This window comes from Sapajus apella, unplaced genomic scaffold, assembly GCF_009761245.1.
Source record: "Sapajus apella isolate SASKATOON/1434 unplaced genomic scaffold, GSC_monkey_1.0 scaffold85, whole genome shotgun sequence".
Taxonomy (NCBI): domain Eukaryota; kingdom Metazoa; phylum Chordata; class Mammalia; order Primates; family Cebidae; genus Sapajus; species Sapajus apella.
In genome coordinates, this window is record NW_022437025.1 from 8,835,834 (window position 1) to 8,906,841 (window position 71,008).

Sequence of the window (71,008 nt, forward strand, 5' to 3'; positions counted from 1 at the left end):
ATGGCACCACTGTACTCCAGCCTGGGTGACAGAGTGAGACCCTGTCTTTAAAAAAACCAATAAAATAAATTAAATGCAGTGACATGAGACAACCTGTGTCTGTTTTATTCTCAAAGCTGTGTGTGTCCTCAATGCCAGGTGAGGTGTCTGGTACCTAGTAAATGACCATTGAACACTGGCTGTGAAAAAGTTAAATTATGCCACACGGGTACATTGTCTCTTCAAGTTAAAGCCACTTAAAAAACAGCAGGTGCAAGAAGATCACTCTGACTTTCATGCCATCTCTTAAAAGCAAAAGATGAGATCCCTACGTGAAAGATGCAACATCCTTACTCTCAAGTCAGGATGGAAAGAATTCTGTACCAACCTTGTGAAAATCACTCTTACCCTTTAAGCCTCCACACATCATTTAGTTGCTTCTTCTCAACTTACTACTATTTGTCCAGTTCAGCATATCAGTAACTGACTACTTCTTGCGGTCTTTATTTCCTTACGAGGGTGCCTGTGCTACATCAAACTTGTATTTAAAAATGTGCATGCTTTCCTCCTGTTCACCTGTCTTGTGTCAGTTAAATTCTCCAGCCCACCCTAAGAGTATGGAAGTATAATTTTGCTGCCCCTGCAGCTGATTATACCAGTGAATAAATGACTGAGTAAATTTTGAATTATAAAGTGAAGAAGCTAAATATCTTGATCATGATTTTTCTTTCTAAGAACATTACTCTATTAAGATCACAGACTTGTGAAGCTCTTCTACCTAACAGCAGCAACAAAAACCTAGCTCTTTAAAAATAAAAGGGAACTCTTTTCTGAATTAGCAATGTCCAGAGAGATTTTTGGTAGTCACGCCTGGGGCAGGGGGTGCTATTGGTATGTCATGGAATTCAGGGATGTCACTGACACCCTGCAGTGTACAGGACAGTCCCACATAAGGAACTGTCCCATCCTAAATGTGAGTAGTTGGTTGTGCTGAGGTGGAGGAAGCCAGCTCAGGGAAAGAGGGCTGCTGTCGGCACTGCTTGCCGCAAGCAACAGCAACAGCTGCTGCTGAGAATTGTGCTCCAGTTGAAAGTGAAGATTGAAAAACTGAAAAGAGCCGGGTGCAGTGGCTCATGCCTATAATCTCAGCACTGCGGGAGGCCAAGGTGGGCGGATGACTTGAGGCTAGGAGTTCAAAATCAGCCTGGCCAACATGGTGAAACCTGTCTCTATTAAAAATACAAAAATTAGCTAGGCATGGTGGTGTGCACCTGTACTCGCAGCTACTCGGGAGGCTGAAGCTTGAGAATTGCTTGAACCAGGAAGGCAAAGGTTGCAGTGAGCCAAGATTGTGCCACTACACTCCAGCCTGGGCAACATGGCAAGACTCCATCTTGAAAAAGAAGAACAAAAGAAAGAAAAGAAAAGAAAAAAGAAAAACTGGAAAGAGCAAGGGCCACTTAGAAGCCAGGTAGGGTGGTGCGCACCTATAGTCCCATCTACTCAAGAGGTTGAGAGGTGACGATCCCTTGAGCCCAGGAGTTTGAACCTCAGAGAGCCATGATCACACCACTGCACTCCAGCCTGGGCAACCAAGTGAGACCCATCAACTTTTTTAAGCCACTTAGAGAAGGTTTTACAGATTACATGAGCAAAAGCTAAATAACTAGTACATCCATGTGCCAGAAAGTGAAGAGACAGATGAGACCTCTATGGGACATGTCAGCTATATCCAAGAATGTGTTTGCCTCTTGTGGCTGAGACAGTGATCAAGGCAGCTTTCCTCCCAGGGCAAAGACTGTGGTTTGTTTTTGGCCATTTAATTTGGCCAAAACTGAATTTTGATAAATAATACTTTGCAATCTTCAAATAATATTAGTTTTGTTTCCAAAGCCAATGAACTAGAAGCTGTAATTGAAAGAAGGAAGAAAGGGAGGGAGGTAGGAGGCAGAGAGGAATAGCAAGAGGGAGGGCAGGAAGGCAGGCATGAAGGAAGGCGTAATTGTCAAAGCTCCAAGTTATTTGAGGCATAGTGATGACCTGACTTTATGCCTACAAACAAAATCAGAGTAAGCTCTAATTCAGAAGACAAGGGTACCACTGTGTTTCTCTCTGGAGCGCCCTCAGAAGTGTGACTTCTTCTAATCCCAAACTGCTTAAAAAATGATATCTCCTTGGGGTGCCATTTAGATTAATCTGTGACGGGATCAGAAGCAAGCTAAGCTGATGATTCTAATTCAATTGCCAGCAAGATGATGTCTGTCTCTATCTGTAAATGTCCTCATGCTGCTTTCCATGGGGCCACATTGATGGCTGCAGTCAGCTTATCCCTTACAACCCTTTTAATTTTTCGGCTGCATGACATGCTTTTCTGTGAGGGCCGTGGTAGCTCAAATGAAAGTCTTTATTATACAAGAGCACAAGCCCTTGATTATATTCTTAAGAACTAATTCCTTGCTTGTGTGCCTAAACCACCCTAGGTAATAAACTCCCCACAAACGTGGCTTTCCTGCATCTCACCAATCTGCGTATGTTGGGGTGGGAGCGTGTTATGCCATTTTATGCATGGGGCTCAGGGTCTATGATTACCTTGTCCAAGATTAATCAGTAGGTGAGAAGCAGCTGCAGGACCACAAGGGTAGAGCTTCTCTCATCAGACAGCACACACCTCTATGGCAGCGTGTTTGGGTCCAAACGGTGGCTAATGTTGAAGGTGGGCCCCAAAAGTGCCCTCAATTTATACTGGTCATTCAGCCTGCATCTGCTTGCATCAAGCTTAACATGTCCGACTCTGGTCGTCTTTGTTCCCTGAAGGCCATCAAGCAAGTCCTGCAGTTGCGTTCCTTTCACTGTTGTGAAGACCCTTCAGAGTCTCTTTTGTCCGATGGCAGTAGCAGTGAGGACCGTCCACTGGGCATGCTCGGCTATGAACCGGGCTTCTTGTATTGCAGCCACTTCCATCATCCCAGGGATACAAGTCACTCCAAACCTAGCTTCCCTGCAATTCCATTTCCCACACCAAAACATGGAAAGGATAATGCTGACACTCCCACCAGGGCCTGTGGGGATGACTGGTTTTGTTGTGTGACTGAACAGCTTTGCCCTGTTCAAGTCCCTATCAAGGCACAAACCTTGAAAACCATTTATACGGAAGACATTAATGGGCAAGGAGGTTTTCATCCTCCTTAAAAAAAAAATAATTAGGGAGTGGAAGAGTGGAATGGTCATTGTACCAGATCAGGCATATAATTGCAAAGTGCTGCCACAGAATCTAAATGAAAAGACCCAGTTTAGGGTCCCTGGGGCTAGCCTGGCTCATGGGACAAGAAAACATGCCTTCTTGGCATGGGGTAGCTGATGTCTTAGGATGTCTCTGGAATATTTCTTCTAAGGTTCTTTTTTCCCTTCTAATAAACTGATTAAGAATTAATCACATGAATGATTAATCTGTATTGCTATTCATTTAAAATATTTGAATAAATTATTGATATAATAATTGCTTGATTGATAGGTAATTAATAAATTCAGACTCGCCCAGCAAGAACATTTTTGTGGCGACAAGGCAAAGAGTAGGATGATAATTGGATGACCCAAAATTTAGATGTCGCTAGTGAAAAACTCGTGTGTTGTTACCAATGCTCCTTTCACCATTACCTAACAAGATTTTCTAGGCAGTAGCACCCTCAGAATCCTGTCTTCTCTCAGCTTCCTTTTCCTAGTAGCTGCCAATTAGGATACCAGCCGTCCCTGATTTTATATAGAATGATGATAGCCAGGGGCAAATGAGGAAACAGAAGACTCACAGAAATCTAGGACTAAATATAAGAATTTTTTAAAAATGGAGATTTTTATGTTAAAGAATGTGAGGTCTGTAGTTTTTTAATCTCCACAGGAGAAATGAACAAATGATTCCACGTAAGAAGAACACTGAAAGATACTAAATTCCGCCTTGATACTTTCCAGGAATGTCACATCCTGAGTCTTGGTTGATTTTCTCACAGTGTCCTCCCCAGCCTTGATGGACCTCCTGCTCCAGGAAGCCTGCCCTGATTTCCCAGCCAGAGATGATCCTGTGAATTTCCCCTGGCCTCCCCCTGGCTTCTCTAGGAGCACAGTCACAATTTGTTGTGCATTATCACTAGTCAGATACTTATTTCATGTTCTGCTTTCACAGCGGTAACCAGCATGTGCACATTACTCACATTTGGTGACAGCCTTTCTTTCACATCTACAAAACAACAGTAATAATGCCTCATATCAATTATATTTACTGTGGGTCAAGCATTTAGGGCTTTACTTGGAGTATCTCATGTGATCCCCATGCAGCCCTATGAGATATGCAAAATTTCCCATTTTGCGATGTGGAAATGGGCGCACACTATTGTAGACACTGCTGATAGTCTCTGACATGCATTTCATCGTCCTTTTGCCTATATAAGTTAGCATAGGATAGGTTCTGCTATGATAACAAACAAACAATAAAATCTGAGTAGGCTGGTAAAACAGGGATTTATTTCTTGCTCACACCACAGTCTGCTGCAAATCTGGTGACTCTTCCATCCTAAGGCCACATCTTTTTTTTTTTTTTGAAGACAGAGTCTTACTCTGTCGCTGAGGCTGGAGAGCAGTGGCATGACCACAGCTTGCTACAGCCTCGACTTCCTGGGCTCAAGCCATCCTCCCACCTCAATCTCCCAAATATTTAGGACTACAGGTATGTACCACCATGTCTAGCTAATTTTTTGATTTTTGTAGAAATGGGGGTCTCACTGTGTTGCTCAGGCTGGTCTCAAACTCCTGGCCTTAAGTGATCCTCCTGCCTCAGCCTCTGAAAACACTGGGATTATAGGGGTGGACCACCATGTCTGGCAAGCCCAGATCTTTCTGGAACATGTGTCCTCCAAGAACACATATTCTGAGAGAGATGGTGGATGCATACTGCTCTTAACTGCCTGCCTGGGGGTGCCCCACACTCCCTGTCACAGTCACAGGGCCCTGGCTGCACTGCAAGGAGGCTGGGAAAGAAATGTAGGAGCCAGTTGATACTGGGTGAGCACAGACAAATCTCTGCCAGCTCTGTTCAAGGTGATTGTGTGTCCTGCTAAGATGTTGCATGCCCCAGTCCTCCTCACACCCAGCAGTGGCCCAATTCTCATAATGAGACCTAAGTGAAAGTCAGCAGTCATTCTAGGAAAAAGCTTTGATGCTCTGCTCAGGCGTGGTGGCTCACGCTGGTACTTTGGGAGGCTGAGGTGGGCGGATCACTTGAGGCCAGAAAGTTCGAGACCAGCCTGACCAACATGGTGAAACCCCATCTCAACTAAAAGTACAAAAAATTAACTGGGCATGGTGGCACTGCCTGTAGTTCCAACTACTCGGGAGGTTGTGGCAGGAGAATTGCTTGAACCCGGGAGTTGGAGGTTGCCGTGAGCTTAGATTGTGCCACTGCACTCCAGCCTGGGCAACAGAACGAGATTCCGTCTCAAAAAAAAAGCTTTGCTACTCTGATATAAGCACTAACTCCTTCCTCCTCCACCTTCCCTTCTTTAGCTTTTTGCTTCCTTCCCAGAATACAGATGCTACCCTGGAGGGCAAGCTGCCAAAATGGGACGTGGATGCAGCAGCATGAGGACAAAAGACGCAATCTGAAGCTGGAGGAGCCACAGGATGGGAGCTGGACGGTGATGTTCCATGGAGGCCGTGCAAAGGACTGCCCCCATCTGCAGGGACACTGGTTGTTCTGTTCTGCTGTGCACCTAAGAGCAGCTGCCAAGTGGGAGCAGCCGCAGAGCTGGGGAGGGGCTCTGTGAACCAGGGCCCCTTATGGCTCCCATTGGGTTTGGCCAATGGGAGGCTCCAAGATACACCACAGCCTCTTGCTCTGGGCTCCCACTCTTGGTGGGTAAAGGTTCCCTCCCCTTGTGTCTGCAGGCCTGGCATGGGAAACAGCTTCCTTCTGAGCTAGTTCCTGAGTGCTTCCACCTCTTCCTGCCTTCCCTAACCCTTGCGCCTCTCCAAAGGGTCCCTTCATTCAATTATCTTCAGTTTAAGCCTGGGAGCTGCCATCCATTTGCGGCACACAAACAGGGACTGGTGGCTCACTGCTTCACAGGTGGCAACCGTACAACTGCAACTTGTCTTCCTGCATCTTTTGCCCTTTGGTCTTGATTGTGCATCTGAGATAACAAAGAACTTCCATCAGCGTTCAGTGTCAGGCAGAATTAATTTCAAGTCTCAACTTCCTGCAGGAGTTCAATCATTTGCCCCAAATTACCCAGCTGAAAATTGTCCGTTTCATTGTCTGCTACATGTGGATAGCATCCACTCCTCATAGAACAATATATTGTGAGAATTGTGACGTTGACAGATTTAGTTAAAAAAAAAGGACAGGATGCCCAGTTAAATTTAAATTTCAGATCAACAATGTTTTTAGTATGTCTGTGCAATATTTGGGATATATTTGTACTTAAAAAAATCTGATATTCAAATGTAACTGGATGTCTTGTATTTTATTATTTATTTATTTTTGTGATGGAGGATCTCACTATGTTGCCCAGGCTGGCCTCAAACTCCTAGGCTCAAGCGATCCTCCCACATAGTTGGGATTGCAGGTGTGTGCCACCCAGCCTACCCTGTATTTTATCAGGTGAACCTAAATATCTGTGAAATGCATAGCACATCGTCTGCATATTACGTAGCATCTAGTTAATAGTAGCGGCTACTATTATAATTTGTAATTCCCATATCCATAGCCCCTAACCTAGCACAGTCCCTGACATAATGCTCAAGAGACAGCAAAAATGATGAATAAAGAAATGAGTGAACAAAGGGAGAAACTGAAAACCACAGAGGCATTTTGTCTGCGGCAAAAGATGCCCAGAGGGCAATGGTAGAGAAGAGTGTGGAACATAAGTGTCCTTGATTCAAGCCCAGCGTTCCTTCCTCCAAACTGTGCCGGAAACAAAGTGAAGGAAATTGCCAGAAGAGGCAGGTGAACAACTGGGCATGGCGCCGAGTGGACCCCCAAAGTTGCTGAAAACACCTTTTATCTTTTACCCATTCGATAATCACGTCCTTATTTTTAAGTAAGTTTAGATTACAGATCGGGACTTAAGCTTCATATCATGTTTATATCATGGACACTTGCAGTTTTATATCAGTCTCAGCAATTTCACGTCAATCTCAGTAACCAAACATTTCTCCACGTTGTTTTCATTGCAGAGTAACTGTATTGAGAAAATCTTGGTTCAGGCAGATGAGCACTTACAATTGATGAAGTATTTTTTAAAATTCACCTTGCAATCCAAGGATACTGTTAGTAGAGATGTCAGGAAAAATTATATTCCCAGATCTGCTCCACAGCAACTCAAGCTTAGCAAGTCAAATTAATGTGCCAAGGATGTATTATATTAGAATTTGGCTCATGAACAGTGGGCTGGCTCTCCTCTGTCCCCTGGAGCAATGGAGACATGGCTGGGCCTGGGGCCCCCTAACCAGGAGCTGCTAGCCTCCTACCCCAGCCACCTGCCCCTCCAAGGTAGGTGTGCTCACATGACTAAGAGTTCCTCATAAAATGGGAGTGGATGTGGTGAGTGTGCGGCCCTCAAGACTGCACGTGTGCCTCTGCCATGCTTTCTGCCACTTCCCAAACCAAAATGTAGATGTGACGCAGCCTCACCCTGGCAAACAAGACAGATGTGGGAAAGCATGAGGACAGACACACCCAGGACCTGGAATGTTCATTTGGAACTGTAAGTTCTGTGAGCCCTATGGGTCCCTAAGAGTTAAACAATGTTTCTGTCGACACTGGCGGTAACCTGGAGAAATATGATTTTTGAAAATACTTTCTGAAACTTGTCCACATTTGAAAGATCAGCAAAACTCAATGAATCACTTTTTTTCAAATAATCAAAGAATGGTACAAAATTGTGCATAGATAAAAGATGTGTTCAACGTGGATTTTGACAGAGGGCAAAAGATTCATTGATAGGGTTTCAGATTTCACATTGCATGAATCTTTAAGAACTTTTCACTTGTTGGATTTTGGTGTAGTGCCAAGGATGAAAATCCATTTCTCTGAAAATGCTACTCAAGTTCTTATCCCTTTTGCGACTGTGAATCTGTGGGAAACCATATTTTCTTCATATATTTCAACTAAAACAATGTAGTGCACACATTGAATGGAGAAGCCAGGCATGAGATTTTCCAAGATGTAAAACAATGCTACTCTTCTACTATTGTTTTGAAGGTTTTTCTTTAAAGTTTGCTATGATAACATGTAATGGGTTTATAAGTCATAGAGACATTAATAAATGTTTAAAATTGTTTTGACTTTCCATTTTTGGTATAGTACATCTCCACATAACCAAAAGTTCTTTGGGTATTCAATAATTTCCTTGTGTCAAGAGTACCACACTGCAATAGTTTACAGCACAAAGGGGTTTCTAGCTCTCCGAGGTCCAGATTTGATGCATTGTTCTCACAGGCTCGGGGTCAAACACTGGGCAAATTTTCCGTAAGGTTGAACCCAAGAGGGATTCTTTTGCCAACATAGTATTCATTAGAAGAAAAAGTGTTATGCTAAACAATTTGTCAGTTTGGTGATCAATACATTTTTGTTAATGCAGTGATTAGCAGTAAACGGAAATCCCCCTTTGCAGCAGGGATTCGACTCCACCATATCCTGTCAGTTTGCACAGGTCAGCACAAACATACCACTTTTCAACAGCTGATCAAATTGTTCAAATGCATGTTATCTACATGCTTATTTCACAGGGGCAGTGCCCTAATGGAAACAGACTGTTATATATCCCCAGGAGGCTCTTAGGAGTTGTCTTCTAGTCAAGCTGCTTCTTACCAAGAGGTCAGCGTGTCAGAGCTGGAAACAGAATCCCTTAGCCTGGCTTTCTTCTCACTACACTGCTTCCTCTAGGGCGAGTGTCAGGTCTCCAAGGCCCTAAGCTGGCCGATGAGCATGGAAGATGCCTGCACACTACTTTCCCTCTCCATCCACAAGTGTTGATCGTTGCCGGTCATTGATAATTGACCTCAGTTCAATGTCTAGTTCCAGTGCACCCTAGGGTCTTGGTATCCTGAAGTGCTCCAGGTAGCCAAAGCTGGTCTGCAGAATGCAGCTGGTGTGCACGAAGGTATCATCCTGCCTTGAATGGAGCTGTGGAGGATTGGGTCCATCTGAGTCATGCCTGGGGTCCAGCTTCTCTCCTCTCCCAAAACAACTCCAATTGCTGCTCAGGCTTGTGATCACAGATTGCCAATAAACGATTAGCTTGAAAATGATGCCTGTATTCTTTTCTCTCCAGGGATAAAAAAAAGTGGCTTATTTTTAGTTTTCTCTTTGAAAGCTTACTTTTGAGTATACAGGTCTTCCTCCTTGAAACTGATGAGATCCTGGGTAGAGATGTTTTTAAGCCTTTAATTTCACTACACGAAAGAACAGGTACTCTTCCCTCTGCAATGGACCTTATAAGGTCCTCAGGGCCTTCCTTGTTTGCACCTGCTGAGTCTGCGGCTTTTTTTTTTTTCACAAATGGAATCATTCTTTACCATTTTTGTCCTTAGAAACACTCCTGCTTGTGTGACTAAATTCAGTATTTTCTTGAATTCTTATGGTTTTATTGTCTAAAGCTAAAACTTTGATTTTTAAATTTAGTCTGTTATAAGGATAAGGTAAATAAGACTCTTGTCACCCAGTTTTATCATCACCATTTACTGAATGATTCACCACTCCCACTGATGTGAAAAGTAGAGGTCGCAGTGAGCAGAGATCGTGCCATTGCACTCCCGCCTGGGCAACAAGAGCAAAAAGCTCTCAAAAAAAAAATAAAGGTACCTTGCTAACCCAAAATACACATAGGAACAAAGTACATTTGTAGACATTTAAGAGGCAGCCCCAACATCAGATGTTATAGACTAATATTTTATTCCCTGACTTTTCTAAGAAGCAGTATAATTAGATTCTTCAAAGTGTTTTTTAAAACTGGGATTGCAAACTTAGACAACTTCACAATTGTTACAAAAGTACAAAAGGCACTTTCAAAGAACAGTGCCTTTCACTTTGCAATTAACGTGGATGTTTGGGAGATTCGTTTTTAACATCTAAATGCATGCTATTCCTTATGTGAAAGCTATACAGGCTGCTAAGAATTTGGGAAGCAGATGGAATGTAGACATCATCTGGTCCAGTGTTGTCACTTGACAAAGAAATTTAGGCCCAGAGAAGGAAAGGGATGTGACCTAGGTCACAGGGTGGCCAGCGGTACTGCTGGGAAGAGGAACTGAGGGTTCCAGCCCCTTCTCCAGGTCTTCCCTTCGCCCACACAATGGGTCTGACAATCGTGGACCCCAAACATTTCCTGCCTGAGGCTGTGCGCTGGTGAGACCCCTAAAGCTATGAGAATCCCACAGAGGTTCCTCCCCACCCAGCCGCCCCACCCCTGTACCCCCATCACACAAAGTCAGTGATCCGCAATGAAGAGAAAAGATATTTAATTATTTCTCAGGCTAATCTCTTAAAGCGCTCAGTGTTTTCACAAGTGCAAGGGAGGGATTGTTCTTAGCCAATATTTACCAGTGATTCCGACACACGCAAAAACACTCCCAATCACGGTGCTTTATACTTACTTTTAATTTCTGCACTGAAAAAGAAAAGATAAAAACGGTGACAGATTAGTTTACAGTGACTTCATCTTTGCCCTTAAATTAACCTTTGCTCCTGGGAGCAGAAGAGGGAGAGAAAGACAGGAGAACATCAAAGCATGATGGTAAAACAGTGACCAGGACACCTCAGTCTGGCTAACAAGGGTTCTAAAAACCTGAACACGGTGCCGTCAACGCACTAGTTTGTAAACACTGACAGGCAACAGTTAAAATATATTAACAAAAAAAAAAACCAAAAAAACAAAAAACCCCCACAATTCCATTCTTAAAATCAAGCACAAAGTCTGACAATGAAACATATCCAGGGGTTGTGTGTCCCCATCTGATCTGGGGGTGGCTCTCTGAAGGCAGCCACACGGTGTGAGTCACACGCTAGGAAGAGACAGACATCTGCTCAACACAGAATTCCGGCTTTGCTGAACTGCAATGCATATTCCCTCTTCTCACTAGTACAGAAATGTTCTGCAGGTAGGAAGGTGAGCCCCAGCTCATTCACCTGTACGATCTCCCCTGACCAACAGTGAGAGAGAGCCACGCCGGGGCCAGGGGCTCTGTGTGCTTTGGAGGCCACTGCCTCTGGAATGTTCTGCATTCTCAAGGTTTGGTTGGGCTGTGGGTTTTAGTTACGCTCCACACATTGTTTAAGTGCTCACTTTATTTTTCATGTGCAAACTGTTCCTGTCTAAAGCTTTCAGAAGAACGTGTACAGACACCCTGCAGAGACGAGGGTCATGACGGGGCCCTACTGCCTCTTGTGGTGGGGCAGGGGCAAGGGGGCGCGTCACAGAAATAGAGAAATGACATGTTCCACTGCAGTTAAACTCTAGTCCCTGATTAGGTCCGTCCAGAGGCGGGGGTGGGGCTCCTCAGTAGGTGATTGTCCACTCCTTGACAGAGGCATCGTGGGAGGTGGTGACCAGTGTGTGCTCATCCAGCCAGGCCAGGCTGCTGACATGGTGCAGCCGGTGTGCATCTGAGAAGAAAGGGTGCAATTTAACAAAAAGCCAAACTTCTCCACATCTATGTACATCTTGGACTAGGAAGATGGAATGACCTGTGCGTAAATCATCACAGGGCCTCCAAGAAAATGGCCCTGAATTGTTATAACTCAGGAGTCTGGCAGGGTGGCAGTGACGCTGAATTCTCTGCCTGGCACTCCTGATCCCCAGGGCCGGGTGCCTCTTTTTGTGCTGCAGGGTAATTAGCAGCATCCCTGGTTCCACCTACAGATGCCAGTGGCTACGCCTCTCCAAGTCTTGAGAACCAAGTTCCAAAAGAGTGAAATAACAATTTCTTCTTATGTATAAAAGCGATGACATAAAGACAACACACAAAGCGCTAGGCTGTATCCATACGGTATTAAAATGGGCTGGGCATGACAACCAAAGAAAGGCTGGAAAACATAGAACTGGGGGCCACTGACTTTCCCCTCTGTGAGTCACACGTGGACGACCAGATTCCTGATTCCCCCATCATCTTGCCTCTTCCCACCCGAGGTGCCAACAGTGAGACGGTGCCCGTGCACTTAGGGCTCCTCTGTGGCTGGCTTTGCCCACAAAGCCCAGGGAGGTTCCCAGTTGCAGGCATGGGGGTTCCCACCAGCTTTCTGCTCCCCTGGTCCAGGTGGTCCCCAGCCTCTAGGTCTGCAGCCCCGCCTAGACAGGATCAGATTCAGCACACCCTACCTGGCACAGCATGTGCCCTGATGCAGGAAGCCTTAGCCTGCGGGTGGCGGCGGGTGGCACAGGTGCCTGGGAGCTCCTGCAACCACCAAGCATGACTTGACAGTGAGGCCAGGTTTTAGCACTCTGTTCACATCACCAGGCTGGCTCTTTTCCAGGTGCAGAACTCAACTATGTGCATGAGAGCCTGACGCCGAGGTCACTTCATGTTTGGTGCCCTGTGACCACACAGTAAAGACCCTGACCTACTCTCTACCGGACTAGCTCTTGCTATATATTTTTTCTGGATCCATTTCATTCATGAACTTGTCTGATTCTCACTACTTGTTTGACTCTCAATGTCGACTGCTTTATAAACCAGGACGGACAGTGAAATCTGCTTTGCGTCTCTGATGGACTGGGCTGCCTTCCCCCTTTGCCTGCCCCCCACCTGCAGCCTACAGCTGGGGAAGGAGCTCTGTGGGTGGGTTCACACATTTTTAAATAGGAAAAGGGCCCGTTAGTGTTTTCCGTTTTCCGTTAGAAGACAAAAGGATGTCTTCAAGGAAAATGGATGAGGGGACCTGACGCACCAGGAGGACAGTAGGGAGTAACTAGGGAGGGGAGGGTTTGGACAGCACAGAGCTACCTCCCCAGATGCGGCCACTTGAGGACATCACAACCCCCACAGGGAGAAATGATGACATTCGGGCTAAATAAAATCTACCATTACAAATAATTTCACCTGTTTCCTTTTGAAATGTGGCTACTAGAAAATTTCGGCGTCTACATGAGGCTCACATTAGACACTGGATGTGGCTATCTTAGGGAGGGGGAGACCCTGGTGTCCCAAGTGGGATTTAAGGGGTGGGAGGGGGAAGGGAAGATGCCATGGGTGAGGCCTTCACTCAGCTGAGTACGTGTCGTGTGCATGAGGCCCCCGTCGTGCTCCCAATGGGAACATGACGCAGCCTGTGGTCCCTCAGTACGGCCAGTAACACAGCTGGTGTTTGCTGGAGGGAAGCAGACCCACACCTCTTCTGGGCCACCTGCCTAGAAGCACAGAGGCTCCTTAGCCTTGGGAATGGCAGCCAGGGAGACAGCCTGTGAAGTGGCCCACAGAGCCCTGGGCCATAGCCTGGGGGAGGAAGTCACCTTGGATCTTGACTCTGGTTTCTGGGTCACTCAGGGTCCAGACGTACACCATCATGTCCATGCCACCGGAGGCAAAGTGTTCATTGTCTGGGGACCAGGCCAGGCAGACGATTTTTGCATGGTGTCCATAAAAAACATTGTTCTCCTAATTGCAGGTTGAAAACAAGAGAGGTGGCAGGTCAGGTTCAGGCCAGGGTTGTCCACAACACCTCGCTTACTCCTCATGTTGACAATGAGGACCCAGGTTTCTCAGGTACTAACTCTATGCTAGCGACCCCTACAAACCCACTCCCAGAAGCACGGCACGAGGCAACTGCTACTTGTAGAAGCAAGAAAGCTACAGCTCAGACAAGGTCAGCTCAAAGTTACCAAGTCACGATTGCCTTCCACTGCCACCTGCACCGCCCAGCACGGGGACAGAGGAGCCCGCTGCCCACTCACCGAGTAGCCGTCAGCAACGCTGAACACTGTGACCACCTTGCTGGCGTCGCACACGGCAAGGAAGGCGCCATCATGGGAATAGGCCACGTCGGTCACGGGGCCCTTGGCCTCTAGGAGCTTGCCCTCATCCTTCAGCGTGGTACCCAGGATGGAGTACAGGCGGACATTGCCATCCTACGGCAGGGACAGAGAGGAAGTGAGCCACCACCAAACACACACGCACCACACCCACTCTTTGTGAAGGGAGGGGTTGAAGCCTTAAGAAAATGTGCCTTTCTGACTTCTACTCTGGTGGGTGCATGTCAGGTGCTGGGCATGGCTCTTCCCATGGATAGGCCTGAAACCAACGCAGCTCTGTGAAAACAGCTGTTGGTACTTCAGGGCACCGCTGGTCTCCTGAGGCCCTCAAGCTGGCTGGTAGAGGAAGCTACTCCATGCACAGGTCACATCTAGCACCTGATCTGAAGGACCCAGCAGCACATAGAGCCACCCGGCCCCTGGCAAAGAGGGCACTACCACACCCGCTGCAGTCCTGAGTGATCAGAGGGCTGCCCTCCTGGGCTGGGTAGGGGAAACGAGCTCTTCTCTAAAGCACTCAGGACTTGGCCAGGCAGACTGTGACCGTGCCACAAACACAAGTTCAAGGGCATGAGAATTACAACGAAGCGGAACTCAGGGGAAACTGTAAAATTCTTCGTTAGTACTGCACCCTGATGATGTCAGGAAATTCTTGTCACTCTTCATTCAATCTACGAGCCAAGCCCAGCCCCAGGGGACACCATTCCTGTTCCTTCATTCCCTGACCTGCTACCCTCTTGCTCCCCCTGCCAGTCACGGGGCTGGCTCTCAGGCCCAGCTGTCCCCTCCTCAGAACTCCCCCCACCTCACTGTCCAGTCTTGTGAGTACCTGGGCAGTGAAGCGGGGAGAGTGCTGAGGAGGGCAGGGGAAGGCTCCAGCTCTGGGTGGCAGGAGGTGGCTGGGTCCCAGAGCAGGTCCCTCACCCCCTGCCTGACCCTTCCCCTGCCTGACCCCTCACCTTCCCTGAGACAGCCCCGGTACTCACACAGCGCATGCTGTCCCCAGATCACCCAGACACCAAGGACAGAGAGCACAGGGGAGAGGAAAGTGCCTTACCGCACCCCCAACCGCCACTGTGTCCCCGCCTGGGTGCACTGCCACAACTTCAGGCTCGTAGCCAGGGCTGTCGATGCTGAAGCACTTCCTCTGATCCTTCAGTAGGACGATCTGCGGCACACATGAGCAGCGGGTCAGGGCAGTCCAGCCCTTCGGGACAAAGCCCTCAGCAGTAGGAGGGGTGTGCCCCTGTCAGGGCTCAGTGGAGCTGGGTTTGGCTCTGTCCCCAACCTCTTTGCAGGGCCATCCGGGGCTCTGAGCCACACCACCTGAGCTCATTCCCAGCCTTGTGACTCTCAGTCAAGTGGGGCAGGAAACACTATGAACTGTGACCATTGCCATCATCACTACATTACTACCATGGCTGTCACCACAGCACTGCCTCTTGAAAAGTCACTTGGCCTCTGAACTTTAGTCCCTCCAGTCAGTGAGGGAAATAAATGCACTCTGCTGAACAGCACTCCTAGGCATCAGGAAGATAGGAGCACGGTGTGGCGGGGGCGCGATAAGGCCTCAAAGCAACAGTGCAAAAGAGTATGGCACTTGGGATTCTAGGTTCTGGCTTCTCAAGACAAAAGAAAGAGCCAGAGTTCCACAGTTAGCGGTTCTCCTACAGCCTAGGAACAGTAGGAGAACCTCGTGGCACCCAGCTGTGGAGCGTCCGCCTAACTCCAGCGACTGGAAGTGGAGCTGGGACACTCAAGTCCACAGAGGCACTCTGCCCCCTACACAAGGATGATGCCCCGGAGGATGGATGGCAGGGCAGCACAGTGGCTGGGAAGCCGGTGCCTACTTCCTGGGGCCTACACCCCTCCTACTGCCTGGGTCGCTGCTCCTGATGCCCCAAGTCCACTGGGAAGTGTGCAGCCCTCGTGGTGGCCACCACACCAGTCCCGTTCTGCGTTTACTCCTGACCTGCTTGGTGAGAGGGCAGGAGACCATCCTCAGCAGGGGCTGAGCCACGCTGCTTGGCTCTCAGAAATGCCAGGGTGCCAAGTACTTGGGTGTCTGGCTGCAGTGGGGACGCCCCCATGGCACACTGCTGACCGAGCAGGGCTCCGAAGATGGAGAGACCGAGGCTTGAGCTCAGCACAGCTGCTTGCTGGATGAGGGGACGGCCCAGAATCGTCCTGGGCCTCATTAACCAGTGGTGCCTGGCTATCGTGAAGATGAGTCAATGTTCAGGGTCAGGACAGAAACAAAAACAGCAGCGACAGCCCCTGGGCATGTGCCAGCACTCTGCTGTGAGTGTTCCAGCCCCAGAAGGCAGGGATCAGGTTCTACATTTCATGGATGAGAAAATGGGGTACACAGTTGATGTCGTGCACTCAAGGCACCAGTTCCCACAGGCTGAGCTGGGACTTGCTGAGATTCCAAGCCTCGGCCCCCACACTGGACCTTGGCCTCTGGTACGTGCAGCAGAGGCTCTGCAGCGGGGGCCCTCCTTTTTCTGTTTCCCCACCTTGTCTATTCTTCCGATTCTAACTTACTTGTCTGTTACCAGACAGAGTGGCCGTCATCTGTGAGTTTCGCCTTTATCCCAATGAGCCCCTACCCAAGCCATCAGCTGTCATGAAGACAGGCAGCCCCCGCCCCTACCCTATGGGCTTGTTTCTGCATGGACTGTGGGGTGTATGAGGATGAATGGTAGCAGCGCCCATTCATGCTACTACTGCTACTGAAGGCGCACCTGTGTCATCTGCTTGGCTCTGGGGTGGCCTTACCTACCCACAGGTGAAGAATGAAGGCCTAAGCATTGGCCCGAAGCTTCGTCTGACATGAGGCTTGAACCTGGTTGTTTCCTGATCTAAAACCCCAGGCCCCTCCCAGCACCCTCCTGACCCTTTGACTGATGATAGGGAGCTCTGCAGAAGATTCTGACCCGGAGTGGGGGTTCTAGATGCCCTGGGAGAAAAGGATGAGTAACGGATCACAGAGAAAACCACCTGTCCCCCCCCCCCCCCCCCGCATGCTACAACCCAGGGACCAGGGTACTTTCTAACCCCCTGGGGGGCAGGCACCAACTGGGCCCCTGTCTGAACATCCTCGTGAGATCTTTACTCTCAGCCTCAGGGGAAGGGGTGGCCCATCATGACCACAGCTTTACAGTTGAGGAAACCTGGGCCTTGAGACACAGGGTGCTCTGCCCTAGGCCTTACCCGCTCACCCATAAAAGCCCCATGTGCAGATCCCTTGGCTGGCAAGAGCCCTGCTGTAGACAGAAGCTGCTTTGTAGCGTTTCCCCCAGGCCCTGAGGTGCTCCGTGTGTGGATTCTCCCCCACCCCCACTGGCTGTCCAGGGTGTCTGCAATAATTACTTGGCAGGGAGTTTGTGTTATCTAGGACACAGAGAAATCCATTCTCCCTAAAGCAATTAAGTTCACAGGGCAAAGGAGGGGCGGAGGGTCCTGAATGCAGCTTTCTTTAGCAGGGTTTGCCACTTGTGCCAAAGGTTGCCCCTTGCCTTCCCCAGTCTACATGCCAGCAAGCCTAGGCCCGCCAACAGAGAGTATCTTGTGCAGAGCAGAATTCTGTATAAAGTGGGTTAGGCCTGGATCTCAGTAAAGGGTGCTTTGCTCCAGAAACTCCGAAGGCAAAGGTGTGCAGGTGACCCACTGTCTGGAGTGAGAAGCCAGCCTGGGGAGTCAGGTGCCACCTTCTGCATGCGGGAAAGCCCCAGGCTGCTCTGGGCCTCACCCTCCTCATCTGTAAGAGGAACCAAGATGGTGTGAGGAGCCTTACATGTACTTCCTCATAATCACCTGGATCTTTGAGTACTGGCGATGGAAAACTAAGGCTCTGAGAGGGTGAGGTAAATGCAAGAAGTCACACAGCTCCAACGCAGCAGGGCTGGGATCTGAACAGGGGCAAAGGCAGGCCCACCCCACAGAGTCTCTCATAGGCCTCACAGGCCGAAAGGCACGCAGTGTGTTCTGAGGCTTAGACAAACCCCAGCTCTGCCCTCTGATGAGCTGTGACTTTGGGCAACCAACGTACCCATTCTGTGCCTCCATTTCTTCATCTGTACAAAAGGCAGGATGGTGGTGAGGATTAAATATGTGAACTCCCTTATTGCAGCGCCAATGAGCGCTCAAGAAAAACACTGGCTAGAGCAACTGTCAAACGGGACGTGAGTGGAATTCAGCAAGCAGGTACCACACAGCGCCCCAAGCTCCGACCCGAACAGAGGCAGGTCCCTACCTGCCCGATGCACACGACCACAGCGTATCCGCCGGGGCCCACAGCGACGCACTTTGGCTGAACGTCCAGTTTCACGACTCCTTGTCCACTGTTCGAGAGAAAGGACGCACGTTACTTCGATGATGCAGCAGCTCAGTGGAGGTATTCACATACATTCACTGTTAAACCACAGCAATGCTGCTACTTAGGAGAAGACAATTCTACTACCATCTATACTGAAGTAAAGACTTACTAAAATATGGGATGGGGGCAAAAAAAAGACCCATGACTGGTGCAAAGAGATGATAAATCATGATGGGCGCCTGGGAGTGGGGAAGGAGTGGAGGAGCCAGCTCAGGGCATTGCTTATGCTCATGTTTATCTGTGGTCAGCACTCACTCCGCCCAGTTTGGCTTTTGTCACCATGCCTGCTGACTAAGGACTCTGGAGTTCACTGGGCACAGACAGAATTGAGTTCTGCTCCCCAAAATGGATGGGTAACTTTTAAGAATCCATTACAGTTAATGGGTGAAAATCACATTATCTTTAGCCTTAGCCAATGCTATCAAAACTTGTCCTGGAAAGACTCACACACACAAATTTCTTGAAAACTGAGATCATCAAGGAAACTTCTGCATCCCTGGGCCAAGTGTGGCGTCTCCAAAGGCTCTGCAGCAAAGTCCTCAGGCCAAGGCTGGCTCTGTAAAGGCCTTGCCTTGGGTTATCTGGCCCAGGAAGACCTCTAGGTTACCACAGGGCAGTAGAAAGAGGACCAAGGCCCAGATGCCTGGGCTCTAGGGCCGCTTCTGCCACTTATCGGGAGTCCCAATTTACCTACAGATGCCCAGACAGGCAGGGCCTGTGCGTCAAGGAGGGCACACCTGCTAGTAGCTGTGTCAAGGAGGGCACACCTGCTCGGAGCTGCGTCAAGGAGGGCACACCTGCACAGGGCTGTGTGCTGGACCTGGCGCCAGCCATCCATCAACAGGCCCCAGGAGTCCCTGCCTCTCAGGCACCACCACCTAGGCAGGATTACCAGGTAACAAAGGGGTCTACACAAGAAATGTAGGGGCAGAGGAGGGGTCAGTCCTGGGCATGGGGACACTGGACATGCAGAGAGCTTGTCAGGGCCTGAAACACTTCCCTTTCAAGCCTTTCCAACTGCACTTAGGACTTCAGATCACTTACAAACAGCTACTCTCCTAGTTCTACTGACCGCCAATCAAAGGCACAAGAGCAAAAACAGATATGACGTTCTTTTGACCAGATCACCGTGTGCCTGTCTCACCCTTGAGCGGAAGGGGGATGCTGTCTTGTACTCAGCACACGCCCGGTGCTAGGCTCACCTAACCCACAACGGTCGGAGGCAGGCTCCACTGTACCCGCCTTTACTAATGAGGAAGGGGAGACAGAAAGAGACCGCAGCAGGTTCCTGAAGAACAGGGCTGTGATCTGCTGCCCCTGCTTCCAGGGCAGGGTCCACACCTGGTCATCATCTGTGGGCAAGAACATTACCCAGACCACCTGGTTCTATAACACAGTGCTGGGCTCAGGGCCCAACAACTGGAGAACAATGCTGGGACAGGGTGGGAGAGATGACAGGAGCAGGTGAGGCGCCCTCAAGAACAGGCACTGCTGGTGGCAAAAGCCCTCCATGGGAGCTGAGGCTCATCCGCGAGTCCTGCAGAGCTGAGCGCTCTCACCTGTAGTCCCGCAGCGTGAGGTTGGTGTACCGCACGGTGTCGTCCATGCTACAGCTGATGAGCTGCCCCGACTCGTCCACGGTCATCCTGGACACCTGGTTTGTGTGGCCCTTCCCAGCGAAGGAGTCGTTCTCCCCTGTCTCTGAATCCCAGTAATGTAGGGCGGGGGTTAAGGAAAAGCCCGGCTTCCAGGACTGTTGGGTGTTCTCAGGTGTGGCTTCAGTAATAAGATTCTACATTTACATCAACAAATGAGAATCTCATCGCAAATGGAGAAAACCATTTCCCCTGGGAAGCTGGCAGTGTCCACAGCTGACCCGTTCCTGTGAAGCGGTATCTGAGGTATGGGCGCACCACCCAGAGACTGGATGAAGCAGAAGGGGAGCCATGCTGTAGACCTGCGGGGGACCAGCAAGCTGGGGACGTTCCAGGGCCTGCTCTGCCACTAGCTGTGACAGGGCCTTGGGCAGACGCACCCCTCTACCCCTACATTTCCTTACATTTGGGGGGTGGAGGGTGGCATGCCTGCCCTCCTCTCCCAGCACTGTGGGGACCTCCCTGGGTCCTGGACAGTCCCTCTGGGAGGTACAGCACATGCAGACCAGAGCTGTCCACACAAATGGCAGTTTCCAACACAGCATGGTGGTCAGGGAGGGCAGCAGAGCAACGCACAGTGCATGCCTTCACCAGCAACGTGTCAGGGCCCTGCCCAGCCACTCTGCAGATGGCAGCTCCAAGGTTCAAGACAGCCCTAAGAGCAGTGTGTCACGAGTCCCAGGCCATGCAGGAAAAGTTCAACAGAAGCCCCCATCACCAGAGAGAAATCAGGACTCATTTACAGAAACCTAGATAAGAACTTATAAGGGGGACACAAACACCTCCAGGGAATATGACAGAAGGGCCACAAAGCACCTCACAGGAGCACTAGCACCGGCTCTGCAGACCACAGGCTGTGTGACTCTGGGGAGGGCACTTCAGCTCGCTGAGCTCCAGTTTACTCATTTTAAAAAAAAGGGGACTCAACTTAAGGGTGTCCAGGTGCTTGTGAATTTTAAGAATCAAGAATCTCACCGTGTGGAGTAGGCACAAGGCTGGTGCCAGCTGGCATCTACAGGGAGAGTAGCAGCCCAAGTTCAGAGACGTCAAGCCACACACTCAGGGCTGCACAGCAAGAAGGGACTGACCAGGTCAGAGCTGCCCGTGGCTTTCCTCAGCGTGAGCCCTGGAGCTGCCAGGGCCCCATGTGCAGACATGCCACCCCTGGCGGCCACACTGGTCAGAAGAGCGTGTGGCTGGGCTGTAGCTGGAGCCACCTGGCTGGCCTGGCCTCTGGCACCGTGGGAACAGGAAATTCCCCTCCACAGCCAGCGGCTCCAGAGCTAGCTCTGTGGGTCAAAGGATATTAATGTGTCCATCGTGGCTCCCGGAGTAGATGTAGGACTTGCCGCCGTTTTTATGCACCGTCAGACACTGGATCGATTTACTGTGACCCTGTGGAGCAGACGCGCTGATCAGGTAAGCTGAGGCCATGCCGACCTGCCCTCTGCCACCCGCTTTCCACCAACTAAGCCTCTGGGTATAAAAAAGGAGGTGGACGCCCCTCCACCCATGGCAGTGCAGGTGTGCCGAGGCCCCAGAGCCCCAGCTGTCTGAATGCATGGCCCACGAGCCCTAAGTAACCTTTCCGAGCTACCCAGTCACCTACAGACTCTGCCCTTCATTCCCCTCCCTCCAAGGTAACGAACCCAGACCTGGGCCCGGACGTGGTCTGACCAAAGCCCAGTACCTGAGCATCTCACATGGCAGACACGTGGCCGGCACCCAGCTGACCAGCACCTATCAGGGTGGAGGCCACAAGGGCGTCGATCCAGGAGGCCTTGGCTTCAGGCCCTGGTTTCTGAGGCTGCCTCTCTCTCCCTCCCCAGGAACACTGGCCCTGCTGAGGGCAGGGTTCTCTCTGACCACTGTAAAAGCCCAAGACTGTCTGCAAGCAGGCCCACAAGGCTGGTCTACAACCAGACAGCTGCTTCCTGAGGGAGGCATTTAGGCCCCTCCGTATCTGATCCTGGGATGGAAATAATGGCTGGGGCTGTTAGAATCTCCTCACACCTCTCCCCTGCAGCGGGATGCAAGCTCCCGGTGGGCCCCTCTCCTCTTCCCTGAGTTAAGGGCTTTTCTGCAGGAATTATTTAACTCTGTGGCATGCCACATGTTGCCACAATACGGCATGGATCTTTGGAGACAGGTACACAGTTACCAGTGTGACTGAAGAATGGGCAACGGATGCAGCTACTTCCATCTTTTCCACAGAAACAGGAAAAAATTATCACATGCTCCAGTAAGGGGCGCTGAGCTAGGCTGCCACCTTCCAACATGGCGTCCCATCAGTTCTGCTTCTTACAGTGAGGACCTCAGACCAACACTGCCCTCACTAGTGGGGCTCAGGCCCACTTTCCTGCTGAATCAATCCTGTGCTCTGCAAGAAGCCAGGAGACTTGTGTGTACGCTCACTGCCCGGAATTCACCAGAAACACTCCCAGCCCCGCCCAGATGCCCACAGGTGTTCCTTCTGGAGGCCTGCAAGCTCCTGCTACCCTGAGACCTCCCTGGAGACTCTGAGTGCCTCTGGGGCTGCCAGCCACTAGCGCTTTTTAGTTCCCGGGTGAGTGTAACATGCAGCCTGGGCTGACCTGCTCCTCAGCCCCATTGCAGTCCAGATCAGCACTGCGAACACCGGCAGTACCAGTGTGACTCACACAGGTGTGGCGTGGGAGTGGGGATGTGGGGATTTTGACAACTGTAAAAGCCCACAAGATTCCCTGTGGCAGCAGCCCCAGACAGCTGGCAGTAGTGGTATGAGCAAGAGTGCTCTTGAGGCAGCCCCACCAGCACACCTGGGGGCTGATACCTGGAGCCCAGTGTTGGGGATGGCCCATGGGAAACTGCTTTCCTGGGCAGAGAAGTTGGCTGGTGGCGAAGCCCGACTCACCCGTGTACCTTTCTCACCAGCCCACTTGGAGGCCTACTGGAACATGGTCTTGACAAGAGCCCTCAGCTTCCCCAGGCAGCCATCTCCTCGGCCCCATGCTGGCACACCTTCCCTTTATACTCAACACCCTGGGCTGTGAGGGGTGCTCCCCAGCGAGGAGGCGCTCCCGATTCCCCTCTGTTCTCAGGCCCTCATCAAGGAAACCTTTACAGTTCAGCCTTTCCCCACTCAGCAATGCTGCTGCCCCCGCTGCCCCGGCACAGAGGAACAGTGACTCTATGCATAATGAGCGCCAAGGTGACCTGGTCCTTAGAAGTCACATACAAGGTTAAGGAGGTCCCTTCCTCATGGGCAAATGCCCCTGTAAAAGGGAATGGTGATTCTAGCAGCCCCTCCTAGAAGCCATAGCGTGAAGGAGCCACCGACTGCACAGCACACTGCCGGGTGCACAAGCCCGGGGGCTGCCCCAGCCTGGCCTACGCTAGCCCTGCGGAGTTCAGAGCCTCTGAGAAGCTGGTCCCCAGAGCTCCACAACAGCAAGCTGCAGTGGGTCAGGGAAGTGCTGGCGTCTGTCTCCCCGAGTGGCTTAAAGAAGGAGACCAAGAAGGCTTGGCTGTGGGGATGAAGTGTGTTGTCTACTTCCTCTGAAACTGCAGTGTCAACTGAGCTGGTGTGGATAGCGGGAGAAGGCAGGACCCACTGGGGAAGGGTTCGGAAGCAGGTGCCGTGCCCCTCCCCAGGCTGGCATTCAGGGCCTTCACACCTGGGCCCATGGACGATTCAAACTCTGTTTCCTCCTGATCCCATCGCTCCCTCATGAACCTCCACAGCATCTCCCTCACAGCCCTGCCCAGTCAAACCCCAGCCGACGCCCAGGCCCAAGGCTACCTGCTCTTCCTCTTCCTCGAGGCTCTCTACTGGTGTCCCTGCACGTGACAGCCCCTGGACCTCGGCGATGCCCCCTCACCTGCCCTGGTGCTCAGTGAGCTCTTGCTCTTGCCTGCAGTCAAGTGGGGCACAGGCTGTGCACTCCCAATTCAGGGAGGCTGAGCCCTGCAGGAAGTAACAGCTCTCAACAGCTGGGGTGATGACCACTGCCCCCGACTCTCCGACTCTCACAGTAGCTCAAGGGGAACTTGGCACCTGGCCTCCCACTGTGGCTAAACTCATGTCCCAAAAAACCAATCAGCATCCCTCCCTTCCACCAAAACCCCAAGGGCCAAGGAGGCCTGAGGACACCTCTCTAGCTTCTACCTGGCCTCTCCTCAGCTCTCCTTCCTTACTGGCCACAGTGTCCTCTCCCCTGCCCACCCTTGGGTCAGCGGCTTCCCCAGGGCAGGACTTACCTTGATGATGCGCAGGGGCTTGCTGGGGTTGTTTCTGTCCAGATAGTTGATGTACCCGGACAGGGAGACACTGAGCAGGTGGTCCTTCTGCCACAGGCAGCCCAGCTGCTGGTCCAGAACCGTGGAGCCCATAGGAAACACGCTGACCACAGAATTCACGTTAACATCCCAGATCTTGGAAGTTTTGTCCCCAGAAGCAGAAAGCAAATGGGTGCTGTCAGGACTCCAACTAATCTACTTAAACAAAAGCAGTGTGTCACGTGCCAGAGGACTTCAGACTGGAAAGAGAACCCACAGGGCAGCTTGTCTGAGTAGGACAGAAGGAGCCCAGAGAGGGGGTGGAACGTGAGTAGGCCAAGGACAAAACCTGCCTCCAGGTCTCCTGTTCCAGCCACTAGCCTCTCCCATCACCTCGCCGCGACCTTAAAGCTTTCCTGGGCAGAGGCACAAAATCGCCCCAACTTGTAGCCCCTCATTTCAAGTTTTTGTCTAACTCCAGAGCAGTGTGAATGGACTTACACATGGACTCGGCCAAATTCCCACTACTGGACCAGGAAACATGTTCATACTCACGGCATAAATCCCGCCATCGTGGGCCTTGCTTCCGCCCAGCGCGCACAACTTCTCCCCAGTCTTCCCGTCATAGATGTATATCTTCCAAGAAACAAAAACATGTGAGGGTCATGTGTGTGTGAACACCCTCTGGAGTAAGCAGTTTCTCCATGGACTGTGGCTCTAGAAAACCAGGGCTAATAGACAGAGCTCCCAGTGTGGTTTAAAAGCAGAAATGTGTTTACTGGGCTCTGACTACGCATCAGCAGAGATGGCTTTCAGCAGCCTGTGGCTCTGAGCAGTCATGGGAGCAGGCAGACAAGCCATTCCCCACCCCCACAAACCCATCCCAGCTCTTACCTGGCCGTCAGCACTGGCTGTGGCAAATCTGTTCCCATCAGGAGAGAATCGCACACAGTTGACAAAGCGGCTGTGGTCCTGCAGGAAGACAATGACCTGCTTGGTAAGGGGCCACGGGCCTGACTCCAGGTTCAAGAATGCGCTCTACGAAATAGTCTGCGTGCAGCTTCAGTGTGTGAACTGTTTGTCCACAGGAAAAGAAAATTTCAGAGCTTAAAAAGGTCCCAGGCAGTCCCTCAGAGGGGCAGGGGTCTGCTCCAGCCTCCCTGTCATGCTGACCGCTCTACCTGCTGCAAGGCTGATCAATCCCAAGGCAGGCCGCCTCCAGCTATGCACTCCCCAACGAGGTACCCCCAGGAGCCACCCTCTGCAAAGAGCTGGAGCCCTGATCCTTAAGCTTCATGATGGCTGAGACCAGGAGGCCTCTTCCTGGAGGGTTCAGCCCAGCTCAAGTGCTTGGTAGAATAACTGACTTTCAAACAAAGGTAAACAATGATTACTTTCGTGGAGAACAAGAGTCTGAGCAAACAAGGGGAAATGACATGACTTCCAGGGGCAACTCTGTCACCAGAATAAGGAAATAAATGCATTTCTTCCTCAGCCAACAAGTGTCTGTATCAGAGAATGAGTCTCTAAGCAGTGGCAAAGCTGCGAACACCTGCCCTGCCCTTTCGCTGCCCACCTGCAGGTGGTGCTAACCCACCAAGCGCACATCCAGTGCTACCAACTCTCTCAGCACAGGAGGGGCTCACCGCTCAGGGGGTACACATACCAACCTGCAGGAAAAGCAATTCAACCCAAGGAGGATCACCTGTGCCCCCTGCCCCCAGGCACATCACAGACTTAATTTTAAAGCAGGAGCTGCCTGTGCGGGGGAACTGCATGTGTTTGATCATGTAATGTTTTGAGTTGAATTGTGCCCCTCCAAAAGACATGCTGAAGTCCCAACCCTGGGACCCCGTGAGACCTTATTCAGAAATAGGGTGTTTAGGATGGGCTGTAAGTCCAACAAGACTTGGTGTACTTGTAAGAGGGAAATCTGGACACAGATACAGAGTTGGAGTGAAGATGAAGGCAGAGATGGGAGATATGCTCACAAAAGTAACCCCTAGGGCTGTCAGTTATCTGGGAAGGACAGGGACTCAGAGGAAGTGCGTCCCTGCCCACACCATTACTACAGACTTCTGATTTCCAGAGAATAAATTTCCATTACTTAAGGCACCCAAACTGTGGCTTAATCAACTGTTACAGCAGCTGCAGCAGACTAACACATGTAATCAATGCTGCCTCTGTGCCCATTTCACCAATGAAGAAACTTACGCCCAGAAAGAGGAATCAGGTGTCTGGGAATCACCAGGGCCATGCTCAAGGAAACTGACATCCCCACAAAGTCCGTCAGAGTCAGCAGAGGATATACATGTGGCTGAATCTGGCAATGTCCCCACGGCAGGATGCTCGTGGTACATGGAATCACACTATTCAGTTCTTGGCTCTGGGAGGTCCACTCCTAGCCCCAGAAAGCAACCTGGGCTTCCTGCACTTGAAGATAAAGCATTTCCTCCAGCCAACAACCCAAACTTGCTTCCCTCTGGTGACCCTTCTCAGTGTTGCCAAGAACTGCTCACAGCTGGGGTCAGGCTGGACACGGGCACAGCAGGCCCTGGTCCTGCACCTGAACCGGGACCTCCCACCTCAATTAAGATGAAAGCCCGAGAAATCACACATTTTGACAAAGGGAGTCCCAGTAATCAACTCCCTGGGAGCTCCTGAGGGGGATGGCAGTCCTGTTTCCACCCTAGAGGATGAACATGTAACTGGGTTTTTGGGGTGCTGGTGAGGCACAACTCCCCTGAGAGAATGTTGTAGGTTTTTGGTTATTGCCCTCTTAGGAATGAGAGGGGGACCACAGCAGGTGCGCAGTAAGCTTGTAAAGTAAACACCGAACCCAAAAAGTGTTGCAGAAAGGCGATTTTATTTAGGCAGAGAAAAGAGGAGAAAAACAAGGAGGAAAGAGAGAAAAATTTCCATGAAGAGTGTGGAAGGGGACTCCACAGGGGAAATCCAGGAAGGGAAGAGAGCTTCCACTATGCGGGAAGGGATTCCAGAGAGCTGGAAATCCAGTGTGGGTGAAGGAGCAGGGGAATTTATCCTGGGAGACCTTCCCAAGTTCCTCTGGCCAATGAAAAGGAGTTTCCTTAAACTTCCGCTGGGGTGACTGACTCTTAGTTTTTTCGCTTGCCCGAGATATTTAAACATAAACTGTTAAATCTTCCGGATGGAGAGAGATGGGAGGGGTGCATGGCGCTGGAAAATTTTTGCCCTTAAAACTATGCCCCCTTGTGGACCCAGAAAGAGAACACATTCCCTCAAGCCGACTGTCCTCCCGGCCTCGTTTCAGGGAGTGCTGTTGCGGGACTTGCAATCCGCTCTATGACTGAAGAGCGCCTACTATGTGGGTTGTGGTCACCGCCCACAAGGAACAGGGATGCAAGCACCAGGCTGGCTCAGTCTGAACTTGGGCTTGGGTTTGTGATCAGCTCACGAACAATGGGGCTGGCGAGCCCTTTGCCTGCCCCCAGCACCTGGGTGCTGCAAGGCTTGGCTAGGCAAGGCAGTGCCGAGCTACAAGGATGCAGTGCTCAGGCGGGCCCAGGGCTCACCCAGGAAGTGGAGCGGGGGACGTGGGACTGCACGGTCATCTCCGGCTCTGGTGCTAGAGGTCCCTCTTGTGTGTAAGCCCAGTTCTGTGTCTTGCTTTAGTTCCTTTTGTACCTTCTCCCTAGTTCTACGGCCGGCCTTCTCTGCTTTAACGGTCTGTGTTCAATGCTTTCTAGCATTTCTAGGTATGTGAATTTGGGGAAAGCAGTTTCCCCAGGAGGCCTGGAGGGCTGCTCCACTCAGCTGCTAAGAGTGAAAACCAACTTTCCAAATGGGGCTTCGGGGACCTCCAGAGATGCTTTTCCCCTAGAGGGGCCATGGACGCCCGTGGGCAAATTCTTCACAGGAGAGAACACCAGGCCCAGAGCAGCAGCTAACTCCAGCCGCTTCACCTGCTCGAATGTGGTCTCCAGTTTCCTATCCAGAGCACTCATCTCAGCTGTCCTGGCTCCTGGGCCTTGGGCAGGTGCTCCGCAAGCCTGGGGATGCTCCGGCCAGAGCCATCCCAGAGGTCAGATCCCTAATGCCGCAAGCATATTTGCACCTCTTCTGCTGTTACCTGTCATCAGGGCGCCGTCACACACTGAGGGCCCGTTCCTGTTGGGGTTAGCCGATGGAGCCCACCTCCTGCCTGTGTCAACATGGCCCACAGTCCCCTGTCCATGTTAGCCCATAGAGTCCATGATCCGTGTGTCAAAGGGCCTCACAGGGCGGTTCCCAAGAGGGTTGCAGGAATGAGCCAGCTGGGGTGCAGGCAATGGTGCGAGGGCCTGAGAGGCAAAGCCTTTCCAGACCCCCTGGGCGGAGGGGACAGGGGTGTGCGCACCACCACTCCTTCCAGATGAGGTCAAACAACCGGGCATAACCATGACATAACCACAGCTCGAATCCTAGACCTCTGACCAGCACACCGAGTTCTCTCTCTGTCCAACTCCACTTCCTTGGCCAGCACAGCCCTGTCTTCACGCTGACTTCCCACTGGCCCTCCACCCCAGCCTGAGCTTTCCTCGAGGTGCCGTGGGCCAGGGAGATAGGTGGGCCTGGCTGACCCCTGGGTCCTTCTGACTGAACAAGTTAACAACTGAGAAAAGAGCTCACTCCAAATGCCCAAATCACCCCAGTGCAGATGAGTGGGTGGGATAGTGGACGCTGATTGCTCTTGCTACAAAGTGGAGAAAAACATTCAGCCATTGCTCAATTCCAACTTGTAACAAGTGCCAATTTCAGTGGCTCCCCGAGGTCAAAACATGGACATTCCTCCTCTGGTTCCAGGTCCCGGAAGTGAGGACAGTCCTGGTCACCCAAAACCCCAAATCCGGCGCCTCCTGCAGGCCCTGGCAGGGTGATGCCATGTGTCCCTCCCCAGCACCAGAACCCAGCAGGGGCAAGGGAGGGGCCTGGCACAGGCCAGGGACATGAATGCCCCTCAAGCAGCTCATCGCCGTCACCTTTTCCTGCCCCTCAAGCCAAGGAGTCCAAATGCAGAGACTGATGTCTGCTCCTAAAATAGCCCCTTCAAAGGGAGAAGCCGCAAAAAGCCCATTAACCAGAAAAAGCGAGGGCTAAAAATAGCCCTTTCCACAGGGAGGCCAGCCCAGCAGACAAAGAGGGAGAGGGCTTGGCGGAACCTCCCGAAGAGTTCAGGCACAGCAGCTTCCTGGGGCTGCCCTCTGGGGCCCTGCAAACCAGCGGGGCTGTAGTACAATCATCCCTGGTGTGGATGGCCCAGTGCCCGGTCCACACTGCTGCCTGTCCCCGCTTGTCAGCCAAGGCTGACCTGTATTATTGAGGCCTCCTCCCCACAGTCCTCACTCCCTCCTGCCAACATGCTCCTTCTCACCACCGAGGAAACCGAGGCTTGAAGCACTTAGGTAATCATTAAGCATGGCATCCATGTCCACATCACAGAGGGACAGAGCGCTACAGGCCCCAGCTGGCCTAACCCCAGCATACCCATGCTCACTACCTACCTGGTCAGCTCAGGAACCCTCTGGGAGCCCACCCCATTCCCACCAGCCTCAGCTGACCCTGTATACACTAGGACCACAAGCCCCCCTTTACCATGGAAATAACCTGTGTCCAGCCATGCTGTCCAACGCCTATGAGCTGGTGGAAGGGGACAGGCTCTCAGTCCCCTGTGCCCAGCCCCACTCCGCACAAGCCCAGCACAGGGCCTCCTGGGCCCTTGGTCAGTAGGTGTTCCCAAAACACCTTTATCCTGTTACCTGAGAGGCTGGTTCCGGGCCCCCATCCTTCAGCCCACCCACCCCTCCCTCATTTCCCAGCAGACTTCCCTGCAAAGTGCCCTGAGGTAGCCCTGTGGCCCCAACCCACTTAGCTTTGCTGAAGGGCACCAAGGAGCTCCCCACCTGCCTGCCTCTCCCATTACCTGGGAAGGGTCAGCTCAGTCACCATGCTCCATGGAGAACAAGGACCACATAAAGGAAAAACAGGCTCATCCTAACTAACCGTCCTTGGGCCACGTCACCCTTCCTGCTGTCAGCCCCCGGTCCTCAGGAGTCAGCCATCAGCCCAGTGAAGAGCAAGGCCAGCTGACAGGAGGGGTGGTGTGTGCTGAGGACCAGGGTGGGGTCCTATGCCCACTGCAGGGGCGTGGCCTGGCAGCCACCATACAGGCTGAAAGGGCTGAAACATCTGCTCTCTGCCCTGTCTTGAGTAAGGAAATATGAAAAAGAAAAACCACCAGAAACCTTGCACGTTTAGAGTTACCTACTTGGAAGGCAGCACTGCCGACAGCAGCCACGGCGGAGGTTTCCAGGCATGCTTGGTTCCAGCCTCAAGCGGGAGAGCCTATGTGAGGTGTGAGGTCCCCAGAGGGTGGAGGCCGCGGGGCAGAGGGAGCAGTGCTACCCCACCGAGGGAATCCAGGAGTCCCCCATGCTGAACGTTTTTCTACCTAGAATCTCAACTGGTTAGATTTGGCAGTGAGTCCCCAGTTCTGCATCATGAGGCTGGGTCTCCAGGAAGACGTGCTGCTCTAAATAACCATTCAACAGAAACTATCTGGTGCAACTCCTAGGACCTGGAACGTGCACACAGCTCTGAGCCATACTCCAGAGGGGGCATGTGGTCATCTTAGACCGCCAATTGCTCACCCGACCGGAGGAAGCGGATGGCCAGAGGCAAAGAACCTGGCGCAAGTAATGTGTATGGCGAAGGCAGTTAACGGAGAGAAACTCAGTGGAGCCTTTAAATTCATCTGACAGTACCTATCCCAGGGGACTGCCTGTCGTGAAGAAATTCCCATGGGTGAGATGGGGGGAGGCAGGGAGATGGTCTTGCCACCCTCCTTTTTTCAGGTCACAGTCAGACCCTCCAAGGGGAACCTAACCCTGGGTTCGCAGAAGGCCAGCGCTGGAGACCAAGACCAATGTGCCTAGGATCTCCTTTCAGAACCGTTCTCCTGTGATCCCGCAAGTTCCCGCTGCAGCTTACCCACCACGTCTTCAACGTCACTGGGGAGGGATAAGCCAGCACCCAGGCTTATTCCTGGCCAAATCTTCCTCCACCCTCATCTTCCTGGAGCCCCATTCAGGTTCTGGCAAATGAAGACCAAAGCTGGGCCATGATCCCTCAGGCTAAGGGGCACACAGGGGAACCTGGCTCATGATGAGCCGGGAGTCCACACTCGCCCTGCACACAATGGGCTGTTCGACAAAAAAGGGAAAGCCATGTGACCCCCAAACATGGGCCAGTGAGATGGAAGGTGGCCCGCCAGACTCCACAGGCAGGGACCCTCTTGTTTTCCTCTGAAATGCAGATTGCACTTTGGTTCAGGCATAGCATCATGGAAGTTCTGCTTCAGCCTGTACTGACGCCTTCAGAACATGCCATGTTCCTTTTTAAGGCAGCAGCTCCAACTCGACCCAGCTGGTCCCTCCCCAGTCACCTGCCAGTCCTTCTGCCACTCAGGTGACTAGGGAAGCACCTGACACCCCACCTCTGCACCTCAAGCTCCAGGCAGTCTCCTGGTCCTGGCCACATGGGGCCTCTGCAGGGAGTGGGTGGGGAAGGCCAGATGAGGACAGGCCTGAGCTGCCGCCACAGCCACTCATCCTCTGGAGCGGGGGGCCTGGCCAGCTAAGGCCACCGCAGTCTGACCGGTGGGGCGGAGGCGAAGGCAGCCCCGACCCAGCAGTCATGGGCTGTGGAAGGACAGATGTGGGGAAAAACAACCACTGCTGTGTAGATTTCACAGTAAGTGGAATTTCATTCCCTCTAAAATACAAAATTCCCACATACACTTTAATTTTAAAAATCTTTTACTATAAAAGGCCCAACTAATTCCCAAGAACTTCCACATCCCAGGCTTTCTGACTGCATCAGAAGAGCCCACATATGGGAGGAAGCCCAGCCATGCTCGGCCCACTGTGTCCTCAACGCCGGCTGCAGCTGGGCCTCAAGTGAGCACTCAGGCCTCCTCTCAGTTTCCGCAGCCTGCACGCGCTCCCCGTAGTCGCGGGGTGGGTCCTGGGGTGCATGGCCACAGCTTTGCTCTGGCGTTTGGAGGGGTTAAGTGCAGACACACTCCGAAGTGCATCGGCACCTCAGAAGGCATTTTTGGGCAGGTCCAGTGGGGTTCCTGAGCACCCTTCCTGTCCTTCCTCTGCATGGGCACTTGAGGCTGCACATGATCCCCGAGCATGTGGATAGCCACTGCTGTCTCTCACACCCTCCCTGCAGCTGTGGGTGCAGCATGGGATGGTCACTGTCACCCTGTTTCCGGGAGGGCCCGGAGGCATGACTCACCCGAGGGTGGCAGAGCCACCTAGCTTTGTGCCAGGCCACAGCCCTTTTCATCTCTCCCAGGCAGGGCCCATGGTTGTGGGTTCCACTGAGACTTCTAGACACATGGTACCCACCATGGAGCTGGGATAGCTGGGCAGACATTTCTACCCAACACTCCTGGGCCGGGCTGTGGGTGAAGTCCTTTCTGAAGTTAGAAAGGACAACGAAAGAGAAAGAACGTTCTGGCCAAGCCCCCAAGCGAGCACACAGGGACACAGCAGCCTGGTGAAGAATACAGGCTCCGGCCTACCCCTGGCACAAACCCTGGCTCCCCTTGCCCCTCTGAGTAGGCTGTGCTGGGTTTAATGCACATCTGCAGAGTGGAAATGACCCCTCCCAGGGCAGGCAAAGGAGGCCCCACCCACAGCCGGCTTCTGGCTACAGGCTGCCATAGAAGCCTCTGAGCTACCTCCTCCTGCTCTGGACTGAGAAGGGGTGTGCACCTGACTCAGCATTACTCAGCCTACTCCACTGTCACTCCACCCCACCAAAGAAACACAGCCTTCAATACAGCTCCCAAAATAGCTACGTCTCCACTACCTACCCATCAAGTGGTGGCCACAGGAGCAGGGTCTGAGACCTACCTCGTGTTCAGCTGTATACAGGGGCTTCCCTATGCTTTCACCTGCCTGGCCAGGCTCAGCTCAGCCTGTGGCTTCACAACAAAATGAAGCCTGTTTCACCACAAACGGGCATCCTTGGAAAGCCCACCTGTACCCTAAGCCAAGAACGACCTCTGGAAGTTCTGTCCACTTTGTGGGTCCCGTCCTCGCCCTTTCCGGCTGCACTGTGCGGGTATTTATGATTCACGGCATGACGTCACTAAAATGGACAGTGTTCCTCAGTGAGCCACTTTAAGGACACGATCTCATAAATCCTCCATGAGGCAGACAGTAAAACCACTGACGGCCCCGAGAGAAGCCCCGAGACCTTGGTCCAATCTGCAAAAACAACCTCCTCCAGGGACATCCTTAGTCCCCAAAATGTGCGTTTCTGGGTGCGTTGTTCTCGTCCACCCTCGGTGCAAGCACAAGCAGGACTGGGAAAGCTAGGGCAGAGTGCAGGACCGTGCTGAGATAGGCTGCTGGGCTCGCCCAGACTCCTGCACTGCCGGGGCAGGGAGATGGCCAACAAAGATGCTCCGGACCTGCCAGGTGGCTGCTCCTACTTCAAATTTATAGTCAACACCCTAAGATGCTGCTGGCCCCTGCACACCCCCATCCTGCAGATGGGAGAAGTGAGGAGGCTAGATGAGGCCTAGGTACTTGTCTAAGGCAGGGCGCATGCGTGCCATGGGTCTCTGAGATGCTGCCATCTACACCCCAATCCTGCAGCACTTCACTGCTGCGTTTGTGGTACATTTCTTCCACAGACAAAGTATCTTTCATTCTAGCTGTCTGTCATGTCTCTGCCCTGTCTCTAGGGGAGGCCTGAGAGACCAATTTGGACATCCCGCAAGCTCATTTCCTCTGCCACTTTGGTGGCTCAGCTAATAGCAGGCCCTGCAGGCTCCCCTCCAGTCCCAGATGTTTGCCTGGTTACACAGCCTCAGGGAAGTCCCTGCCCCAACTCCCGACATGTGCACATCGGGCTAGGGCAAGGTCCTTCCTTGTGACAACCCCTCATGCCCAGCCGAGGGCCTGGGGAGGACAAGGGCCAGGTGGGGAGCCCTCCTTCTCTCTGCATACCCCTGTGAGCCCACTTCTGTCTGTGTATCATGGCATACGTGGCATGACCCATGGTCTCTCTGCCATCAGCATCTAAACAGGCTCAGCCTCTGCTAGCCTCATGTATAAACCACAAATTTCACTCAAAAAGAAAAGTTCACTTACACCAATTGTGAACTTGAACTTGAATGGGGGTCCCTCAAAGAACGCAGCGCAGTTATCGTCACTTCCTGTGGCCAACCGGTATGGCCGGCTTTGCTTGATGTCCACACTGTTGATGACTTTGTTGTGGCCGGTGATCTCGCCCACAGAAGAGCCACTATCCCACAGGAAGACTGCTCCGAACCTTGACACAACAAAAAGGATGGAAGACAAAAAAATCTCAATCCCAGAAGGTCAGAGAGCAATCTGATAGCTGAGCTGCCAGTGCACAGAGGATGGACTGACTGTCAGCAGGCAGCTCAGGACGCCACAGGGACAAGTGAGGGAAGCACTGGGGTTCTGGCTCCACGAGGCATTTGTCCACAGGACCCAAGAACCAGATGGGGCAGCGCCTGTGGGAAGGGACTGCACGTGTGTGTCTGTGGGGCCCCACGCCACAGGACCTGGGGCTACTTTATGGCTTCATCACTCTCAGCTATTAGATTGCTCTCCGATGACCGTCCTGTCGGGAGGAAACAGCTACCATCCCCTACAGGAATGGAGATGCCTTGCTCTTGGCTGACATTCAACAAAAGCGTTGTTTTAGTTACAATTTGCTACTGAATAAAGAAGGAATGAAGGCCAATAGGAATGACTTGAAAAACCATGGAAAAATACCTACTGGCACATGTATGAAAAAGTGCCTTTCAGTGAGGGACACGGACATGCCACTCTCAAGTTCAAGTGCTTATGGCCAGCCACGGTGCTGTAGAGGGAACCCTGACTGTTCTTGAATTTAAAAAACCTGGATTCCAGCACTGACCTCACTCACCAGTCACTAAGCCCCTGAGGGCTGGAGCCACCGAGTGGCACCCAGCAAGCATCACTGCCCTCACTCCTCCATCAGGGACACTTAGGGGAGGTACCCCGCTGGAAGAAAGTTTCGCCCTCCCTGGCAGCTTCATGGGGCAGCTGCTGTGAGGAACCCCAATGGAAGCAGTGTCACTCTTTCACTGTCCCCTTCCTGCTACCTGCAGGTGGGCATAAGAGCTGGTGTTCTAGGAGGCAAGGGACTCAGGACGTCAGAGGAGAGATGAGTGCTGGGCCCTGGTGACAAACCCAATGTGATGTGGCGTTCTGCCTTATGTGTGGCTAGAGCCAGCCCTAGCAAGGGCTGGTGCCTACTGGGAGCTCAACCCTCATGAGTTCAAGTTAGTACAGACACCACTGCGTCCCCGTCCCACCAGGGTCATGGCACATGGATGTGAGCCACGGGAACCAGGCAAGGAGGGGTTGAGAAGAGTGACTCACTTCTCTCTTCCTTCCCCGACCACGGCGATCCTCTTACTGTCTTCAGTCCAGGCAATGTCTTTGATCTTCCCGGCGAAAGGCTGGTACTCGTACTTCAACAGGTGCTCCTTCTGCGTGGTATCCCAGATCCTCAGCTTCCCAGACACATCTGTGGGACACAGCGGGGGGAGAGCCACATGTCACTGCCAGGCCAGGGCGATGGCCACAGGCCCACTCAACACCGCGTCTGGTTGCTTAGACTCTCTGGAGGGAAAGGCCTAGTGAAGAACGTGTCTTAGGGAAACGCTATATTCAGCCACTCTTAAGGCAGCGCCCGTGACTCCAGAGGCCTGCCATTTGGGGCCTCTGCATTTTGCCAGAAATCATCTGGATAACAAACCCTGCTTAGGCATCGGAAGCAGCCCAGGGACACATGATGGCAAAACTCCAATATGTCAGGAAGAAGTTTAGTTTCCTTACTGCATTTCTTTTCTTCTAGGGGCATCAGAATGACATGTGGGCCCCAGGCCACCTTTGTGCAATGAGACAACACTGGCTACACCTGCCTCTCCTGCGCAGCTGCTGCAGTGACTTCTGGAAATGAGGCACGTGGCTGTGAGGGCACAGCGGGCGGCTGCCCGGTGCGATGCCTGAGCGTGGCCTGGCGGCCTCCACCTGGGCCTGCAGACCTGGCTCCCTGACAGCGTGCTGCTGCCTGGCACATCAGCAGCCTCACTCACACACCGAGTGGCTCTGAGACTCACAGGAATCCAAGCGTAAGATTCTTTTGTGAGAGTAGGAGGTGGGTGTTGCGGGGGAAGGAGAACTGTACGCAGAACTTGAGGCTGATTCTCTTCTCACAGGAGCGTGGGCAGCCAATTGTAACAGAATCAACACTGGGGGCCACGTGCCCCCAAGCCCCCACCATGATCCTGTCACCAAGTACCAAGTCCTAATCCTGACACACCCTCTCCAAATGAGCACTGTGTTGGCGTGAAGAAATGAGAACATTCTAGACTAACTCTCAAGGTTTCACAGCTTAAAACTTCAGCCCCATCCTCTAAGCAGGTAAGGGCACCTGCCTTTCCACAGGATCCTCAGGCCACGTTAACACCCGACACGACTCTACAGCTGCTTCCAGTGAAAAAGAGCTTTTGTTTTCTCGGTCGGGTTGAGCAGTTCAAGGGAGGGCAGCAACTAAAAGCCAGGCCTTGGGAACAGGTGCCCTGGGTTCAAATCCAGTCTCTGCCACATAGAGGCTTTGTGGGGCTCAGCAAGCAATGTGGCCCGTGTCCTTATCCAGAGTGGGGAAATAACAGAGGTACCTCATGGGGCAGCTATAGGGTTCCACGAGTTAACACGTGCCAAGTCTCCAACTAGTCCTCAGTGCACAGCAAGAGCTCGTTATGAGTCAGGTGAGACTAGTCCACGAATTAACTGAGGCTCTGCACAGGCCACTGAAGATGCCTTGTTTCTGGGAAGACACACAGCCCAGGCCTAGACTGAGCCAGGCCCTGAGATTCGGGAGATGCACATAAGGACTGTCCTGCTCTCAGGCCAGCTGTGGGGACAGGCAAGAGGAGACGCCGAATCCAGCGAACAGCACTAACTAAGGGGAGTTCCAGAAGGGCCCAGGCCTCTGGGCCAGGTCCAGGAAGACCACCTGCTGTGCTGCCCGAGGTGAGTCCCAAAGGAGATCTGCTTAGTTAAGTCCTTTCACTGATAAAACGGGCCAGGCAGAGGGGAAAAAGAGGTCAGGAGAGGAAGTCGCTGGAGGCTGCAGCATTTGAGGGGAGCAGCGTGTGCAGGAAAGACATGCACCTATACTCAGGAGCATACATAACCACGCATGTACATGTGGCCACACGTGCACACATATGCAGACACATTCACACATGTACATGTGACCACATGGTCTGCCGTGCTCAGGCCCACCCAGGGCCCATGCTGCCCCATGGAGAAGACAGTGCTCTCCAGAACAAGGCAGAGGGCGTCCCACCCTTTCACACAGGCCAGCCCAGCGGTCCCACTTCCCTGGGCTCAGCAAGCCGATGCCTGCCCTGCCCATCAGCTCAGGCTCCATTCCAGGTCTGGCTTCCCAGTTGTTTTTCTACTGCCTCCCCTACCAGACCATCAGCCCCCTCCCGCTGGACCCTGTTTATTTATGTAATTATTCTTTGAAGCAGCTGAGGTAGGAAAGACAGTGGGACCTAGGGAGCAGGCACTCAGACCCCAGTCTAATGATGACAACCCTGATGAAGTTGCCAAACACTGACCGAGGGCCTGGGTGTCAAATCCCGTGCTGGAGGCAGAGCAGTGAACCCAACAGGCTAAGCGCCTGCCCTGCTAAGAGTCCAGAGGGGAGGGAGACAGTAAACGCACACCTTCAGTTATTTGTTAATCACCAGCCGTGCAGGGGAAAGAGTGAAGATGGGAAGGGCTCCCTCTCTCCATAAACTCACCGAGACAAAGGGCTGCACCAAGAAGAGCCCCTGTGCTCGGGCCCTGTGTTCAGGGCCGTACCCCAGAGCCAAGCCATCTCTGGTGGGCTACTTCTAATGGCCCCTTCCTCCAGGAAGCCTGCCCTGGGCCTATGGGCAAACCACAGGCCTGTCACATGGCCCTTACTGACTCCCAAGGCCAGCCTGGAACAATGGCCCCTGTGCTAAGGGGATGGAGCAAGGCAGACCACAAGCATGGAAATAACCTCAGGAAAAAAGAGACAGACCTGGGTCTGCCCCAGAAATAACCCCTGTACTCTGAGGACCGCCCCCTGGGAATGTGGGTTCCCAGAGGGCAGACCCACCACTGCATTCAATGCTGGAGGCTTCCAGGTGTGGGGCCCTTCCCAAGGTTCAACCCAGCAGTCATGAACCAGTTAGACTGACAGGGTCTAAAAATCCCGCAGAGGGCTGGAGCCAGCTGCTGGGTAACCCACTTAGTGGGCCAGCACAGCTCTTTCTCAGCCCCCTCCCTCCGAACCACTCCCCTCACCACACTATTTTTAGCCCAACTTCATCTCTGCAGCAAATGTCCCAGTGTAAGCTTTAACAATCGGTTTGCTCTACTCAAAGAAATGTATTAGAAACATAAAATGTGATCTCGTCCAAGAACACCTGGATCTGGGGATGGCCCAAAACTCCCCTGGCTCCTCCACAAAATCAGGGCACTTTTCAGGGAGGACAGCGTCCCACGATGGCCACTTATTGACGTGGTTTGTCCTTTGCAACAGTCTCCGCAACAGCCTTCCATTGATTTGTCTCATTGGACACCCTTCTGGGGACCAGGGAGAGGGCAGGCCTGGGCCTGCAGGCTCTCAGCTTGCAGCTGACAGGGCAGGGACACTGTGTCAGGCAGGGGCGGAGGCCTTGCCAACTGCATTCCTCTCCTGAAAAGAAACTTCTCAAAGTGCTTCACTCATGTTAAACATGTAAAAGACATTTGGGCCAAATCTTGGGGCTTTAAATGAAAAGGCTTTTTCTGGCAAGCAGGGCTTGGGGAAAAAATAAATCACAGAGCTAAATGAATCATGGGACGTAAATGAGAGCATGTTTTGCAGACGGAGTTTGAGAAGATCTAAACACAAAAACCATTACATGCCTACTATGAGCCAGACTCTGGGCCCGACCCTTCATCGTGACCATGGCCGACTGCCAGCAGCAGTCAGCCAGCTCACCCGGCGGCCTGGCTTCATCAGAACAGGGCCCCAGTTTTGTGACAGGTAATGGGTCACCCAGGGGTAAGTACCCATTAGTGCAAAAGCCGTGCTGGGCACATTCATGCCTTACCAGCTGCTTCACCACACCCTACAAGGCAGACACCAGCAACCCCAGTTTGCAGAAGAAAATTCAGGCCCAGGAAAGTGAGTTACTCAATTAAGCTTATACCGTTAGTAAGAGGCTGCCATGGTCTGAATTATGACCCCCAAAAGCATGTGCTGGAAACTTCATCCCCAATGCAGCAGCGTTTGGAGATGGGACCTAAGGAGAGGTGATGAGGCCATGAGAGCTCTGCCTTTGGGAACGAATATTATGGCAGGAGTGTGTTCCTGATAAAAGGACAAGCCTAGCTCATCTTCTCTCACCTTCTCTCTGCTCTTCCACCACAAAATGACACAGCAAAAGGCCCTTGACAGATGCCCAGCCCTTGATGCCCAGCCCCAAGAACCATGAGCCAATACATTTCTGTTAGCTGTAAATTACCCAGTCTGTGGCATTGTTATAACAGCACAAAACAAACTAAGAGCCAAACCCAGGTCTTTCCCAACCCCAAGGCCCACCATCTCCCACAAACCCTTCAGGATAGGCTGCTGTGCACACGCAGGGCGGTACAGGTGGAGGGCCAAGGCAAGCGTGAATCCCGCCCTCCATGGCATGCATTAATCCCGCCCTCTCCTACTGCTGCTTCGCTCTCTCAGCAATGCGGTCACAGCCGTCACTCTCTAAATAGGCTGACGGGGTCCACATCAGCTTCCTCACTTGGCCTCCCTGGGCTGCAGATGGCTAGGGAAGGCGGTAGGTAAGTATCTGTAGAGCTTATGAATGAATGAGTGACTGAATGAATGAATGGGCCACCACTCCATAGGGAGTACCACTCTCACTCCTGTGCCTCTTGTTCCCATCTGTAAATAGGAAAAGCTCTATCTCAAAGAACCAAGTGAATAAACAACATCCTTCAAGAGGAAAGGTCTCTCCACCCTCGCCTTTGCCTAGCCTCCCACTGAGCCACACAAAAGCCCAGGCTGCGGAGAGCAAAGGCTCAGTCCGCAAATAAAACATGAGCACTTGACTGGAGGCCAGCACTGTGCTAGGTACTGGAAAAGGAGCAGTGGGTAAGGATGACGCCAAAAAAAAAAAAACATCAATTCTCTCTCTCTCTCACACACACACACACACACGGGCCACACAGGTTCCAGTGCATCATGCCATGGCTTCCCACGAAAGGTCCCTAGCCAACCTCCCGGTGACCTTTCTGCTGACCTGCAAGCTGGGACTAACTGAAACATTACAAGCTAGAAAGTGTACTTTCTATTCTAGAACTAAGGCAGTTTTGAAAAGGGGCATTTTGGTAGCTTATACGTGGGATGTCCAATCTTTTGACTTCCCTGGGCCACAGATAAAATACACTAATACTAATGATAGATGATGAGTTTTAAAAAAATGCAAAAAACCCCTCAGGTTTTAAAAAGCTTACGAATTTGTGTTGGGCTGCATTCAAAGCCATCCTGGGCCACATGCAGCCTGTGGCCACCAGCTGGACAAGCCTGCCTTATACGTTCCTTGTGAGCCTCAGCTGAAACTACACTTGCTCCCTCAACTAACCCGCCACCCCCACCCTGCTCCTCCACCCCCACCTCCCTCCTCCCACTCTCCCAAGGCCAGAAACCCAGCTTTGCCCTGGGTCCTGAGATCTACCCAGGCCCCCACAGGTGTCCACGAGCCTTGCCCCCATACGGTACCTCCGGAGGCGATGTAGAATCCGCTGGGCGAATACTTGGCCACCACCACCTGATGGGCGTGCTCCGTGTAGATGTCGGCAAGGGCTGGGTTCTGCAGGAGGAGACCCGGAATGAAGAGAAGGAATGGAGAAGCAGCCACGATTCCAGCTCTCCACATCAACAGATTTGGGGTGAAGGGGTGTACCAAGAAACACTGAAGCTAAAACGTTCATGAAGAAAATTGCAGAAGCATATCTACTTGCCTACATACCTACTGCCTGCCTACCTATCTCTAGGTGAGAGAAATTTATGTTACTTTAATTCAGTTTCTTTAGTCGATGATTGTAGAACAAGGTAAGTTTTTCCATGTCTGCTTTTCTGTACTTTTCATAATATGGAACAAGCATATCTGTTAAACACATACACAAAACAAAAGCGTCATCAGAGAAAGAAGCCATGGTTCTAATTCCACCATTTGCGGGAAGCTGCATTCATTCCAGTGCTCTGTTCTCTTTCCAAGCTAAGCCTGCCCTGTTCAGGACCAGCTTGCCTGGCTGCCAATTAATGTCCGACCCCGAACACGGCGCCTGGCTGTGCTGGGCAGGAGCAGAGCAGGACGAGCTGTGGGAACCCTCTCTGTCAAAACCCTGGGTTTGGAAAGAAAAGTCGATTCCCCACTCCCTTTCACAGCACAGATCGAAGGCTGGGTGGACTATGTGGCAAAAACAGGGCCAGCATTTGAGACTAGAAGCATCTTCAGCAATGAGGTTTTAACATGTGCTAAAAGTAGATCCCTGCACCTCCCTCCCCACACGCGCACGCGCATGCACACACACACACACACATGTGTGCGCACACACAAGCAGGAGGCCTCAACAGACATACACTGGGCTGCTCTCAATTTGTCTCCACAGTGAAGCTTTCTTTCAGGAGGGAATAAAGACATGGCCATCTAATCTCTGATACCTGCTGTCAGCTTTTTACAAACCTAGTGCTCTTTGAAAGAGTCAGCTTCCCGCCGGCTTGAAGCTTAGGACACATCAGATTCCAGTGAGGCTGCCTGGGTATGCCTAGCATGCCCCCACCTGCTGCCACCCCAGCCCTCATCTCCCTTAGACCACTCCACAAGACCAGAGGGGCCTCCAGGTCACAAGAACACCACACTACCCCTATCTCATGAGACTGAGACCAGAGAAGCACACACCCCAGTTCCAGCCCACCTTCAGCCATCCTGTTTAAGCTCCACGTCTCTGTGCAGGCTGTGCCCTTGCCCAGCACCTCTCCCTGCCTGTGGACGCCTACTCACCCATCAGGCCTAACACGAGCATCCCCTCCTCCATGAAACCTCCGAGTACAGCCCAAGCTATCTGTATCACTCTTCTGTGCTTCCAGATCATTTAACAGGTCCCCAGGGATGGCACAACACACATCGTAGTCCCTAGCATTCCTGTCCATCTCCTCCAACTGTGCTGTGACCTGCTTAACATGATGTTTATGTCACTAGCCATCTCAATAAGTGGTTTTGGGGAGAAAAAAATAAGTTTATGCAGGCCTTCTCTTTCATCCCTAAGACTAAATACAGCATTAAGTGATTAACAATAGACAACTGTCACAAATTAATCCATTTTCAGATAATCATTTGCCAGTGAAATTAGAATGTTATCAAGGTGTCTATCCAAAGATATTAGGAATAACAAGCACATGAAACAAAGTGCTCAGTGTCATTAGTCTTGGGAAATGTAACTCAAAACTAGAATGGAATACCACTCAATACTCATTAGAATCAATAAAAGATTGACCTCACCGAGTACTGGCAAGGATGGAGGGGTGGGGACACTGGAATGTTCACACACTGCTGGTGGAAATGCAAAATGGTACAGCTGGAAAAGAGCTGGGCAGGTTATTTACAAACCTAAACATACACTACTCACACAAAACACTAGCAATCCCACTCTTAGGTATCCACTCTGGAGAAATGCAAGCGCGTGTCCATCAAAAGACACATGAGCAAAGTTCACAGCTTTCTTTGCAGTGGCTAAAAACTGGCAACACCCAAATATCCATCTACAGTTGAACAGAGAAACATGCAACTTACATGCACTCCACACCACAGTGCTTAGTGATACAGTGGGGCAAAGTGCAAATGCACTCAGAGCAGCTGTCCATCTCTAACCCATAAGCAAAGTGAAAAAGCCAGACAGAAAAGACTACACACTACCTCTCCCCTCACATGGAAGATGATCTTAGAAAAGGCAGCCCCATGACAGAAAGCAGATAAGCAGCTGCTGGGGGTGAGGGTAGAAGGGGTCGGAGGGCACCTTCCAGAGTGGCGGGAATGTTGTCATGACTGGGGTGGTGGTTACAGGTCTGTATCGATATCTGTCAAGATCCAAGCCATACGCTGAATACTGACAAATTCAACTGTATCTAAATTACACCTCAATAAAACTAAGATGCCTGCTATCTATCAAATGTCTGCCCAATCCAACCCTCTCCCACTTCAATTAGTCCTTTATATTCTGACATTGACAAATCCCAACCCAAAGCACCTGGCAAAAAACCATCCAGCTAACAGGCAGCCCCTTCAAGACAATGTTTGGTGTCTACCCACAGCTGACTGGGGCAGGGGGTCTCACGCTCACATACAGGGGCACACCACCCATCCCAACCGACAGATGTCAAGGCCGACGCCTCATGGGCTCTCCCAGCCTGAGTGACCTCCTCCCCAGACCGTGCTACCTTACAAAGGGTGGGGTTCCCACGGGCCCTTGGTTGGGGAGGGTATCCAGAGATGGAAGATGACTAGGAAGGGGCATAAGAGGAAGTTCTCCTAAAAATTCCTTCCCCTAAATGGTCAGGGCTATGTGTAAAAACCCCAAAGGGCACCAGAATCCTGCCAGCTGATGAATCACTCACTCTCGTTTGTATTCTAAATACAACTGGGTCAGCGGTGGGGGCCGAGATACTCCAAACTGCAGATAATGACTTACATCTGAGTCAGAGCAGCCTCCTCCCCAGCTCCTCAGCTCGCAGAGGGAGGCTGCTTACTACAGCCAGAAAGACACCTCCCACCCCCACGTGTCACTCGGCCTGTGAGGCTCCCTCCCGATCAGCTGGGTCGAGATGGCACCCTGACACCCTCCGTGTGCCCCTCTCTCCCCAGCCTCCTCCCTCTCCTGCCATCTTGGGAAAGAATAAGATTGGGGGTTGACAAGTTTATGTGGGGAAAAACTCTGGAATGGGGAATACAAGACAGGGAGGGCAGGAAGCCAATTCCAAGAGCTGCAGTGCTGCTGTGGGCAGAAGTTCCATCTTGCCATCTCCCTGGGGGCCTGGGGGTGACCACTGTGATCAGTCTTGGAGTTGCCACCCAGGGACACCCCTCCTCCCAGGCTTTCTTCTCGTGCTGCTGCAGGCGGGGCCAGCTCCGGCAGTGGGAGGCTGTTGTTTGGTCCTTACCCCAGGCCTGCCCGGTTTTCCTTGCCAACTCCTAACCCACCTTCTCTACACCTCCGCCGTTTTCAATGCAGTCTTCCTGTTCCTCCTGGGGACAGCGATAATGGCTTTGGAATTCATCTCCGTCCTCCATCAAGGGCCTTCAAATCCAACCCTAACTACCTCATGGCCCAGCTTGCAACCTACCCTTCCTGAGCTCCCCTCAGTCACCTTCAGGCTTCAGCCCACTCACCACTGCCCTGCTGCCTCTGTGATGTTGCCAGCCACTCCTCGGGCCAGCTACCCCAACCCATGGCCCTCACCCACAGCTGCACCCTCGAGGACAGAACAAGTGCAGCCCCTCTGCCTTGCTGCCCCAGACCCCTTCCCTGGTGGCCTCCCCACCTGGGGGCCAGGGTCGGTGATGAGCTTGGGCTGGGATGAGGCCTCGGGACAAGCCTCAGAATTCTGCCACTACCCCTGGAGGAGGCCAGGGGGCCTCCAGGGACACGATGGACACCAGCCAGCAATCAAGGAGTCACACACGAAATGCAGACCCAGGACCCACGGACGTTGGCAAGTGACAGCACGTGGGGGCACCCGCCCGTGCCACCACAGGGCTGGTTCAAGGCCCAGTGGTGCCCATTTGAAGCAGAAGCTTTGGACTTGACCCTGGGAAGTCATTCCGCTCTGTCACACCCTCCTCAGGTCCCACCAGCCCCACCTCCCACCTGTGCTCTGAGGCATCCTGCCCAGGAATAGCCAGTCTGTTTCTGAGAATCCCGTTAAATGGAAAACCTAAACAAACTTCCCCCAGCACCTGTACAATTTCTGTCCCGCCTGAGACTCACTATAATACACAGGCCATGCAAACAAGTGCACAGAAGGGACGGTTATTTAACTGTGCTATGCCCCAGGCAGCATCGATTACCATTACCAAGCCCTGAGCTTCCCAAAGCTCTCTTACATTCCTATGCCCTCCCAGTTTCAGGTGGTGATGGAGGGATCAGAGGTCACTACTCCAATTTACAGGTAGGCTGTGCTGAACCTGGGTCCTGGGGCTTGGGTCTCAAGGCTTGGCACTGGTATCTCAGCCCCTGGTCCACAGTGAACCTGATGGAACATACTAGAAAGTTGGAGATACCTGCTCAAGCAAAAAACATTTCAGCAGTTGATGACACAGCACTGCCGAAGGGGCCTCCTGTGCTCTCCTTTAGCTGCCGACTGTCCCCGGGAACCCCAGAGAAAGCCTCAGGTGTCGTCCATGGTCCACCCAGGCCAAGTGACCACGAGCTTCCAGGGAGGACACCGGCTTTCTAAATACTCCAAGCTCTTGCAAGCAACAGAGGCTGAAAGCCATTACTGCTGTAGCTGACCTGCGTAAACACAACTGGCCAGGGTTTTTCTGTCCACTGGTGACCACAACTAAGGCCAAGGCTGAATAACAACACAAAAGCTCCAAAGCAGGAATGTAAAGTAAACCTCTGCAACACAACTCCTCCTCCTAATTAGCTTCTAAGACCCAGGCAAAGGCCCTCTTGTCCAAGAAGCCTTCACTGATGCTCCAAGCTAGAAATGGTCTCTCCCACCCTGAACCCCCACCTTCCCTGACTCCCACCCCACTGGCCTCACTAGTTTCCCCCTTGGACTACACATCATTTTTGCCCCACTTGCCTTCTGCACTACGTGGACCCCACGGTGGGCAGGGCTCACACTTGATTCACCACTGCGACTGCCAAATACCCACAAAGACCAGAACTTGGCTGGAGCCTGGTAGCTGTTTATGAAGAAACAAATCCCCACTGGCCACTATTCACTCTCAGCCAGGCCCTGGGTGGACCCATTAGTGGATTCTCTCCAAAACCTCACAACACTCGCTGTAAGGAAGGTAACTGCATAATCCCACATGACAAAGAAACCAAGGCAGACACTGGGCGATGAGCCCCAGGCCAACCAGCTGGTAAGCTACAGGGCCAGGACCTGAACTCAGGGCCAGCTGCTCTGGACTCACCATGGGTTATGAGCAGGTAATTAATAACACGGTGAGTCAAGGGATGTACTGAATGCTCACTACCTTCATGCCATCCTAGGTCAAGCCACTGAAAATCAGGAACCTTCTGTGGCGGCCTTTACTCCTCCCTGTGGTTTTGTTCTGTTCCTTATGGTTGGTCCCAATGTTAGATGCTTTAACTCAGAGTAAAGTCTGCACTGGCCAACCAACTGCGTGCTTCCGGACTGTGTGCAGGCAGCTCCTTGAGCTGGCGGAGGGCAGGGGTGCTCACCCACAGGCCGCCACACCCTGAACGACTATCCCTTCCTGCCTCCCAGCTCGGCCTCAGCTGCCTTGAAACAGGCCTGAGGGACTCACTGTGTGGCCCCACACAGCGGTATCCCTCACTGGACTACGTGTGGGCAGGACACTGCCACCTCCTTTTTAAGTCTTTCCTTTTCTACACCCCACCCAGGGCCCACCAGGGCCTCACCGATGAGCCACAAAAGTAGACCTGGGGGTGGCTGCCAGAGTTCAAATCCCAGCACCTTCCAGAGCTTCAGCATCCTCACCTCTCAAGAGAGAGGAGGGCATCCACCCAACAGGGCAGTCAGGAAGACAAATGCAGAGGTACCTGTCAGAGCCCGCGCAACCTTTTGAAGATGCTTTGCCAATTAGCCTGGTTAAATCATACACGGACCACATAACATTTCTCCCTCTCACAGACATGGAAACAGAAGAGGCACGCACACCAAGTGTCAGCCACAGACCAGCACAAAATGCACTCAGCAAAGACCAGCGAGGTGTCAGGGGTATGCGCTGGACTGGACAGTGGGGCGAGGGTAGGGGTGGGATGCTGGCCTTTCTCTGGGTGAGACCCTGGAGCGCAGGCAGGACCCACGTGTAGAAGTGACAAGCAAATGACCAAAGCTGAGGACCTGCAGGTCTAAGGAACAGAACATCGCCAGGGCAGGGAGTGTCTGCCTGCCACTGTGATGGTGAAGAGGTATAGAGGGGGCCTTTCCTGTGTCCACAGCTGTCCCTAACAAGGGCCTTGCAGAAGGTGGTCACACTCCAAAGCAGCATCTCCAATCACTCTTGGGCAGGGCCATCTCTCCACTAGTCCCAAGCATGAGGCTAAACCTTTTCTCTGACCTCAAAGATGACTTCAGTATCCCTCCCCTTACCTCCAATACGGCAAGAAACGTACCAAAAGCAACCCATAGGAGGCCAGAGTGGAGCTAAGAGGACCCAGGTACACATGCTGCTTCCTGTCGGGTCTCCCCCACCTCTGCTGTGTGTCTCCACGCTCCTCCTGGAGAACTCTTACTCATCTTTCAAGACCCAACTCAAATGTGCTGCTTCTCCAGCAGCTGTTCCCACTACTCTGTGGCACAGCTGGCTCCTCCCTCACATGCCCCAAGCACCCAGGGCATTGTTCTTTTGAAGCACTTAAGCTGGTGCCTTTGAAGGTTCTTTACCAGAGTTTTCAACATTGGCACCCCTGGCATTTGGGGCCGGATAGTTCTTGGTGGAAGGACAGCCACGTACCTCGGAGGATGTTTGGCAACGTCCCTGACTTCAGGTACTAGGGAACAAAGATGCCTGCAAACACTGCCAGATATCCCTCAGGGAAATGAGGTGGGGAAAAACCACCCCTCCCTGAGAATCACTGATTTTAATCCCGGTGCTCTGTGGCTTCGGTATGGCTTGGCAAGACAGGGGTTTAGTGAACCTGTGTTGGAAACGTGAGAGCCAGAGGTGGCTGCACCACCCAAAGAGGACCTGCAAGTGATGCCTTCTTCATCTCTGAGCAGCTTCCTAATTGGCCTCCCTGCCTCAGATCTTACAGAACTTCTCCCTACTGCAGACTTGATCTGATTACTTGTCTGCAAGACTTTTTAATGGTTCCAGTGGCCTTCAGAGCAGGGCTGGGCTATGGTAAGGCTGTGCGAGCTGCCTGCCACCACTGCACACTAGGACCTCCCCAGCCTGGGTCCCGTGCACTCCCCTCACACTCAGTGCCACAGTCACAGTCCCTAAGCACCTGGCCCTTCGGGCCTCCCAGATGTGGTCTGCTCTGCAAGGAAGGAGCCCCGTGTCCTGCTGATGGGCACCCGCAGCCACTCAGATTCTTCTGAGATGAAGGCTGCCCAGCGCCCTCTGCTTCCCCTGCCGTCGAGTAGTCAGACTGAAGGCCTGGAGGTTCCTGGCTCTGCACCTGGCAGGTGCTGCTGTCTGCTGGTTTCTGCCCAGGTGATAATCCAAACGCACCACTTCCTTCTGCCACCTAGAGTTCATTTCACTCCCACTCAGGACAGTGAGCTCCATGTGGGCAGGGCCTCCATCCTGCACCCCCATAGGCTGATTGGCCATCTGGACACACTGCAGGGACTCGGCAGGCATGCAATTCCAGAGAGGAAGCCAGGTCAGTCCGCAAGCCCTCCATCCCACCACGATTACTTCCAGGCCGCAGGCAACACAGCAGAGTCCTCTGCACGTGAATGGTGGCAGATGGCACCAAGGGAAATAAGAGTGAGCCCAATATCCCCCGACTTGGTCTGCACCCTGTTCAAGGAGAAAAGTGCACTGACACTGCGCCTGGGCTCACAGCAGCATCAAATTGCTAGAAACCCTGCACTCCCAGAAACTCAATTCTACAAACATCACTTTTCCAAATGCGTATTTTAGTTTTGGAATCTAGGAACTGGATACTTTAAAAAGCAGGCCCCAAACCTGCCTGCATGGCAAATCTGCTGGCTGCCTGGCAGCACACAAGAGGACCTCTGTTGTAAGGCAAAAGCTGTTTTTTTTTCTAAGCAGGGTCTACTGGCACTATAGGCTGGATAATTATCATTGTAGGATGGCCCTGTGCCTTGTTTAGAATCACAAGCAGGTTCCTTCAGTCACTGGGGGTGACCCTTCCCAGTCTTTGCACAGAGGTCCTAAGAGGCAAAGGTAATACAGGCAGGGTAAGGTAATCTGGAAGGAACCACCCCAGACTCAGGTACCAGCACCTGCAGGAAGCATAGACCACCCATCCCTTCACCGTGGGGAAGTAACGTCTCAACAGTGTACACGTGGTTCACTGGAATCCTATTCTTGGAGCTCTCTCCTGGAATATTAGTTTCTAGATGGTCACTGTCATAGTCTTTCACTCTGCAGAGCAGAGTGGCCTCTCCAGGTGAGGCAACGGGATGTGTTCAAAGAAATAGATAGGAAACACCCTTTTACTACAAGCTTAAGAAGTCCCATTATGCTGGGTTTATAAAATAGCTATTAAGTCAACAAAATAAATGACAGAGGGAGCTCCAAGTGGAAAGCTGGCAAGGGTGCTCGCTTGTTAGGTTTGAAAGGTGGATTCCACAGAACTTAGGTCCGGCAATCCAGAGCTGAGCTTTCCCTATTCTCCTGCAGTAAGCCCTCAGTAGCTGCCTATTATTTTCACGACACGGCCTGGTCTTTCAGGCTCCTTAATCAACGAGTAACTCACTAAGCACCTACTGTGTGCCAGACACACTTCTAGGTGAGGACATGGCAGTGACTGAAACAGAGAGGGGAAAGCCCTGCTTGCCTGGAGCTGATGTCAGTTAGGGGAACAGGCAGATACTTATGTACACTTGTAGGTAGCATTGGCTTGTTAGCTTGCTTTCTACTTATTGTCAGAGAAGAGAAGGCTGGAGATGAAAAATTCTATCCAGGGGAAGCCCCTCTACTAAGGTGATGACATCTAAGTAGACACCAAAGGGAAAGGTCCAGGGTGGTGGCTCATGCCTGTAACCCAGTACTTTGGGAGGCCAAGGCAAGTGGGTCACTTGAGGTTGGGAGTTCGAGACCAGCCTGGGCAATGTGGTGAAACCCCACTTCTACTAAAATACAAAAAAATTAGCCAGGCGTGGCAGTGTGTGCCTGTAGTCCCAGCTACTTGGAAAGCTGAGGTAGGAGAATTGCTTGAATCTGGGAGGTGGAGGTTGCAGTGACCCAAGATCATGCCACTGCACTCCAGCTTGGGCGACAGTGAAACTCTGCCTCAAATTAAAAAATAAAAAGAAACCAAACGGAACACAGGGAACAAGCCTTGCAGCTATCTGAGCAAAGAAAGTCCAGGCGAAGGCAATAACCAGCAGGTCTCAAGACAGATGTGTGGCATGTTCCAGAAGCAGCAAGGAGGCAAGTGTGCCGGAGCCTAGAGAGAAGAGGAGTTGTGAGGCGAGGCCGTGTTAAGGACTCTGGCTTTTGCTGAGGTGGGAAGCCACTCAAGGCCGGTCTTGTGTTTCAACCACTCCAGCTGCAGTGTTGCAAACAGACCCCAGGGCAGCAAGGGTGAAAGCAGGGAGAGCTGTTTGGTTTTGGGGAGTTTGGGGGGCAACAATTCTGATGGGGGAAGATAGCTTAGTTGGGGGTGAGGGCAGAGGAAGCAGGGTAAGTCTGTTAGATTCTGAAGATACTCTGAATGTGAAGTCAGAAGGATTTGCTAAAATTAAATGTGGCACAGAAGTGAAGTGGGGAGTGAAACAGTAGTCCAGGATTTGGGGCCTGAACAGCTGGAGGAATGGAGTTCCCTTTTGGGGAAGAGCACATGGGAAACTCCAGTTTGGCTTGGGGTATGTATGTTGAGTCTGAGATGTCAGTCACACCTGTTAGATCCTCCATGATCTGGTCCTAATCTCCTTTTCTCCCCTCTTCCCTCTCCGAGCCTACATTCCGACCAGACCATCTTCCTTCCTATACCCTGAATGGTCATGCCAACTCATGTTGCTTTTTTTTCCCCCAAAAGTACTTTGCCCTAAAAAAAAAAAAATCTGACCCACTTTTACTTGAGTACCCAGTCCACTCATCTAACCAACAAGAGCCTCAGTGTCTGATCTACATCCAGCCCAGGGAGGGCTGTATTAGTAGCATCTCGTGCTGACCTGGCATTGCGGAAACTTAAAAATAGATGAGAAGGGAAAGAGGGTACCCCCTCAGGAGAAAATGGCAAACCACAGGGAAGGAATAAGAATACAGATCTCAGAAACAGGCAGGATGGGTTTCACAAGCCAGAAAATACACCCTGCAAAGGGGTGCCTGTCCCTGAATGGCCTCTCCATTGGTAGCAGTTCCAGCTACTGGCCTACCTCATCTTGCTAACTCTGACTCCTCTTTAGAGTAACGGGCCCATGTGGGGTGGAAAGAGATGCTGCGGTTTAAGAAGCTAGCACAGGGCCAGATGCATAGCAGGTACTTTATGTGAGGTCCCCTACCTGGAAATTAAAGTGGACTGCAATGACAGGGAAGGCCTTGCTAGGGGCAAAACTAAATATCCTACTGCTCTGTATCCCCGAGGATGCTTTAGTGCATTTTATTTGCCAAACTACCACATATCCCTTTAGGGCTGTCACAATTTTTATTTTGACAAAAATCTCAGGACTTTCCTCCGGAGACTTCCAGGTCATTACGATTAGATCCTGGTGATGTTTCTCCAGTTCTAAGCAAGGAAGTTTGTCTTTCTAGGAATCTGTGTGATTAGCAATTTGTTAGCACCTTTAAAGCACATTCACACCCACCCAACCCCTCATTTGAGGTGCCCAGCAATTCTAGGCAGATAGAGCTCTGTCTTCCAGCAGAGAACAGCAGCAATTGGCTGGCTTAACCAGACAGATGGGGGGCGGGCAGAGCCTGCAGCTCTTCAGACCAAGAGGCTTCTCCTTTCACAGAGCAGGAAACTGAGGCCCAGATATGCTTCATTCTCTCATTCCCTCAGCCAGTTGCGGGCCTCCTGAAAAGTCGTGTCTGACCAACAAGGGAAATCAGGCTGACTTTAACTTAACAACCCTGTATGCCTATGGAATCAACCAAATCATACACCTTTTTGCCAGCCGCCCCACTAAGCACAGCATAGGAGAAATCCCCCAGTGGCCGTGCTGGCACCTCTAACTCACACCCAATTCCATCACTCAGGCTGAGGAAGGGAGAAGCAACATCTAAGTGTGTAACCCAGGAAGGGAGGGAGGCTGACAGGCAGACTGGGTCATCCCAGTAATTACAGGGGAATAACATGAACTTGCAAGGATTTCCCAAGGAGCTGGCTCTAGAAGCCTTTTCAGCCTGGGTACCGGAGGCCTGCAGAGATGATTCATGGGAACACACTGCTTCCTGTTTTTGCTTTGGGGCTCAGATCTACGGTGGCAGATCAGGCTGGCTCAGAGGCTGGGTGTTTGTCCGGGCTCTGCCACACTGGAAGACCGGGGTATTAACAGTGAGTTAGCTGAGTGCCATTCAGTCACTGCTCAACGTGCAGCAGGCACCGCTGGACTTGAGGGACGCCAGCAGCTCATTCCAACCGCCCAGGCAGCAGGGAAGTGGGGGTGGTCATCATCTCATCATCTGTTTTACAGACGAGGAAACTGGGGCTCAGAGAGGCCCAACTCGCCAATCTTCTCAAGGTCATGCAGCAGCCGAATGGGTCAGTCTGATCCCTCAAATCCGGGGCCCTTGCTTTTAAGTAACGAATTAATCTGATCTCCCATCCACGTACTAACCAGGCCTGACCCTGCTTAGCTCCCGAAATCAGAGACGATCCGGCGCATTCAGGGTGCTATGGCCACAGACAGAAGCAAACTAAGCCTCAGTTTCCTCATCAAGAAGGGGCAGAAAGGAGCCTGGGTGAATCTGAAGCTGGCTTCCGGGGCTCCGAGGTGTGGCTCCCGGTAGAGGGGGCGTGGCGCCCTCACCCTCCTCGGGCCACTGCACAGGAGGTGGGGGTGGAGGAGGAGGAGAATTCCCCCATCCCAAGGTGGCTCTGGAGCGGAACCGCGCCCAGGAGAGGGGGTACTCACGTCGATGTTCCTTAGGATGACGCACTTTCCATTGGTGTACAGAAAATTGTTGCCCTTAGGGTCGCCGCCGATGATTTTGGAGACGCCCCTCTCCACCTGGGGGAGGCTGGCGAACACCTTCTCTGCAGAGACACAAACGCGGCGGGGCACGTCAGGGCAGCCCTGGGCAAGCGGGGACGACAGGGACTGGAGGGAGAAGAGGCCCCGGACCGGTCTCAGCCGGTCACCTGTTGCCTGCGCCTGGAGGGCAGCCTCCACTTTCCACCAGCGCCAGGGACCGCGCGACTTCCTGGTCCGCGCCCGGGGCCAGGCCCTTTGGGGGCAAAGGGGCTCCTCCGGCGTGGCCCGCGGCGCCAAACTGGGGGCGCCCCCAGACGGGGGGTCCCGTCTCGCACCCCCGGAGGACGATTCCGGCACGCCTCCGGCCCGCGCCCGCACCTCTCCCCCGCGCCAGGGACCACCGGCACCGCGCGGAGGGCCGGGGGACCCAGCCAGGGCATCGTGGCGGCCGCTTGGGAGCCCGAGCCGCGGCACTTACTGATCTCGTACGGCATCCTCGCCCACTTGTTACCGCGTCGCGCTCGCCGAGAGCCTCCCGGGCCTGCCCGCGCTGGGAATCACACCTCACCGAGGCACAGCCGGAGGACTGGGGCCGGAAGGCGGCGCCGGGCGTGCCGGGCGTGGAGGGGGCGGTCCGAGGCCGGGGCTCGGAGGCCAGCTCGCGCCTGCCCTGCGCGCTGCCGCTGCGGACGCCCCGAACCCGGAAGCGCGGCCCCGCGCGCGGCTCGCCCCCAGCTTTGACCATATATAGTCAAGCACTCGGTTCGGCGGCTGAGGCCCCGGCGAGCCTGCGCGGACCCGGCACGCCCCTCCCCCGCCGGCCTCGCCCCGCCCGCCGGGCCCGCCCCGGAAGTGACGTTTCCACGCCCCGCGGGCCCTTGAAAAGGCGGCGCAAGCGGTTGGCTTCGTCAGAATCGGCTGGGGAAGCAAAAAGCGAATGTTATGCTGCTCTTGGGTTTTAGTAGCGGCTGGGCTCTTGGGAACTTCTCTTTCTGGGGTTTAGAGGCGCTGAAAGCACGGGCGGGCTTTGGTGGGGTCCTGGAAAGCCCCTTCTGTACTTGTGACCGCGTGGCGGGCGTTCCCCGGCCTTTGCTTACGGACTGGCTCCGGGCCTCCACGAGCCGCCAGTCTTCCTGCTACTCGGGTTATGTAAACAGAGGGAAGCTTTTTCTTTTTTTAAAACACAGTTAGATGCTTGCTCTTGAAGTAGTTGCTGGTACCAGGAACTTAGGGTTTGCTCTTTGCAGGGCCCGAATTCGTGCTGTTTCTCAACTTGAAGAGCTTTGAAGTCAAAAAAGGGGGGCGCTTGTAGCTTTTAAGGAAGCCAGAGTGTATTTTCTAAGAAAGCAAAGCAGAAACTCCACTCTTAAAATTGGGGTGGTGCCTCTGTTGTCAGAGCAGGGGCTGTGAAGTGTCTAAGCTTTTCAGTCTCACCTTTCAGTAGGGTGGGTGCAAGCTTTTTCTCGGGGCTGTAGGGAGCTAGGAGAATTGTAAAAACGGAAGCAAAGCACCTGGGGATAGCTAAACGTGAAACCCGGCTCTGATGATTCCTGCTTGCTTTAATCTGGAAGGTCTGTTCTGCTTAGGAACGTATCTGGTATCCGGGTTAATCTCGCTGCCTGCTCCAGAACAGCCCTCTCTCATAACTTGTCTTTGTTAGTGCCCATGTTTCTTATCTCCTATCTTCCCCCGCATTGTGGGTTCTCCAGGTAGCAGAGCAATCCTTTCGAAGCGGGAAATCTAACCACTTCAGCTTACGTCTCTAGGGGCTCCAAGTTTCATGAAGTAGAAGCTAAAGTCTTGAAAACGGCCTACTAGGCCTTTAGGTGATGGCCTGTTGGTCACTTAAGAGTTCCCTACTGTTCTCTCCCCTTATCTGAGTTTTATTTTCCTTGGGTACTGGCCTCGGAGGCTGTTTTCCTGCAGGCTGTCTTCCCGGAGATCTGGCTGACGGCTGTGTCCTTCAAAAGTATTTCATTGCTCAAATGTCACTCGAGCGTCACCTGTCTCGACTGCCTTATTCTAAGTTACAACTTCAACCTCCTGGAAACAGTTTCTCCCTCCCTCTTTTCCTATGACTTGTTGTCTCAAGAATATCCCTGACACCTGGAAGCTGCTCCCAGGGATGACTACCCTCCCTACCCACAATCATTAATCGGGAAATAAGATGTGAGGGTGGCTTTTACTGAGGGGCAGTGGAGAATGTTAAGTCTTTGTGTAAAATGGATTTCCGAAGCAGAGACACGGGCCTACAAGCTGGGACTGTGTATCTGCTCTCATAAACTAGACCTTAACCAACCAGATTAGTGAGACCCTTAGAGCAAGTGACAGAATTGCGTTTACCACTAGTGCATTTGTGTAATAAGGCTGTTAGGAAAACTAAGGACCAACTTCAAGCTCTTGCAAGCTGGTGACCTTTACACCTGTGCACAAAGCCTTGTTGGAGTTGACACAAAATGAGACCGTCCCACTTGGGTAAAACATTCCCAAACCCCCCAGCTCCTGGGCTCTACAACTTATTTTTAGCTTGAAAGGAAGCTACATGTTGAAGCAGCAGCGGTTTTAGAGTGGGGGTTGGGGAGCTGTTTACCGTAAGTTACTCTTGTCTAAAGATAACGTGAACGTGGCAGGAAATTTTGAAGGGTTTCAAAGGAAGCGGGACACCAAGGTGTGTTCCAGACTCTTCCTCATGGGGCGAGCTCAGTATGGTGTTCAGCTGTAGGAGCTCTGACACCTGAACCGTGTTTCCTCTGGCTCCAAGCTTATTAGGCACCCCTAGTCCCCACTCATGCCTTTGTACCCTCTTGTGCTGTACCCCCACTGAACTCAGCAGGATAGCTGAATGTTTGAGGCCAAAGAGACCCAGAACCAACAAACACGTAGGGTTTATGGGAGGGGACTTGGGTGCAGGGTGGTCCAGTATAGCCTGCTTGACAAAACTTTTCAAAAAGCATGCAGTTGATATAGATCAGGTGCACCTGCATTCCCAAGGTGTGGCTAAGCTATCAGGTGTCTAGCATAAGTGTCATTACCAGGGTATGCTTAGTTGCTATCAGATGTCTGACCTAACCTAATGTGATGGGGACCCTGAGAGGTCTGCATGCAACAGTGGTTCACATCTCTGGGAGCCCAGCTGCTTTTCTCTCCCCTTCTGGAACACTCTCCCTGGCATCTCCATAGGATATCTGAAAGGTACCTGGTTGTGCCCAAACCGCAGGCAGAATAAGACTAAACACTTTGCCTTCCCCTCCCCTGCTGACTTTCGGGGTGCCCCTTTCAACAGTGACAGCATCCTTGCATCTCCAGCTGCACTGACCAGAAATTTCAACCCCCTTGCATTAAAATCTTCCCTAAATCTAGCCACTTGGAACCTCTGCATCTCTCGAATCTTAGCACAGCCCTGCTCAGAGCTTTCCTTCACCTGGGTTACCTTAACCACTACCTGCTCAATTTATCTGCATCTCCTTGAAGCTCCTCGCGGCAGCCAGAATAACCTTAAAAGCCTGCTCTGCCTTGGTAGCCTAGGTCTCAAGATAGAGACTGACCTTCCTCCCTTGGCCTGAGGCTCTGGCATGCCGAGACCCTGCCTGGCTGAAGGAGCAAGTTCCCTGGGTCATTCTGCTCTGCCCGGCACCTATCCCTGGGTCTTCCCCAATATCTCAATTTAAAGCCAGTTCACCCTCAAGCTATGCTCAGTTACATACTGGTGACTCTGACTACTGGGTTCATCAGTGCTCCACTCTCCCCACTCCTGCCAAGAGCAAGGACCCTGTCTGTTTCTCAAGCACTTAATGCAGGGGCCCATCTGATTTGAAACCGAGAATGCAGTTGTGCCTGATGTATGAACTGCATGCTTTGTAGACAGTAACAGTTCTTGCGTAGGCAAGCAACATGTGCATCACCTGAACTTGTTCTCAATTCCAAAGTAGCAATGATATGATACTGAAACGTAGCTCCTGCTCCAGGCAGTAAAATACTTGAGAACTTGACTAGCTGTGGGTAAACTAGCTCCAAGTGAATTGGGTAACTTGGGCAAACCATTAATTGGCCTCAGGTGCTAAGGAACTGTTTGACAGCTTCCCCTCAAGAAGGAAAGCAAGTTCCGAGTTAGTTCTGAATGCTTTAGCGTGTAACGAAAGCACTGGGGCGGGGGGTGTGTGTGCTTCATGGAATGCGCCTTGTCCTCTGAGCACGCTCTGCCGGAGTCTTGGCTTCTAGTTCCGTAAACTACAAATATGCCAGAGATGCGTGAGGCCTATACTGTTGGAAGTTTTGGGGATGAAAAAAAGTCACAGGATGGCTCTCAACTTCCTCCAAATCCTGTCAAGCTACTTCCTCACTTAAAACCCCGTGTTATGTCCAGGCTCAGAGGAAAGGGGCTTCCTCTTTCCTGTCCCTTGGACTATTATCAACCCCCTAGGAAGGGCCCTATGCAAGGTGCTGCTGCTCCCTCTAACTCGCCCTGTGGACTGAACCCCACCCTGTAAAGGACTGTTAGGTATAGTGGGGAAAGCCTGTTATCGAGCTTGCCTTCTTGCAGCACTGTCCCCTCTAGGAATTTTAGTCCCTTTCCCGAGTCTCCCTCTTTTCTGTAAATAAGCTTTGGGTAAGTCATATTCAAAGCTTCATCTCTGGAGTAAATCACCTTTCTCTAGCGCCTTAAGCCAGTCTCGCCGCCTCCACCTATCTGTACCAGGAGGCGAGTGGTTGCCATTGAGGTCTCGAGGGCTTTGATACAAGGTGGCAAGTGGCCCACTGCCTAAGTTAATGTGTAACATCTTTGGCTATAGACTCGGGCTTTCAGATCTTTAATTCTCAAATCTATCCCTGGTTGGATCAAGAGTCCATAGTCTGTTATTCGCTGAAATCATGCAGGGTGAAAGTAGCTACTGGTACCCACCTTTACCTGGAAACCCAGGGTGGGGCCTGGGCTGTCCCTCTAGAGTGAACCAGAAACGGGGCTATCTTGCCAGAAGTGCCTGGATGCCTTTGTCAGGGCTGACAAAGCCCTTAACCTGCCAGCATAAACCTATACAAGTGTTAACCTGTTAATTCTGCCAAGGCAAGAGATGAATTCTTCCAACTGAGTGTGAACTTGTTACTGGATCCCTTGGGGCCCATCTATATAAAATACCTTTGTTTCCAGTTGAACAGCCCATTGGAAAGTGGGTTTTGCAGATGCACGAATATTGAACACCTTTATGCTACAGCAGTTTTCAAATCCCTGCAAGTCGTGGAAGCTTGGGCATAACTTCAGTTTGAGGTTGTTGAAGATGTACTTCTGAACACATGATCGATGGCGTAACTTCTGTAGCCTAGGACAGGGAACATATCCTTGTTGGGTTACCTACCCTCATGTCTTAACCATAGCTTCAGGCAATGAAACCTGTCTGATCCTTTCAGGATACAGGTGGAGCAGTAACTAGCTGGAGTTCAGGCTTGTTGGAGAGACTAGAGGACTTAAGGCTGTGTCCTGCACTGCTTCAGAGCTCTCCTGTATCTGCAAGGGACTCTGGGCCAGTTATGAAATCCCCTTGTCCCCTTCTTTCCTTCTGAACCTCCCGTGAGTGATAGAACAGTCATTGCTGTCTCCCAACTGCCTGAGACTCCATGTGGTGCTGTGAGGCCTGGTGATGGGGAGCCCCAGCCCCTTTTGTGGCCTGTATTCTCCCAGAACACTTCTTGGATGTTTCCTTACCCTCATACTTGGGAGCGCTCCCTGTGAGCTAGATGCTGGGTTTGTGGGCCCTTGGCCTTCATCTTCTATTAGGGAAGGGAACTTGGGTTGTAACTTGAGTTGAAAAGTTGTGCAACTAGGAGTTAAACTTTGGGTCTTCCCTCTTCAGATCCTGAGCTGTCCCTCACACCCAAAAGGGCTGAAACGGGTAGATCAGATATGCAAGTTTTAATTGCTCCTGTGTAACCAACTTTATTCAGTGAAAGTGTAGAATCCAGTTGCACACTCAAGTTAAATGATAGTGTTATCCTCCAGTTGAAAGCTTTGTCTCTTGCAACTACGACTCCTAGTGTTTCTGCCTTTTCCTTTTGACTCAGGCCAGAGTGACTGGGTCTTCACTGGCCTCCAGTTGGTCAGAGCTGATGTGCTCGTCTGTGAGCACTGGTGTCTGGCCTTGTGTCCATGGTACAGAGGCTTGGCTACATGGTCACTGGGCATTCCGCGGTGTCCTAGGGGTCTGGTCCCAGGGTTGTGTCAGTGCCTGTTGATATGGAGCTTCCCGTCACGGGGCTCTGGTTTCTGGAGCGAGTCTCCTTGTGCAGACCCCCCCCGCCACCGGCCTCCTTGCCCATTGGTCTGAGCCATTGGGTGTTTCCTCAGCTCCATGGGCGTAGAAACTCTAGACCCCTCCACACCGTGTGTTCAATCCTGTTCTGCAGAACTGGATCTCGGCACCCTTCCCAGGGAGTGCTGAGGATCTTTGAGCATAGACATAGCCACACATCATCCCAGCTCCTGTCAGCACCTCCCAGTGCTGCCCCTGGTCCTTTGGCTGTAACCTCTGGCTGTTTTCCAAACACTTTTCTGCTCTTAGCTGCATTTCCAAGTCTGCTTCCCTCAACGTGGGGACAAAGGCTCAGCTCCTTTGCAAAACACAGGACTGACATAGTGGAGGGGGCTTTTGTGTTTGTTGCCATGGAGAGGGACACTGACCAGCTGGACACCCTGCCTCTCAATTCTCGTGCCTCCCTGTGGGGGAGGAGGGATCTGACGGCAGATGGACCTAGGGAACTTGACGTCCACCGTTCAGCCCTTTCCTCCTCTGGATTCGAGCTCTGCCTATGGAGAACAAGTGCTCTGATCTGTCTCCAAGTGGTGGTTTGGGGTAGACATTGCCCATCCCAGCAGTGGGAGCTGTGTGGTCATACAGGTCTGCATGTGGCTAGAAAGCTGTACTGCTTTGCTAGGGCTGGCAAAACAAAGTGCCATGAACTCGATGGGCTTAAATGGAATTTCTTTGTTCTAGAAGCCAGGAAATCTGAAGTCAAGATGTGGGTGGGGTTGGCTCCTTCCCAGGCTGAGGGAGAATCTTTTTCAGGCCCTCCAGCTTCTGGTGCTCTGCTGGCATCTGTTCCTTGGCCTGTGGGAACACCACACCATCTCTGCCTTCATCCTCACATGCCTTCTCCCTGTGTGCCTGTCTCCACTTCCCTTATAAAGGACACTGGTCCTGTCAGAGTATGGCCCACTGTTTGAGTTTTGCTTAATCTTCACTAATTGCATCAGCAGCCACCCTGTTACCCTGCTCCTTAAAAGATCACACAGTGAGAATGGAGAGGACTTCAATATAAATAGAAGAAACTCGGCCTCTACAGTGAAGGCATGGCTTCCCTTGTCATCTTTCTACCTCTAGACTAAAGCCCCAACCACTGGCCTCAGTGCCTTGGGAGAAGGCAGAGGCAGTTGACTTGGAGTGATCCACCTTGTTGACAGTGGCAGTGATGGTCACACTGTAAAGTGTTGCCACCTATTCTGGGGTACCAGCCCTTGGCGAAACTGCAGACTAGGGCACAACCTGAATTAGGCAAGTGCCTGCGCTACATCTGCCTGCCCAAAGTATCGCTGAGGACGTGACAAATGGCTCTTCCCCACCCTGCCCCAGGTTCTGGCTTTCATCCTAAAATGCTCTAATGCAGTGGCCTAAAACACATGGTTGCCTTAAAAATAGCCACTGGAGCATTTAAGGAGCTGCTCAGCGTCTCCTCTGCCTTTGGGGACTGTGAGGCCAGTTCCCTTAGCTCGGCTGCTGCAGCCATGAAATTACGTCTGCTTCTAAGCATGACTGGAGTACGGCGGTGGCCACAAACCAACCAGGAGTGAGTGCTGTCTCAATGTCCCTGCCTTGGGCCTAGGTATAAACAAAGACCCGGGCCCCCTTTGTTCTATTTGGGCTCCAGTCATACCTGGTGGCATTGCTGGGATTGGAAAGAAAGGCCTCCTGTACACAGGCCACTCGGGTTCACATGTGGTGAGACTCATCAATAAAAGGGAAGACACCAATGAGCACAGAAGCGAGTGTTGAAGCTAATAGACCAAATAGCACCACTGTGCATATTCTGAAACATCCAACGACTGGCATGGACTCCATGAGAGGATTTTAATCTCTCCATTTTTCGAGATAACTTTGGGCACAGCTGTTAAATTGGTATCAGTTCTGTCCTATTGGGAAAGATGCTACAATTGTGGCCACGGTGGATGCTGCCAGACATGTGGGACAGAGGAAGGGAGGTGGGCCCTGAAAGGCCTGGCCCTGCAGGTTAGTGGTGACCACGGCAGGGTGGTGTAAGGTCAGCCACACACCTCGTGCTTGCCTGGCACACTGGATGTTACAAATGATTCTCAATACCAGTTTAGGTGGTATAGGAAAGAGGCCTCTAATGCCCCCATGTGATTTGTAGGAATGGTCTTCCAATGCTGACTGGGTAAAATGAATGTTCAGTGTTCCTCGTAACATCTGAAACCTGGAGACTGCAAGTGCTCAGTCAAAAGCTGATGCCGTCAGCCTCAGTGTCTATTTTTCGTTCACAAAGCTTACTTCAGCCCTCCTAAGTGTTCTCCCACTCAACTACCAAGCATCAAAAGGAGCCCCCAGGCAAAGTTTATCACCCTTGACCATGGAGGACTTGTGAAGCCAACGTGGTGGGACACCTTGATCCTGTAGACTATTACAACCTGTGGGATTGTATGTAAACATTTGAAATCATGTATGCACCTCAGATACTGAACACCGAAGGGTCAGACACAAATTCGGTACTCTAGAGCTTGATGCTAGTGACTTACCCACTCTGTAAAATTGTTGGTGCATTACAGGGAAAAGGCACGAGCAGTTAAGGCCTGGTTGTATTGGAAGTGCTTGAATGTCAGGTATGTGCCAGATGGCTGGAGACACTATGGAAACTGGGAACATGTTGACCCTCCTGTGAAGGTTGGGTAGTCTCTTGTAGAATGACTCTAAAGTTGATGCCTGAAGGATGTGAAGAGCAGGATATGTGATGTGCTTGGCAGAGGAATGGAGCCTCTTTGAAAGAATACCTGTGTAGAATGGAGGTAGGGCTGGGGCTGCCTCATAGAGGGTCCCCAAGTACACTAATGATCAGATGCCATCAGGATGTGTCAAGCATGACACCAGATTGACTTGTTGGGGTCACTATGTCACTGGAGGGTGGGGTTAAATGGACCAGCTGGGACACTGGAGTGGGCCAGTGTTGAGTGGTGGCCTACGGAGCATGGAGGGTGGCAGGACAGATGTACAGGCAGGGGACCCAGCACTGTCCTTGATGTTGGAGGAAAGGAGCCCAGTGACGACGAACCTGTGGTTTGGACAACTGGGTGTAGGTGATGCCAGTCACTTGAAAGCTAAGCCACCAAGCAGCAAGGGATCTGACTGCCTCCTTTGTGTGCCTCATAAGAATTGGTCTGTATCAGTAGCAATCTCATACTCCCGGAAACTGCGCAACTTATGTGAAATATCTGGGTGTAACTTGGTGGTTTCAGGTAGTACTTGTAACTTTTCCCAAAAAAAACTTTGCATGTTAAACAATGATGCACTCACGCACAAGTTGGACCATTTGAGTATAGAGAAAGTGCAGTTGATTCTTAAACAGATCCATTGTGTTTCAAGTTCCTGTGCAGAGTCTCAAGTACTGTGGATGTGTGGGTTCATGGTCGTCATGCTGTTAGCTGCTGATACTAAAATGATGGCATGATTGGGTATACTACTCTGGGATCTGTCATCCTAACGATTCTCAGCAGCTAGACCAATCCAACCTGAGGGGTCACAAGGTGGGCCCTGATGTCTCCTTGGAACCATGTCCTGTGTCTCTTCTGCTTTGTCCCTACTCGGCACAAACATCTGGATTTAGGATATACAACTTCTAGCCATCTTTAACTCCACTTTACTGAGGACCTCATTAAAGTTGAGGCATTAGTCCCAAAGTTCCTATAGTTCTGTAACTAGGTAGCAGATTCCCTCGGGCTTAAGGATAATGAGCTAAGTTATGCTTTGTGTAAAGGGAATTGGCTGAACTCTAACAGGATTAGGATAGTACATAAGAAACTTGAGTGTTGGTAAACTAGATCTAGGCTTTAAGGGGGTATCGTGGCCATGATGCAAATATTTTGATTCTAACAGTCGCTAGCATGACCAATACTGGCTTGACAGAATACCAAGTAAAACACTTTGGGTAGCAATTCGTGATATTCAGCAGCTGCTTGAAGTCACTTGTGTGTACAGACTTTGTAATTTAGACTTGACCTTTTCATTCTGTCCTTTTGAGCTGATCTGGAACAAGCCCCTAGTCTTGCAGATGGGAAGCTCTTTACCCAGATGCACACTGGGTATTAATGTGGTCCAAGACGTGTCTAGTCAGTCTAAGAAGACATGAGGCATCTACAGCTCTAGCTGTGCCCTACACCTAAGTCTGCCTCTTAGAAAAACAATTGTCAGGGCTGGCTTTTGAGACTTGGAGACAGATCAAAGTGTTTTCAAATGGAATGTTCCCCAGGTGTGGGACAAATCACAATTGTCTATTAAGTGCTTACTATCTTTCAGGTATAGAGTACCCAAGATGGCTCAGCTTAAAGGCTAAGGTGGACTAGGACCCAGGAATACCAGGAGACCAAGTCCATGCTCACAACTCTTCTGTGTAGAGAATCATAGGGCTTAGTGAAAGATTTTAACTTCCATATCATAAACAAGGCACTACTTTTGGGGAGAAGGGTGGCAATCTTGAACCAATTAGTGTGGGTAAACTCAGATGCAAGAGGGCTCCTCCCTACCCCCTTATGACCTGGAAGGACTTAGTGAAAGTGGCATTTTGGAGCTCCATCTTGCATTGAGGGAAGGGATGCAAAAACCTTTCCCCAGTAGGGTAAGTGTGCAGGCCACAGGTGGAACAGATCACTGCTCTGCAGGTACAAGGTGTGTTCAAGCCCAGTGTATTAGGGTTCTCTAGATGGACAAAACGGAATACGCAACATGAGTTGAAAGTATTGATCACAAGGTCCCACGATAGGCTGTTGGCAAGCTGAGGGGGCAAGGAGAAGCCAGTCTGATGGCTCTTGAAGCCTTGGAGAAAATTGAACTTGGAGTCCCAATGTTCGAGGGCAGGAAGCATCCAGCACAGGACAAAGATGTCTGGGAGGCTAGGCCAGTCTTCTGTCACATTTGTCTGCCTGCTTTTATATTTGCTGGCAGGTGATGAGTGTGCCCACTAGATTAAGGGTGGATTTGCCTTCCCCAGCCTACAGACCCAAATGTTAATCTCTTTTGGCAGCACCCTCAGACACACCCAGGATCAATACTTTATATCCTTCAGTCCAATCAAGTTGACAGTCAGTACCATCACACCCAGTGAGTCACTGAGTGCCAGGGACTGTCAGGACTTACTAGAGATGGCTAGTTGTCAAAGCATACCCCATAGGGTGGTGGTGGGGAGGGGTAAGTGGGGCCTTTAAGACCAGGCCAGGCATTGCAGCTCTTCCTGACAGTGTCCTTGGGAAGACTTTTGAGACCTCTTGGCAGGGAAAAAAGCTCACCAGAGACCACTGCTTAAAGGTCTGGTTTGTATCTGTCATCCAGTCCTACAGAGACTGGCAAAGAGCTTGGAGGAATGCTCGTTGTCTAGGACAACCAGCTGGCAGCTGTGCTTTGTGGGCTACGCAGATAGGAGCAGGGATTGGGGTGGGGATTGCTAGTGAATTGCATCTGCAGGAAAACGGTCAGCCTTGAGTCCAAAAGGGATAGTTCTGGTCTGTCATGGTGACTGCTAAGCTTAAGTCAGCAGATCCAGGGACTTCTCCAGAGAACAGTAGTCATAACTTCTCATACTTTTCAGACTCACTAATTCTAAGTACTTGGGTTGAAGGAGTGACTGTGCTGTGTAGTTATCCTTTTAGCCAATGTGATTCCAGTGTAGAGATGAGGAAACCAGCCAAACGGTGTCAGACCAGTCTGGGTGTTACAAGACTTGACTGTAACTGAGTGCTTCACTTCTATAACATGGTAGATCCTAAATGAAAAAGATGACTGAATTGCTGCATTTAAAACCACAAGTCAGGAGTGTTTAAGTTATGAACTTGAGCCTCTTGAAGTCTCGTTACTAGATGTTCTAGTAGCTTATTGAACCATAGCGCTCTCCTTCGTGTCAAGGTGTTGTACTGGCCCGAGCATAGAAAGTCAACACCAAGACAAAAGTATGCCAAATTGCAGGGTCTTTATTGCCAGTGGCCCCAAAGGACTCACATCTCTCCAACCCGTGGCCCCAAAAGGAGGTGTTGAGACCTTTTATAGCCGTAAAACTACTTTGGGAGTGAGGGTGAGGGGCTCTGGACAATCCAGTGGATTCCTGGGTGAAGATGAGGGTGAGGGGCTCCGGACATTTCTAGGGCCAGGGGACTTTTGACATTCTGATAAGTGGTTCACAAAAATCAAGATTAGCATTTGTTTACACGTTGTCTGAGTAGGGTGGAAATTAGTCCTTAATTACTTATTACAAGTTGCAGAGGCCAAGATAGCATGGGTTTGGACTGCTTGCCCGCCACATTTGGGTTACAGAGAGCAGTTTCAATAGAAAGCTGAGGTATGGTTGAGGTATGCAGTTTCATGGATCTTGTAATCTCTGCCAAACTTGACAATCACTGTTCATTTTTAGAAAGCCTAGCTGTATCTGGCATTCTCTGAATGCTGACATTTCTCAGCACAACTGCGCTGGCTTTGAGAATTAAGCTTATTCTATTTGGCCAATAAGACAAACTGTTTCTGGACTTGTTTTGGAAATCTGGTGCCAGAGTTCGGTGGTGTGTTCTAAGCCCTAGGAAAAGCTGCTCCATTTCTATTATGGGGAAACTTGGAGTTCTTATCCCTTCACCCTAACATTCCTATCTCTTCTGTGGGAATGGACTGTTTACCCACCCTTCTGGATGGGGAGCTGTGTTGACCTTGGACTTTGCCCTCTTAATCCTCATTGTTCTTATCAGGAATTAAACACTAGTCTGGGTAGTAAAGCCACAGTTCCTACCTGTCCTAGCTTCTGTCTTGGTATTGGGTCTGTGTGGCTGCTCTTCAATGGTACTCTCCCCTGAGTGGAGCTTCCCATGCTTGGGTTGTAGGGCTGGTGCCTCCTCTCACCTCCCTTGAGGTCTTGATGGGGAAAACCCGGCTGAAATTCCAGGCTGGCAGGGGCTTCCTACTTGCCCACCACAGGCATCATCATCATCTCGCAGGAGACTAATATGTTGGAGAGGAAGCTGCCTGGTCTGGCTAGAGTAGTGCTGCTCTGTTCTGGCAGATGTGGGCTGCACAAACCCCTGTGGCTGAGTTGGCGGAAGCTGTCATCTGTTATGGCCTTGATGGGCTCTCCCAACAGCTGGAGTCTGGGTAACATAGCTCTGGTTGGGAGGCCTTAGGTCCAAGGCTGTGGCTGGACTTAAAGGGGTTCCTTATGTATTAAAGCGGACTTGTCTGAATCCTCTGTCTCAGCAGACTTGAGGATTTGAGCTAAGAGCTGCTTTCCTGGGTCCTAAGAGGCCTAATTGGAGGCAGGGAAGCCAGGACATGCACCCAGAGCTGGCGGTCCAGAGAGGAGCCACACTGCCATTAGGCTGGGGTTGTGCTTGGGAAGGGGCAGTTCAGACTTGATAAGAGGGCACAGAAGCTCATTGTGGCTATGTGGTGACCTCTAGGAAAATGCTCAGGAGGCTGATCCCAGTGACATGGACTCTAATCCGAGGATAGTACTTTACCCAGAGAACCTGCTGCAGTGAAAGGCTGGCTAACTTCTGGACGCTGTGCTGAGCAGATTGAGCCTGGAAACCTAATCCTTGACCCTTGGCCTTGTGAATTGAGGTCCTTCTGGGTATTCTGTCCAGAACAGTGAGGGAGCTGACTTGGTTGTCCCAGGACTCTGCTTGTCATCCTGAACAGCCAGAGTCCCTTCTATGCCTGAGCATACCTAGAGCCCCCCACCTGTCACCAAGATCCCATCATGCAGGGATGCTGGGCAGCTGATTAGCTGGTTACAGGATTCAATAGGCTGCTGGAGGCAGTGGCTGTGGAGTTCAAAGAACAGGGCTTTGCTGGGTCTTTCTCCATGTAATCCATACAGATGTTTGAGCCTCTAGAATGGAGTCTTAGTTGGGGGCTCAATGAGGCAGACCAGGAAAGACACTTAGTGACAAACTCGAATGGTTTTTTAATCCCATCAACAGAGTCACTGCTATTGGGAGAAATCCTTGAACATCCTTAGTGTTGAAATAGCCTTCAGTGACCACTCAGGCCATCCCAGGGGATGCAGATGGAGAAAAAAGGAACATGGGGGAATGTAGGATGGGGCTCCCATGGGGGACAAACTCCAAAGGCTAGGATTGCAGGACCACCTGGAATGGTCACATCCCTTCAGAGACGTAGTTATCCAGTGTGAAGAATATCCTTATGGAAAAGCGCATTGCTGTTCTGAGGGAAAACATGAGCTCCCACTGAAAAACTCCTCCCCATGCAGCACATGGTAAACACGAGTGAGCTCTCACCAGAACCCTTGCTGGAGGGCAATGCGGAAAGCAAGCCACATGGGATGACCTCTACCTTTCAGTTTAGACTGAGTAGATCCTGCTGGGGTTTAACATGTTCATCTCTTGTTTGCCGTAAGTTGGATCGTATTTAGTTCTTGCAAGATGGCAATGAGGATCCCATTAGATCTTGATTGTCCATGAAAGCTATGCCCCCACAGGAAGGCAGTCTTCATCCTTTATGGACCCTTAGATGGGCTAAAGAATCCTCACATTCTCTATGGGTGCTGTTGGCCAGTTGTTTGGGGTGGGGAGTCGGGGGCATCATGGTAGTTCTTGGGGGTAGCATTCCAATTGATGTGGAATTTTTCCCACTTGTGCCTGCCTGCCATTAAAATGAAATGCCCTGGAGACTGAGGTAGGTGTGGGGCGGGTGCAGCATGACTTGGGTGTCTGCTGAACCAGAGGATGTCCTAATCCAGAAGTCTTGTCCTGGGCATGCAAATGCCTGGATCCCCAAGACTTGACAGTTCGTGGTCCAGGGCTGCATTGGCCCCTTCCCATGAAGGATATTGTCAGCTCACGATTCTGGGAAGACCACCTTTTAGGCAGATTCAGGTGAGAGTCTTCCTTAGGTAGATGGGCTACGTAGAAACACCAGGAGGCCACCTGCCTAGCTCAGAGGAATCTGGTAGGAGCCAAGGCCTGTCACCACGGGAACCATAACCTCCATTATGCCCTGAGCATAATGAGAACTGAGGAGACTTGGATACCTGTCTAGTTTCCAACCCCCAGCAACCTTGAAGTCTGCTACATTACATTAGTCACTTCCAGTGCTGCTTCCTGGTCTGTTGTGGTCCTTAACTTTAGATTAAAAACTTCGGGCTTCTGGAAGAGTTGCCTTTATTTCTAGCCACGTTTCCCGACTGTAGACTAGGAAGCATTCTCAAGGTGGTCCTGGGGTCCTGGGGTGTTGAGGGGAGAGGGGCTCACAACGCAATGCAGCAGGAATCCTGTCAAAGCAGATCTTTCCTTGAACTCCACCCCATCCCCTACTGTGTGGGAATGCCATGTGAGTGACCTTGTTCCCAGCTCTCTGGTTTTCTCACCTGGTGAATGTCAAAGTAGTACCTTGTTAACTGTAGTTGCTGCCCTGACTGGGAGCTCAGAGTAGGAAGGGTGTATTGCTGTTGAAGACACTTGTTTTTGTCTTGGTTAGAATCTAAAAACATCCCACAACAACTTCTGGGAGGTGTCGAGGGTTAGAGTTCAGTCTCTTAAGTACTACTAGATCCCAGGATTCAAAGTATACCAGGATGGCGATTCAAATGACCAGGGACACATGGAACCATGTTCTTTCATGGTGGACAGTGTTCAATGGGAAAGGCCCTTCAAGAGCTAAGGTGTATCCACCTTGAGTGGGACAAGGCTGTTAGCTCCTGGGTGACCACCTGCTTGTCTAGGATGTTTCTGGATTCAAATCCCTGCTGCTCCTTTTTTCAGCGTGTGCTCCATCTCAACACACCAGGGGAAATGAGATGGAAGTGAGGAAGGGGGGATGAGTCAGATTTGGCCCTCAAAAGGGGGCAAATGGCTCACAACTTCTGATACCCAAGCTCCAGACTTCTAATTACCTTGATCCTGAGGTGGTTATAAACTCACCAGCTGTCTCTACCCTCTGGCTGAACTGATGACATGATCTTATTTATGATGGGGACTTCATCTCTTCCATAGGGGATCTATACTACTCAAATGGTTTTATCACAGTGGCTTTTCATTGACTTTAAAATCCCATGTAGATTTCTGAACACACTCTGTTCATGCCAGCTCCAACCATTAGTCTTCACTAGGCTTCGCTCTAATTCCGTATCTTTAGCTTGACCTATGCTTACCTCAGACTGGTGTTCAAGCCATGTTCATCGAGATACCTAATTATCTACTGGCAACAATCATATGGGTGAGGGTGGGTGGTTATTGTTCATGGGCTTTCCTCACATGCTAGACCATAGGACTACTGGAGGCCTGAAGCTGTCCACAGATGTCTCTGAGCTACTAGATGGGGCTCCTTTACTGGGGGTTGTTCCAGGATGTTGCCAAGGAGAATAGAAGGCACACCTGCCAGGAGAGTATCTTTGCACAGATGGGGTTTCTATAGCCTAAGTTCAATAGGATCTGTCACCCGATAGGATTAACCTTAGCCTTGTTTGCTGTCCTCACGTGAGAGCCCACTGCAATGACTGAAAGGAAGTGAGGTTTTCTTCAGCCCTTTCTTTCCTTGCCAATCTCTGGAGCCTGACCTGAGGTAAGAGTCCCTGTGCAGCCCTTCTAGGGTTGGAGAGGATGCTTGTCTTGCTGTTAGTCCCTGGCCTGGTAGACCCAGCCGGGGCTGTCTCACCACCCTGTGTGCCTGGCATGCCTGCTTCCTGTCTCAGGAGTGCCCTTATCCTCAGAGTAGTTGGGCTTTCTGTGTAACACATTTGAGTTCTGCCAGACGAATTTCCAACAGACTATATCTCACCTTGCCTTGAGCATGAGGGGCACGTGCTTCGGGGCTGTGTGCCAGGATCTTGAGGCTGCTCCTCCCTAAGCTTTCAGATGTTGGGTGCTCTTGTGGTTGCTGTTGCCACTGCCTTTGGTGGTAGAAGGATGACTGAGAAGAGGATGTGTTAAGTGTGTGCAGGCCTGAGGTGCGGGGAGGTGGCTCTTGGAATTATGCCAACCTGTCTCCAGAAGGAGCCTGCTGGATGTCTGGGCTCTCGTCCATGGTTGTGGCCTCGAAGTACACAGCATGTGGGGAGTCCCTGCTGGGTCCTAGGGAATGTAGGCTCCACAGCTCCTCTGCCCCTGGGCTAGGTCCTGCCATATCACTCAGGTTTTGCAGTTCTATGTTCAGTTGTAGATGTCTTGTTCATGCTACTTGGATCTGAGCTTCCTGGATGTGGTTTGGCATCTGTCACTAATCTTGGAAGACTCCTGGTTAGCATTACCTCAAATACTTAGGTGC

General features: G+C 51.6%; 1 protein-coding gene across 1 annotated transcript; it reads right to left on the reverse strand.

Annotated features, from left to right (window-relative positions):
- Nucleotides 1–10,468: 10,468 nt before the first annotated feature.
- WDR1 (WD repeat domain 1) lies at nt 10,469–54,337 on the reverse strand. The gene is made up of 15 exons (XM_032254207.1): nt 53,962–54,337; nt 53,424–53,545; nt 41,202–41,292; nt 35,765–35,912; nt 34,478–34,658; nt 25,179–25,256; nt 24,840–24,920; nt 24,267–24,500; nt 21,335–21,422; nt 19,932–20,088; nt 18,250–18,337; nt 15,049–15,159; nt 13,914–14,087; nt 13,473–13,617; nt 10,469–11,629 (listed from the first exon to the last, which is right to left on the reverse strand). The coding sequence occupies exons 1-15, from the start codon at nt 53,975–53,977 to the stop codon at nt 11,523–11,525; spliced, it is 1,821 nt and encodes a 606-aa protein (XP_032110098.1). The 5' UTR covers nt 53,978–54,337; the 3' UTR covers nt 10,469–11,522.
- Between the last annotated feature and the right edge of the window lie 16,671 nt (nt 54,338–71,008).

Bases quoted from the DNA above. Each gene is read 5' to 3' on its own strand.
- WDR1 (XM_032254207.1), bottom strand. The intron at 41,293-53,423 runs GTGAGTACCCCC...CTCCTCCTGCAG, and splicing joins TCATCCTAAGGAACATCGAC to AACCCAGCCCTTGCCGACAT. The intron at 11,630-13,472 runs GTGACTTCCTCC...CTTTCTTCTCAG, and splicing joins AACCAGAGTCAAGATCCAAG to ATGCACACCGGCTGCACCAT.